The sequence below is a fragment of the Ixodes scapularis genome, unplaced genomic scaffold, assembly GCF_016920785.2.
Source record: "Ixodes scapularis isolate PalLabHiFi unplaced genomic scaffold, ASM1692078v2 PGA_scaffold2__306_contigs__length_199485367, whole genome shotgun sequence".
NCBI lineage: Eukaryota > Metazoa > Arthropoda > Arachnida > Ixodida > Ixodidae > Ixodes > Ixodes scapularis.
The window spans coordinates 148,595,595-148,667,683 of NW_024609857.1; the positions used below are offsets into that span (position 1 = coordinate 148,595,595).

Sequence of the window (72,089 nt, forward strand, 5' to 3'; positions counted from 1 at the left end):
TCGATGACCGATAGTAGATATGCCCGCGTACACAGATAAAACCTGAATAGAAATGTACAACGAGCTTACACTTTTTAATATATTTAATAAATATCAAAAATAATTAGGGCTGGGCAATTGATCGATTAACCTACCGATTAATCGATTAACGCTTTAATCGCGATTAATTTGTTTAACCGGTTAATCGGTAAAATTTTGACGAACCAAAATTAAATAAAAATGAAATGCTTTCACTATGCAGACAGTGGACGATCATACCTACATGAAGTGAAAAATTTAGGTGAAATATTGACTTAAGGTAAACTGTAAGGGGGAAATTTGTAACTTCAGACAAGTGCAGAAGGTTACACATGTCCCAGCGACTTCAACGCCGTACGAGTGTCCGTTTAGCGCAGCAGAGACTGCTGGGAGCAATAGAACTATTGTTATATTACCCAAGCATCAAGGAGAATACAGCGATTGGTGTTCCACGTGCCACATGCGCACGCCTTCCCCGTATAAAAGATTCGAAATAAATAACAAAAATAAAGCGTTGACGAACGCGCGTGCAAGATGCCATTCGTTTTAGGTATTTGCTTCAGAAAAGTGACTACTGCTGAGGCCAGCACGTGCGGCGCGTGGAACACCAATCCCTGCATTCTCGTTGATGCTTGGGTAATAGAGCAATAGGTCTATCAAAGGAGGTCGCCGTTTTCGGAGAATATCAACATTTTTGCCTCATGAAGCTGAAGTAATATTATTTGAATGTGAGTGTTTTTTTAACTTTTCTAAACTGTATATCGAAGCTGATTCATAATTGAAATTATTGCGTCGTTTAACACATATTCAGCAAAAAAGAAAAATAGATGAAATTTTTACTTTTGAACAATATCATTATGTATGGAAATGAACGAGACCGATTAATCGATTAATGAATCGATTAAAGGCAAGCGATTAATCGGGTTAAAATTTTTAATCGACGCCCAGCCCTAAAAAGAATATATGAATATTTCGGATTAGAAACTCAATTGAAGGCGAAAATAGGAGGTTATCGAAGACCACAGCATAGAAAACAAAAACAATAACAAAGTTGCAGACGGCCCTCAGTCCGAGCATAGCGTAGCAGACGAGCAGACGAACCGGCAATAGTAAGCTCCGAAGCGAAGGAAAGATATTAAAAGCTAGCCAAGCAAGGCATGCAAAATACGCGATGTTTCCCACGTCAAGTAAAAAAAAAAAAAAAAAAAAAAAGAAAAAAAAAAAACACAACATAAAAGCAGGAGAAAGAGAGACCGCGCGGGCGTAGCGTCGCCTCAAACATAAAATTAAGTGGAATTTGAAAAATAGAAGCAGTTGGAAATGGTCGAACAAGTGCCGGCTTTTATTCTGAAAGACGCAGTGACCGAAATCATATTTATTTGAGCTATCACGCTCTCTTTTTTCTTTTCTTTCTTCTTTCTTTTCTCTTCTTTCTTTCAATAATGAAAACTCCGTTTTCATTATTTTAGTAAGTGCGCCAGATTTGCATGTGCACAATCGACTTCTTCCAGAGCATACTGACATCGCAGTAACGTACCTGGTTCGAAATTGCCCTTTGCTTCTTCATCCGGAGACGATTTTAACGGGGTTAGCCAGCTCGACTATTCGACAAAACGGCTATAAGCAAGACATTCATAAGAAATGGGAATTGCAACAACAAAACAAATTGATTGATAAGAACGGTAAAGTTGAAACGTAGCTATGTTCTGAAATTTTGTACATTGCCATTTAAAAAAAAAAAAAAAAAAAAAACAGCCGGAAGGTACATTCGTGTTTTCCCTGACTCAGATAAGTTGTGACAGTGTTTCCTACAGGAGACCCCCAAAATTGCAACCTGAAAGCTCTAGCATCTTTCCCACGCGAGGAATATGTCCTTCACTCATGAGGTGCCACCTGTTTTTTAACATCCAAAGCAGCGAATTCCCGTGACAATTTTTTTTCATTGGTCACCTTTCACCGATATAGACAAAACCAATACGTTGTTGAGAATTCGTCTGCTAGCGGAGACTCCGAGCTCGCCAGCGGCGTTGAGATCAATTTTCGCCCGCTCTCCGCGGGAGTTGCCAGTATTGGCTCACCTGGTATTTGTTATAATTTGTTTTTTTCGATAGTGTGAGTAGGTTTATAAATATCACAGCTCGAAATTTGGTTTCGGGAGTCTTTGGCGAAACCGATACTATCTGCTAGAGGGGTGGCAACACTGATCCTCAGCCATACGGCTGCAACGTGACGTCACAAGGGAGCTGCCCCTACCAAAACATCCGGTATAACTTTTCACTATCCGGATTATGGAACCGGAAATTTGTTTCTGGAAACCCTAAATCCAGATTGCAGACAAAGGAATAATTTCTGAAAACCTAAATTCCAGATAGAATCCGGATAGAATCCAGATAGATTTCCGGTTCCATAATCCGGATAGCGAAAAGTTATACCGGTTTTTTCGGTAGGGGCACCAGTGTTCCTTTACTAAAAGCTAACCCGCTTGCTGCCCATAAAGAGCAGCGGGTCGCATCTTTAAAATCGGTTTTAGTGAAGCACGACGTAATATTTCGGCAGTGATCATATTTTGTGCCGCTAAAGTAATACCAGTAATTTATTTTGTTTTCGTTTTCGACCGGAGTCGCCCTTTAATGGCTGTCATCTCGGCGACGAGAATTATATATATTATTTCAACTTTTGCTGTGTTGCTCGTTTTCTACGGAGTACTGCGCAGTTTCTGTTGAAAGTGCAAATTGTTAGGTGACTAATAAAACAAATTCACCCTTTGTTATGCTTGTTTGTTTGTCCTTTTTATTAACTGCGTAAAACATCGCAGGGCCGTTTACTTAAAAAAGTATTAAATATTTGGTTGAATGCAAGGTTCACTAGAATGAAAAAAAAAAAAAATAGAAACAATTTGTGTAACTTTGACGATTTGGTTTGTTTCGAGTTCAAAGAATTTTTCACGTTACTCCTATTTTTTTTTAGTAAGAGTGAAGGTGACCTTGCAAAGAATGCATTATACAAAGGGTATCCTACGCCGCGTGATACTTGGTACTCGATCATTTTGCGCGCCAAGAGGCTATTAGAACTCTTGTCAGGGGAGGGTGTATAAGCTCCTCTTAGAGGTTTCCCTAAAATGATACAACTTTAGTTTTTAATCTCCGAGTGTTGTGTCAGAATGCCGAATAAGCTGCTGGCTGGCCTACTCGCCTGGGCCTCGGAATAGACGAATGTTTTAATTTACCTTCTACTGAAACTCTACGAATACATGACCAGAGATTGCCGAGTACGAGGAATGTTGACTACAAAAACGCGTAATCGAAAATCAAATGCAAGTATAGCTGTGCGATAGGAGGGGCATTTTGGGATGTTGAAAATTAAAGGAGTACGGAAGCGAAATTTTAGCGCCGATCTTTCTGCATAAATATGGGCTAGGGACAGGCACCACCTCGGAAATATCAATATCGCGCTGTAAAACACAAGATAACTAATTTTAGACCTAATTAAACGTTTTCAAATTCACATCTGGTGGATGGTGGGAAAGTTCTCGTGACATCACTTGTGGCATAGGAGCAGCGCCGTTCTGCGGCAATACGGCGTGCCGGCAGAATTAGCCTAGGCCTGAACGGGTTTGCAAAGCCTTGGCGGAGAAAGCCAAAGCGTAGTTGGCCACAGTGAGCTCGTTCTCGTTGCGGCGTTGCGGCTCGCGGCTCTTTGCAGTTTGCACGTTTGCACGACACGACCCGAACATGCTTCTGGCACGGCCGGTATTAGTTGCTGCGAGTCGCGAGCTGCGAGCCGACGTTAAAAAAGATATGTTTGAACTTCGAGAGCGTCAGCAAGATCCACGCAAATACCGTTTCACACTCGGAGCGGACACGCGCGTTTGATCGAAGTGCTGGATTCGCTCTGTTAGGCCGCGCTTCGGTAAGCGCTTCTGGACAGATCCTTTACGATTGCAACTCGATACTGACATGACACTCGGCAAAGAAAGGTTGCACCGACATCGCGTAGCTCTCACGAACTGCTATAGGACGTAGCGTCGTGTCAGAATAAAAATGGCCTAATAACAAAGTGTACGTACCCTGTTGCGAAGGTAATCCGTATGGCGTTTATTTGAGCTCTATATCACACAAAACAAGGAGATAGAATCAATGAGAGTCCCTTTTCGACGACAGCGTTCGTCACCGCTGTCTCGGAAAACAAGGAGATCGAGATGACAAGGGTAAAAGATTGACCTCTGAAATTTAGTTCAGGGATCAAACTATTCATCCGGGAAGGGTCCACAAAGGTCACGCGGGCATATTCCATTCAGCAGGCCAGCCGGTCATGGGCAGACGGTCTTGGCCAAGGGCCGCCGGAGCAACGGTGCGCCGAGTCGGTGTTGCTGCTAGGCCTACTATCTTCTGCCGAGCTCGCTTGGTCGGTAGAATCGTGGCCTTTGTAGCTCTTCTCGGGTGTTTGAGGATCCTGCGTTCTTGATCGTCGTGGTCTGTTTCAAGTACTCCTTCCTTTTTTCTTGCTGGTTGAAATCGGGACGCACGAGAAGAGCACGTAAAGAAATAAACGTCCGTTGGTCGTCGCTACCAAATAACTGAGCGACGCTGTCGGCCATGTTGATTTGATCGTAAAAAGTGCGTAAGACAGCTGCGGAGCTGTCGTAGGATTCTGTCGTAACCTGCGCAAAAGTTACGACAATTTCGTTTCGAGAATACAGGCTTTCTCTCAAATTTGTCGTACGCACTTTTTTTCGTCGTAAGTTCGCTTTGAGAATCCGGCCTCAGAGCTGGTTTTGTCAGTGGTTGCCGACTTGCCGTGGTGCAGCGTGCGTGCAGCCCTTGCACATATCAAGCGGCCACGTTGTCACACGTCGTACATTGTCAACGCGCCACCAAGTGGCAACGCTCGTAACCACAACATCCACGCCGTAGCCTTTCCCGTCCGGCACAAGTGACGTCACGAATGCGCCCACTATCCCAAGACGCACCGCGCTCTCCGATGGCCGATTTTTGAGCGCGCGCCCAATCGGGCCCCTCAGGATGAAAAATACAGCCATCCGTTCAAAATACAAACGCGCGATTATGATTTACGGATATCATTGATCATATTAAACCTATTTCAGACCATAATAGGTGTATTTCAAGTTTCGCTTCAGTATCCCTTTAAAGCAGCGTCCTTAGACCACTTTTACGAGGCACTTCTAAGGATTCCGAACAGCGACTCCTTATTTGTAATGGACTTCTTATGTTTCGTTAACATTTTTGCAATACATTTTCAGCGATTGGCACAACAATTTTATTTGTGTATGATTTATCCAATACCCGCAGCGCCTTTTGGCATTAGAGCGGGGGAAGTAAACGAACACAAAAAAAATAGAAAAAACAAAATGTATGAGCGGGTAGTCATCTTCAACACGCTATAAACAAAGCACCAAGTAGATAGAATAAAATTCATCACATTTGGCGACAAGAAAAACATTTTGTTAATATTTGGCGACTTTCAAAGCATCTTTTAATAGAGCGATGCTATATGCACTACGTAGTGCACTTTGGACGGAAATTGCTATATGCACTACGGGGAGAGCTCATGCCGCTCGGGCCACCCTTTTTCGAACTGCGCGTGTATCACTGGGGAGCTCGTTAACACAGCCCCCCGCCTGCGTTGACTTGGGTTGCCGGCTGGACTCCTTCGCGGAGTCCAGCCGGCAACCCAAGCCCCGCTGTCCCCGATCTGCGAAGTTTCGTCGACAACATTCTTTTTTTTTTTTTTTTTTTTTTTAGTGTTCATTGCAAAAAAGAAATATAAATATCGCCAAATGCCTCAACAAAACAACGTTCAAGAAAAAAAAAAAAAGGTAGGCTCACTGCGATTCGAACCCGCGTCCACGTGCGTATGAGGCGGACACCCTAACCCCTACGCCATGCCACCGGTTAGAAAACTCGTTGTGATGATTTATTTTATACGAGACAAACGTAGTGCATATAGCAATTTCCGGCCGAGTTGCACTACGGAGTGCATATAGCATTACTCTTTTAATATTTCGCGACGTTCAAAGCATCCCAAAGAGTTTCGCGACACCCAAAGCGTTTCTCACATTTAAGACAAATAAAACAAATCTAACTATACCCGAAACCTTATCCCTAGGAATAAAACAAGGTCTGCAGCTCCTATGCATGAGCATAATTATAATATACTGTGTTAGTAAGATACATTTTTTACACAATCATATTGACCTGGAATTTATATATATTTTACACAATCATATCACCCAAATGAGCCTACCTTTTCAAAAGCAGTATAAAAAGCATCGTTTTGACAAAACGGAGGCAACAGAACAAGGTAAACTGTTTCGCTGGATAACTCTCTTTGGAAAACAGAAAACAGAAACGACGTCTTATACCTATTATAGCTGCACTGAAAACATGACTGAAAAAAATCCAATTAGTATTATTTTTCAAATCTATTAAAATTGAAGTAAATTTTACGCTCATTTTTTAAAACAGTTGGCTTATTTGAATACAAAAAAACAATAAAAAAAACTTCGGTTTAAAAAAATATATATTTATAGTTTTATCTAGGGGGACAAAATGTCTTTAGAAAAATTTAAACAAATGATTGAGTTACACACAAAAAAACAACAACAAAAAAATCAATCTGAAGTGCCAGAATGCGAAATTAATAAAAACTTAATTATATGTTTACACAAATTTGGTCGTCGTTTCAAGACGTTTGGCTTTACTGAAGCGGTTAATATATTTTTACGTTATAAGGAATGTTACGAACCCTTTTATAAAAAAAAAGAGTAATTTATAGGTTTTATAGTTATTGTCATATAAAATATCAAACTCTCAACCTGGGGGAATTTTTGGGTCCGATTTGAATTGTTCCAAGAAGACAAACGATAAAGATAATGACGTGAAACAAGTTAAATGCACAGCGCAGGCTACCTGGCGGAGTAATTCTTTGTCTTTATATTGTTTACGAAAAATATATCTAGCACCAAACTTCCTACAAATAAAATTTTTTTACATATTTACAATTAATTTTCTAAAAAAAGCAATATCTTTTAGAGCGCAGCTTTTAGGTGCCCGTTTCCGCGTATGGCGGCGTCAGCATCGCCGTTGCCGTCGTTGTCGCCGTCGGCGTGAGCGCCCTGAAAATTTTAGAGGGAAATTGAATTGGTATTGAGGTCACGTGGCGACAAGTTTCCCGCTAAATCTAGCGGAGAAAGTGAATTTGTAAATGGGTGACGTGACACGAAGTCATGTGACTTTATTTTCCCCGCTAAATTTAGCGGGAAAACTGATTTGGTGTTGAGGTCATGTGACGTCCTTTTCCGCGCTAAATTTAATGAGAAAACTGAATTGGTGTTGGTGTCACGTGGCGTCAATTTTTCAGATAAATTTAGTGGGGAACAGTGGGAGGAGATGTGGGTACGGAGGAGGAGGAAGGCAGGGTACGCTGGAGGAGGAGGGGAGGGTACGGAGGAGGACGAACATACCCTCCCCTTTTCCTCCTCAAACACTGCGCTCTAATTTCGCATTACAGGGATTTGTAAACATCTTTCATTTTAAGATTATTTTATCTTTTTTAATTGGTAGCCCATAATATCGAGAAATACTGGATAGAAATCTTGGGAGTAATATGGTTTGTCTTATTTCGGGAACAACCAGTTAAATAAGCCAATATATATGCCTGTCACGTGATACTTGGTCAACTATGCTGGCTTCACCGCAATGGTACCGGTGGCCTCAATGATAAGATATCTTTTTTGGAGCTACTTTACCACAATTTTGTTGCTGTTATAGATGCTCATAGCAATTCCTGCAAAATCCGAGGAATGTTACGAAGGACTAAGATAAAGCATTTATGTTAACAGCAATGCCACCTGCAGTCTGAGAGTTGTGTGAGCCGGACATTATTTTTCAGGCTCTGAAAAGCGAGTGTTTTTACCGGATAAATTGCTGGAACATAGTGCGAGAAAGTAAAATTGCATACACAGTTTATATTATATACGATAGCCCAGTTACTGAGACCCTTAAATATTATTGCAAAATCCGTTGTCAAGATAATAAAAAAAGATAATGTCTGTTTTATTGCATTTCGATTTTGCCTTAAAATTTCATGACTAGAAAATGCTTTTGGCCAAACACTATAGCATGAACCAGGAATAGGAGCAAAGCTGGGAGGAATAACTTAAAGCTTTTGATAAGCATTAGAACGCCAGCCGACGTTTCACCAAAAGATTTTTCTATATGGCTGTAGTGGGTTTACATAGTTCAAGAAATCAGAAAAAATAAATATATTGCCCTAAACTGAGAACCCGACCGGAGTCTGCACTATTTAATTTGCAACACCACGTTCGTTGCACCTCACAGTCACGTGAAGTTATGCTCCCTTATTCTTTAAAAAGTGTCGTCTTCAAAATAGAAAGACAGAAAAAAAGAACTGTTCGTTTTTACGTCAAACGGGGCATCAACTTGTCAGTTGCACCTTGCTTTTCACTGAAGTGACGCAAACGTTGGTATTTTTTGATGAGCGCAAGAGGCAGCGTTGATTGTGACAGAATTAACCACGCGATAAGCTTTGCCGACCTTGTGCGTCAGACCTATGCTCTGTAGCGGTGGACCGTTCCGAATTATTATTCTCTCACCGAAGGACTGCAAGCCTGACACTCCTGAGTGTGCAAAACTTGTCTGGCTCCGTTAATTCAAGGTTGTTGTCTAGACAAGAAGATGAACAGAGCCAACCTTCGACATTCTCAAGACAATTTCAAGCATGCGCGCAATCTAATATACGGAAGTGTTGGAATATATCAGCAGTTATATCCACTGTGATTATTAACAGTTGCCGGCAAGACCACTGTCTCTCTCAACACTGACGCACCAGACCAAGGAGGAAATCTTTGTCAGCTGCTATATCTTTTAGGTTTGTCTGTCTGATTTTGTATTTGCGAGCTTAAGGAATCTTTCCTGTCCTCGTTTAGCCCCTGATGTTATTATCGTCTTATTGTCTTTTTCCTCGCTATAGTCTCCTTTAAATTAGAAGACATACAGCTCTTTTACCTTTTCTCAGTGTGGTTTTTAAGCCATTTGAATTTACGGAATCGTTGGGCCTAAGAAAATAAATAATAAAATGAGGGGAGAAAAATTATGAAGAAGCAAAAGGGCACCACTTTGTCAAGGAATAACACATAGGTTTGAACTGGAAGTAAATGGTGACTCATATTTCGTACATCTTATTTTCAGTCACGACTGAAGTTTTCAGCGTAAAAACAAACTACTGTGCCGACTACTATGAGAAACATAAGCGAGTGATATACCGCAACCGATACTTTCTTCCCGTAACCGACCTCAATGTAGATGCATTGAAGAGGACTCTGCCTCTGTACAAAGCTGCTATATTTTGTTGACGGATATGCTTTGCCATACCTTTTAGCGACGCACCGGTGAGCAACTTCCAGCCTGTACATTGAGTGACACATTTTTAAGATCTCCGGCAAGCTTCATCGAAGAACATGAAGTGGTAGAAGACACGATAACGAAGAAATATATGCTGCAGGACTTGTGAAACCTCCTTTACGCCTGCCGTCTATCGTAGCCCCCCATAATTGTCCTCCTAATCATATAAGAAAACAGTGTGAAATTGAAGCGTCTTACAGCAGACAGCTTCGCAGGTTCGTAATAGGTTTGCCACAGTATATAGCCTTGCAACGAGTGAATCAAAATGCTCGCACTGAGCCCTCACACATCGACTCTGACGAGTGGTGGGCGAACCACACAGAAGCCGTTGTCGATGAACCATCTTATCAGGGGGGACGTCGGCTGCTCAAGCTTGTGCAGGCAAGTGTAACTGCTTGCAAGGTCGCTCGTTGAATTCCTGTGGTTAAGAGCTATATTCTTAAAAATTCAAGCGATTTCGTGAACGTTTGGCGTATGTGAGCGGGTAGAGTTATACCAAGGTGCTCAGATAAGCGAGGAGATCCTGGAGCCAGCCACACGGTTTTACACCTGCGATGATCACGACTCTTCCTGACAGAGCCCCAACAAGAAAGTCGCTTTAAACATCATGAAGAACGGGGACAAGTCGTCGTAAAACGTTACATGACGAGGTTTATCGAGAAACCTACCAGCAGTTGAAGAAAGTCAACCCGGACTCCAAGTTAGGACTGACCAAGTTATATTCGCTGCGGCCAAATGGGATTATAGCGGCTTTTGCAATATTTGAGGGGTTTTATATATGTCAAAAACCGGGCTATTGTATAGGCTGCATATGCAAGTTTACTTAATAGCATTCTGTTCTAGCAATTTATTCGGTAAGAACACTCTCCTGCCAGAGCTTAAACTACAGTGCCTGGACTGCAAGTAGCAATACTGTTAACATGAATGGCTTATTCTGCTCCTCTGTAACGTCCCTCGGATGTACTAGGGGTTGCTATGAGCATATATAACAGCAAATCGATAATGGTAAAGTAGCTTCCAAGAATATATGTTATTATTGAGGCCGCGAGTACCATTACAGTCAAGCAAGCATAGATGAATCACGGACTGAGTGACAGGCCTAAAATTAATTATTTAAGTGGTTGTTCCCGAAATAAAACAAAAAAATATTACACCCAAGACTTTTATCATATATTTCTAAACCTTATAAGTTATCACCTAGGAAGCCGAAAGAAAAAAAAATGGCTTTGAAAAAATTGACTTTAAATTTCTTGAAAGTTTACATTTTTACGAAGAGGCTTGGAGTTAGATATAACATTTTTCGTAAAGAATACCTAGAAGATAAAAAAAACAAAAAACATTCCACCAAATAATTTGCGATTGTAGCTATGCAGGGATACTTGTTTAATGTCATTATCTTTAACAGTTCGCTCACTGGAAGAATGAAAATTGGAGACAAAATTGCTCCCGGGAGAAAGTTCGATATTTTATTTAAAAAGAAATTAACTATAAAGCCATAAAATTTTTGCTTTATTAGTAGAAATGGTCCTAAATTGCCACTGAAGTAATTTTCCAAAAAGGCCGTTTTTGATATGATACAGTTTAAAATGTGTTAGTTACCGCATATACCAAGTCCTATATTACAAAACCGCATGTTCATCTCCGGGCAATAGAAATACATGTGAACTCTTTTTTCTCGCGGACTACATTGTGTGAACCAATGAAAGCCCTACAATACGCGCAGATTCCGAATGATTTTATTATAACTTGTTTTGAAGAGAGTCTGATAGGTACACATTCGAATAAGACTCTTCTTTTTCTCCAAGGGCGAAGATAGCGCTTGCAACTCGCCGAAAAGCGCCCGTCGTCGACCACCTCACTCCGAAGAAAATTCTTCCCGAAAAGGGCGTGTCGCAATCTTTGAACACGCTTTTAACGAGGAAATAAGCTACGCACGATTGTAATTTCGGGTTTGTTGGGATGCTTAGAGAGTCTAGATTGAGTTGTCACCACAAACGAACGATCTCAGAATCGACTTCAGTGCCCCTTTCACATTCCCGGCATCGTAAAAAAATATACTAGCAGCTTCACTTGAGCCAACAGTCTTTAAACGACGTCCGAAGTTAAGAAAAATATTAAATTGACTTTTTGACACATTTTACCTTCTGGCTGTCGGTAATCCATTTCTGTGAAATTGTTCCGTTAAAAACACTTTTAAAGGAGAGCTTTGTTGTTCAGAAGAACAAAACCACCACATACAATAAAAAAAAATTTACCCCCCTCCCTCCGATAATTTTTGTTGAATTCAAATGACACCATGAAACCACCCACAGAGAGTTTTTTTTTTACATGCCAAACACTTTAAAAAAAGGTGGGCGAATCTTACATGGGTGCTGTGTTCACTGTGTATTTAACGGACTCAGTGGAGAGGGCGTGTTATGATTCAGAAGTATGAACTGTGTTTACAATAGTAGGGGAAGAGATCCTTTTGTTCAATTTTGAAGGTGTATGGATGTTGCTTTATCGCGTCGACCTGCAAACGTTGTCAACGTTCTTGCATTGTGTGATGTAGACTGTGGCGCTTGAACTGTATAGACTTCGTGGTTTTGTGTTGGTGGAGATAACCTTGAGGTTGAGACTATATAAGGAGGTGGGCTAAATAAATGAGTTAGCTGAGTTTAAGACGTCGTCCTTACTATTTTCTGTCCCTTCTACGTTTTGATGTTTATTCTCTACCCCAGTCTCAGGTCAGTTCAACATGGTTATCGTTTTATTAAGTTAAGTTAATTTTTTTACTATAATATTTACCTTTACAAAAGTTAAACTTAATATGTTATTAATACAGGGTGTATTTTTTAGCTGCACCAAATTTTCAAAAAAAAGAAGAGCTGCGTTAGGGCACTTTTAGTTATGCCATTAGCATACCCGACCTGGCGCCTACTAGGAACCAAGTATTTTGCGCAACTAGGCGACTAATTAACGAAGATCTCTTAATTAACTTCTTTAATTATTGTTTTTAGAGGGCCTATTGCATTTACGAAATTGAAGCCCAACCTTAACATGCTCCAACCCCACAGCGAAATAAAGGCACAAAAAATTTCTGCGCGCGTTTCTGGCTAAATTATTTCATTCCCGCGTGCTCTTTCAAACCGAAACTGACCAGAACAAGAGCGTCAATGGCGTCGATATCTTCGCCCTCGCTTGGCGTCACAGCAGTGACGTCACCTGTGATGCAGGCACTGCCGTCAGCGCTTTTGCAATACGTTGCTCCCTCCTTAGTGTTTTGCTTACCGCGGCAGGTGTCATTTAGGCGTCTGCGGTCGGCGTCAACTGTGCTGTGTCGGTTTAGAAAGAGTTATACACGTAAAAACAGGGGACGGGACAACACATCTTTCAACTTTCAACAAACAAATGAATTTATTGCCAGACGCTTCGCCTTCGGAGCTCCACTATAGGAGAGGGAAAGTTAAAAGGAAGGGGAAGGAGGGCGGAGGGGGAGGGGGGGGGGGGGCAAGACAAGGACCCGGGGGAAAAAACTGGGGGAAAGTAAAGCGCAGAGACAGCGGAAAGGAGAGGAAGGAAGGAAGCATCCCGATTTCCCTCTCAGGAGCAAGGGGCGCTCGCCCGGCCCACCAAGGCCGTCAACTCCGGTCTCAGGAATGTCGCCTCTCTCTCGGACAGCGACAACGAGGCCGAGGAAATGTTCCTCGGCGCCTCTTTTATGGCGAACGCCTCCACGATCTCGCGCCCGTAGCGGTTCTTGTTGGCCCCCAGAACACGCGCGGACGGGAACTCGGGGGCACATGGAGCGCAAGCCTTGAGGTGATGGACCATGGGGTGTTGGGAGTCTTCGTCGTTTTTTTCCCGATTTCTCTCTCATGTTCGCGCAGGCGGTCGTTGAGGCAGCGGCCCGTCTGTCCGATGTACTCTGCGCCGCACGAGAAGGGCACTGAATACGCCCGTCCGACCGCGCAGGGAACAAAGGGGGCCGCATGCCTGTTGGCGCAGCTGATCTTGGGAGGAGGGGGAGAGTTTACCAGGCGGCACATGGCGCTCAACTTGAAGGGGCACGAAAACGCAACGTCCATGTCGAAACGTCGAGCCACTGTTTTTAGTCGGTGGGCAGTGTTGTGGAAATAGGGGATGGTTGTATACCTCTGCCGGGCAGGCTTCCGAGCGGTGGCTTTTTCAACTATTAGTTTTCTGAGCGTGGAGGCCGGCAGGTCGCGCGGGTATCCGGCGTTTGTGAGGCGGCTGAGCTGTCCCTCCAGGCTAGATGAGGAGAGGTGTTGACAGGACTTTGTGCGGGTGGAGGAGATGAGACTTTTTGCGATGCCTGCTTTTACTGTCTTTGAATGGTGGCTAGTAAATGGTAGCACCGGCTTCTGCGTCCGCTGCTGGAAGCGCCAGCAAGTGCCTCCCTGGGTGGCCACAAGGCGTACGTCCAGGAACTGGAGACCCTCCGCCGAGGGGTCCTCCCTGGTGAAGCTCAGGCCATTGGCGTTATCCGTGAAGGCCTTCTGGATGGCGGCGGTGGGCGCGCCGGAGTCGTGGAGCACCAGATAGTCATCCACATATCTGAACACCTGGGTTCCTGGGGCGACGCTCTCCAGTTGCTCCTTCACGGCCTGATCCACGAAGGAAAGGTAGACTTCGCTGAGCGAAGGTGCCAGGCAGGACCCGATGCAGACACCCGATTTTTGTAAATATATTTTCCCGTCATGCTCCACCATGGCCGACCGAAGATATACCCTGATTAATTGCAGAAACGCGCTGAGGGGGATGCCGGAAGAGTTTTGGAATTTGACGATACCCTGTGTGGTGATGGCTTTTTCTACCGCATCCAGGAGGATGTTGAAGTCGAGGCTGTAGTACATGTCGGTGATGTCTAGGGAGAAGAAAGTGGTACCTGGGCCTGATGTGTGGAGAAGCTGGAGGGCTGGGAGGAGTTCCTGAGAGCTGCCCACGCGGAAAGGCTGGTCCAGGGGGACGGCTGCCAGGTGCTTCTGCAGGTAGAGAGCCAGAGGCTTCTGCCAGCATCCATTTTCTGATACGATGCTCCTTAGCGGGATCTCCGGTTTGTGGGTCTTGGCAGTGAAAAAAACTTTTAGATACTGGTTCGCAGGGTCCGACACTCTCGTGAGAAGCGACGAAAGGTTGTTCGACCTGCAGATGTCTTTGACTTCCGAACGGAGGGTGCCGGACGGTCTTTTGTTAACGAGGACGAAGTTTTTCTTGATGGCGAGTTCAACCTTTTCACCGAAGTTAGACTCGTTCATAACCACAAACACTCCTGTCTTGTCTGCCTCCAAAAGCCTCAGGTCAGACCCCCTGAGTTCATTCACCACTTGGGGGAATTCTGGTTTGGTTGGGTGGGCTGCTCCATGCATGCACACCAAACGGGAACCAACGCCGAGGAACTCTTGTCGGGCAGGCTCCGGAATTCTCGACGCGATCTGGTGTACCGCTGCGAGCTGATCCACTCTTGACGGTGTGACAGGCGGAGCGAATTTGGGTCCCTTTGAGAGCAGCGCCTCGGCTAGCGGTGATAGTTTCGAGCCCGAGAGATTTAGCGGAGGCTGAAGCTTGGGACACTGGTTCGCTCGTTTTTCTGTGGATGCAGTCGCAATTACGAACTTCCAAGATGAATCCAGGAGGTCTTGTCCTGACTTGGTTAGAAATATGTACGAAGGGTGAACTGTAAAGCGGGCACCGAAGATGCCCGTCATGAGACCGGGAAGTGACCTCTGCATGACAAGGATTTCCTGCGAGAGCTCACTGCGTGCTATCTGCATGACTCTGTAGTTGGCAGTCCAGCTGGCAGAGTTGAACTGAATACACCCGTCCGACCCTGCGCGGTCGGACGGGTGTATTCAGTGCCCTTCTCGTGCGGGGCAGAGTACATCGGACAGACGGGCCGCTGCCTCAACGACCGCCTGCGCGAACATGAGAGAGAAATCGAAAAAAACGACGAAGACTCCCAACACCCCATGGTCCATCACCTCAAGGCTTGCGCTCCATGTGCCCCCGAGTTCCCGTCCGCGCGTGTTCTGGGGGCCAACAAGAACCGCTACGGGCGCGAGATCGTGGAGGCGTTCGCCATAAAAGAGGCGCCGAGGAACATTTCCTCGGCCTCGTTGTCGCTGTCCGAGAGAGAGGCGACATTCCTGAGACCGGAGTTGACGGCCTTGGTGGGCCGGGCGAGCGCCCCTTGCTCCTGAGAGGGAAATCGGGATGCTTCCTTCCTTCCTCTCCTTTCCGCTGTCTCTGCGCTTTACTTTCCCCCAGGTTTTCCCCCGGGTCCTTGTCTTGCCCCCCCCCCTCCCCCTCCGCCCTCCTTCCTCTTCCTTTTAACTTTCCCTCTCCTATAGTGGAGCTCCGAAGGCGAAGCGTCTGGCAATAAATTCATTTGTTTGTTGAAAGTTGAAAGATGTGTTGTCCCGTCCCCTGTTTTTACGTGTATAACTCTTTCTAAACCTACATCATTACCAACGCGCTCACTAAGAAGTGTTTTGTGTCATATCCCTCTCTTGACCTGCGGGCGACGCGACGCTGTCGTTGGTACGATAAATGCTGTTGCATGCATTACCAACGGCCGGCAACGTTAGACGAGCTTTCTGCGTTTTATTTGGACAAAATATTTTTCAATGCTGGAGACTTCTGCTACCTATTATTTGCCACCGCTGCTTTATTTCTGAGTTCTTGCTTTTTGATGCACTAAACTAGCCAGGTTCTTTTTAAAGAACAAAGTAATCATGCTTGTGTAATATCACTCGTTGGCCCCTCTGGCAGTTAAACTATTGCAGCGTGTAACCAAATAATCTTTGTTCTATGTTTTATGGGCTCTTAATAAATGAGGAAGGAGCCTTGCACCGGCGTCCTGGCTCACGTTATGGTAGTCATGTGCTGTGCGCGGCACAGTGTGAACACGGCATCGGCGCTTTTTCAAGTGTCGCTCAAACAGGGCACTGTTGAGAACAAAGTTTTACTGCCTCACTTAGAGCCCCAAATAATATTGAAAGAATAAACAGAGGGACGGAAAGAGCAACGCATCTTTCGTGCCTCTGTCCGTCCGGCTCCCTGTTTATTCCACTGTCCGTCCCTCTGCTTATTATTTCAGTAATATTTAGTTTACCAACACGCTGATGTCTAACTTAGAGCCCCACATTAGCACTTTTCACAGCACCAGTATTTTTCTAAACCTTTTAGTTCGTCGAGAAAAGCAGGCAAAAATATGGCTTAGCGCATTTTAATACTTAAAAAAAAGAAGAAAAAAAAAGAAAGCTTGGCAGCCAAAGTGATTTGGGCACGTGATAAGCCACCCAGCGTTTGCCGCCGCCTGGCCACTTTATGAAGTTGGAAACAGTTGCGTTCAAAGTAAGTGCTCGAATTGGAGTCCATCTGCAGAAACGCACATCATCAGTCGGCTCCGCATTGAACACAACGCGCGCTCGAGGCGGCGACGATTCTTTGTTTCAGGTTGTCCACGCTGGTGGGTTCCGTGGCGTAGACTTCATTCTTCTCATAACTCAAAAAAAAAAAAAAAAAAATCTAACGGGCTCAGATCTGGTGTTCGTGCCGGCCACGGAACTGGACCACTGCGTCCAATCCACTGCTCTTGTAAAGAACGGCGTAGAAATCGAACAGCACGCGAAGAAGAATGCGCTGGAGCGCCGTCCTGTTGAAACCACGTCTTTTTCAGCACGCTGAGAGGCAAGCCGGCAATAAACTCTTCCACGACTCCCTCGAGGATTCTCTCCGTGTATAGTTTTCCGTTCAGTGTGCCGTCAAAGAAATACGGGCCAATGATTTTATCATTAAATATTTCACACCACCGTACCTTAATAGACCATTTCACTTGATGTTTGTGCTGACGGAGCCAACGAGGATTTACACTTGCCCAGTAACGGGCATTGTGGAGGTTCACCGCTGAATTTCTGCAGAATTGAGCCTCATCACTCCAAATAATTTTTTTCAAGAATCCAGAATCCCGGTACATTTCAATCAGGGCCCAATTGCAAAAGTCCAGAGGCCACATTCACGAAACGATCTTACGCCAAAAATGTGCGTAAGACAAAACTTAAGAACAAATTCGTATTCACGAAACGAAATTTTCGTAAGTCTTGCGCAGGTTACGACAGAATCGTACGACAGCTCCGAAGCTGTTTTACGTACTTCTTACGATCAAATCAGCATGGCCGACAGCGTCGCTCGGTTACTTTGTCGCGACGGCCAACAGACGTTTATTTTTCTACGTGCGTGCGCGTCTCACGCGTCCTGACTTCAAGCGGCAAGAAAAAAGTCAAAAGTACTTGAAACAGACCACGACGAACAATAACGCTGGATCCACAAACATCCGGGAAAGGCTCCAGCGGCCACGATTCACCAAGCGAGTTCGGCAGATAGCCCTAGCAGGCACTTCGACTTGGCGCAGCGGTGCTCCGACGGTTCTTGGCCAATACCGTCTGCCCACGGCCGGCTGGCGTACTGAATGGAATATGCCCCCGTGACCCTTGTGAACCCTTCCCGTATTATAGTTTGATCGCTGACCTCAATTTTAGATAAAGAGGTCAATCTCTTCCTTTTGTCATCTCCTTGTTTTCCGATGCAGCGGTGACGAACGCTGTCGTCGAAAACGGACTCTCATCTATACCTATTCTATCTTTTCGTTTTGTTTGATATAGAGCTCAAATAAACGACGTTTGCAAACGACTTTTTATCAACAACGGCAGTTGCGTTGACTTTGTAGCGATCGAGTTCGTAGCAGTCAACGGAGGGGGTTACGCATCCCGGCCTCGGCATTCGGGCGTGTTTAAATCGTGTTATCGTGGACATATTGCTGAACAGACACAAACCCCAGACAAGCGGTGGCAGAAAGGCCGCCTGTGTTTGTTATGAAAAATCCACGTGCTCCGAACGGCTCTGAAGCATGCCGAGCTCTCCGATTGGTTGTTCGTGCTGCCAAAGACGCAGTCGCCATAGCAACAGCACCGGTAAGTTCTAGTTTTTCCGTATAAGAACGTAGCTTTCCTCCTCTCACTTAAGAATGCGTTCGTGAATACCGATTTCTCCTCTTCTTACGATGTTCTTAACTTACGAACTTCTTAGGTAAGTTGACGTAAACTAAAAAGCTCTTCGTGAGTCTGGCCTCAGTTGTCGTTGGAAGTCACTGCAATGTAGCTCTTGGTGCAGGCTAACGGGAAACGGATGCATGCGATGTTTCACAAGCACTTTCCACACTGTAGAGATCGTTGTCCCAGAAGACCTCGCAATTTCGCGCACGCTTGCTTCAGGCTTAGCTGGTACGTACGCGAGAACGTCAGTCTCGAATTCGCGGCTAAGGACATATTTTTTCTGTCTTCGCCCACTCACCACCGTGCCACTTGATGCAAACTTCTTGAAAACGCGTATGAAGAGAGTGTGGGCAGGAACGAAGCGACCTGGGTGCTGTGCGGCATAAAGTTGCGCAGCATGACGAGCATTCTTTTGCATAGTTAAATACGCGATCACCATGTCTGTTTTTTCTTCAACCGAAAGTCTTGTCGCAATGAGCGACGTTATTCAGATGTGTTTCCTGCCACAGTCAGAGAAAGAAAGGCACGGCAGTATGCATCGCATAGCGCCTGTGTTACTTGTAGCCTTCGTCCTTCCAAAGTTATGGGTTTAAAACTTTGTCTTTTACACCAGAGGAGCAAGTGACGCAGCGTTCGTCGCTTTGTAGCACCATTGACACAAGCCTTCAGAGCAGCTTCCATCATATCAACGAAAGGAAAGGGTAGCGTCACGATGCCCGCTGGGACAGCGTGATTTACGCCTGCCGCGGTAAGCAAAACACTAAGGAGAGAGCAACGTATTGCAAAAGCGCTGACGGCAGTGCCTGCATCATAAGTGACGTCACTGCTGTGATGCCAAGCGAGGGCGAAGATATGGACGCCATTGACGCTCTTGTTCTGGTCAGTTTCGGTTTAAAAGAGCATGCGGGAATGAAATAATTTAGCCAGAAACGCGCACAGAACGTTTGTGTGCCTTTATTTCGCTATGGGGTTGGAGCATATAGGTTGGGCTTCAATTTCGTAAATGCAATAGGCCCTCTAAAAACAAGAATTGAAAAGTTAATTAAGAGACCTCCGTTAATTAGCGGCTTAATTGCCAAAAATACTTTGTTCCTAGTGGGCGCCAAGTCGGGTATGCTAATGGCATAACTAAAAGTGCCCCAACGCAGCTCTACTTTTTTTGAAAATTCGGTGCAGCTAAAAAAAAAAACACCCTCTATACTGCAAAGCGTTAGGACTTCATACGTGCCTGTAAGCCTTTTCGTGTATTTTTACCTTTCTCATGTGCGGCTGAGTTCTTGCCATATGCTAAGTACCAGGTGATTGATAACCACGGACGTCAATGCCTTCGTACGTGACGAAACAAAATTGCGATCAGAAAAAATTTAGCTTCTAATGCTAATAGAAAAATACAATTGTTGGCCTTTGTGCTCAGAATTGTAATGGCCTAATTAAAACTGGGCGAACCTATTCAATGTGTCAAAATCAGGCCACACATTGTTTTTAGGCTTGAGTGACTCCTTAAGCCAATTCACACTGGGTTCTGTGGTCCTGAGTTGGCAAGAGACAAAACTCATTGGAAAACATGCAGGCTCATGTCTTATATATCGTCCTGTAAACTCAGAAATTGTTGTCTCCGTATCTTCGAGTATCTAAAAATTGCATCTAAGATTAGATAGCGAAATATTGTTTTATATTTTTAATATTACAAAAATCAGAGATCAGAAACCGCCTTTCCCCTGGGACCGGTTCGTGGTCATATCTAGCAGAGTACCGCAAGCGGGAGTTGGGCTTTGCCTCCTCATTCCTCTCTTTGTGGAGAAGCCAGCAGCTGCCAACCCTTCCAGCGATGTGGATACGTCAAAGAAACTGAAATGCTTCGACGTGCCTAAATTGCCCACACCGCCATCCACGTTCAAACAAAACAAGATAGTTTTTTATCTTTGCGTTTTAATTTGTGAGGGTCAATTTTACAGCGTTAATGGCGGCTGCATTGTATTTGTGTAGGAATCTATTGAATGTTACGCATTTTGGTACATTTTGTATAGTTGGAAGCAGGATACACTACGTTTAAATGTACTCTTTTTCCGATTTATACTAACGTATATCTAAAATGTGACCTCTCGGGTAAGTTGACGTCGCACAAAAGATGTATAATTGCACAAAAAAAATTTCCGAAGCCCTTAGTTATGTTTTGAATGCAGTGCACAGTAAGGGAATATGAATGGCTGATACAAATACCCACTCTTTGCGATAACGAGAAATAAATAAACAAGCAAGCGTAAAAAAAAATCGTTTTAATTTTAGTTCTTTCTTTGCCGTAAACACAAACTTGTTTTATTGAAGAGCTTTAGGAATGACTGCTACGTCTGACGCATTCGGCATATGAGCTAGTGCTCAAAATTGAAATTTCATTACACGGAAAAGAATTGAACCAGTTGCGTCGACTACTATAATGTCAGTTTACTGACTTTAGTTTTGAAAACAAGCACTCATTGCATGCAAAAAACATGTGCTCTGATTGCACGTGTATTATAATGATTGTATGTAAAATATACCTGGTGTTTAAGGGGAACGCGATAGAACAGCACACGACAAAACAGCACGCGACAAAACAGCACGGTCAAAACAGCACGCGTCAAAACAGCACGGCCACAAAACAGCACGCGTGAGAATAGCACGCGACAAAACAGCACGGCGTCAAAACAGCATAGCGACAGAAGAGCACGTGCCAAAAGAGCACGGCGTCAAACAGCACAACGCGAAACATCACGCATCTAAAAAGGCTGTGATGGGTAACGCTTTATGAAAACAAAACAGAACGTAGAAAAAAAGGGTTGGACATTGCATGGCATTATTTAACAGCTAGTGAAGAAACAATAAAAAAAAATGTACGCTGGCGGCGACGGGATGGCACTCAAGTCAATGTCCCGAGTGCTGCTGCTGTGTGATTGCTAAAAACAAATAAAGTTAACAGTAGTTACTGCTACTTAACTACGCTTATCTCTGAAGAGATTGGGTAGTTAGAGGGGATACCTTCGCGTCGATGTTGGCCGCGTTGTCTGATCTTTTTTGAAGTATCAGGGAAAGAGGAAAGATTAGTGGTAAAACGATATCCATAAGTTCAAGTTATGAACTGCCTGGTTTGTGGCGGTCCGGTGAGGTTCCGCAGTACTCCTCGTTTCGTAATTACAACCTAAGCGTAGAACGCCCCCCCCCCCCCCCCCCCCCCCCAGAAAAAAAAAGCGGGAGATGCGCCGATTACAGATGCATTGATAGAACCGGTAAGATACGGTGACTTTAATGTGGAATGCACTCAAGGTGTAACATGGGCACCGATTATGCGGGGTTCATTCGCCGTGAATAAAATCTCCTGGAAACGCGCCGCTGGAGCTTGCAGGCTAGAAGTTGTACGTTTTGAGTTAAATTTACAGATTATTGCCAACGAAGGCCTTGATCGAGTGGAAACCGGTGAAGCAGTAACATGCCACAGCCTCAATGCTGTGGACTTACACTGCAGCATGGGCTGAACACACCGTTGCCGCACACGCTTTCTATTTTTTTCTTTTAACAACTATACCCTGTTTCACCTTATGATGTACCGCAGGAAAGGCTACAAGCGCGAGCTCCTTGCTCTAGGGCACATTTCGGCGGCACTAGCTCTCGTGCGTTAAGAGTAGCTCCCAACGCTATGAGCTCACGCTTCTAGCCTTGGCTGCGGTACAGCATTAGGTAAAACGGAGTATAACGACAGCACATTGCCGTGTGGTTGAATTATTTATTGTAGGCGATATCACCAGCAAACTTGCGCGTTGAAATGAGCAAAACTGATTGAAAAAATTGCGGTGGCTTAGCTCGGCTATGTCAGGATGTACGTAGCGTGAGCTTATGCGCACAAAATGAGAGGCGCTATCAAGCGGCTCCTGTGCAGCGTCAGACTTGGCTACTGCGCAACGGAGGCGCAGAGCTGGGCACGCGGTGGCGCCAGTGCGTCTGCCGTGGCAATGACGTCAGTCCTCTGGAATGCGCAGACCGGCGAAATGGGCGCGGCAGCGTCGGAGCGCACGGCGGCAGCGCCTCCGGCGCGCCAGCCGTGCGCTGTGTGACGTCACTGCTCCTCGCGCATGCGCAGCACGGAGCACGGCTCATTATGCAAGCCACGCGAAACTGCTCAACCTCGGCCAGTGTAGCTCACGTTACAATCTAGCCAGAATCAGTCTTGGGTAAGTTACTTTTAAAAAGTAATTCGTTACAGTTACAGTTACTTTCAGAAAAAAGTAGCGAAGTTACCGTTACAGTTACCACAACAAAAGAGTAACTCGTTACAGTTACAGTTGCTTTTAAAAAGTAACGATGTTACTTTTCAGTTACTTTTCTATAACACAAAAAATGAGAAGAAAACTAGAAAACGCCCCTCACGACGTTTTATTGCATAAAATTAAAAAGTACGCTTTTTACTTCATATTGTAACTTAGCTGCAGTTGCGTCTCGAAGTTAGTGTTTGAAAGTTTCCATGCCAGAGTAGTGGCGCAAATCAAAATACGAGACATGCGCAGTGCCCTCCACGTGTATTGTTGTTTCATGGCTGGTTCACCCGATTAAAAGCGTTCGCACAGAAAAAAAAAACCACCACAACATTGATAGTGCTTCAAGAAACTAAGATGTAAGTGTTCAGTCTCAAAGAACAAGCGCGTGCTTAAAGATAACTAGATATTTTCTTTCATAAAATATACACGTGGCTATATTCGGGTCGTGACTCGCGAGAAAGAACGTATTCACAACTTTGTGCAAGGCCAGCTTGACACTCGAAATGTCAGAATAGACGATTTGAAAAGTGCAAGGAATGGCTAAATTGCACTCGTTCAGTGATATATTATTCATAAAACACTGGAAAGTAACGACAAAAGTAACGTCGTTACTTTCATCGTTACCTCAGAAAAAGGTAATAGAACTACAGTTACAAGTTACATTTTTAAAAAGTAACTCGTTACAGTTACAAGTTACCAAAAAAGTACCTAAGTTACAGTAACGCGTTACTAGTAACGCGTTACTACCCAAGACTGGCCAGAATACGCACCAGCGGGGGCTTCGGTACTGCCCAGGGAGCTGTCATGCGCCCATCGAGTATACTCCCCACTCCGAACTTCTTTCCAAAAGAACAAATTCGAAAAATTGGCCGTCGACGAGTTAACTTTCAACGAATTGGCCTAGAACCTCAATTCCTTTACAGCGCCTTATTTGTGACGTGCATTTTTTTAACTTAAGACGCTATATTTAGGGTTCAGCGTTTTCGGGTTAAACCAAATATAACCGGTAAAAATACGCCGAATTCATTTTTCCAAATTCAGTCTTAACTGAAAAATTTCAGTATTTTCGAGGGCGTTTGGAGTGGTGTGTGTGTGTGTGTGAGGGGGGGGTGGGGGGGAGAATGTGACTCATAAGTATGGTTTCGTGTTTTCGGATAAATTCGAAAAACACCCGCCGGTAAAAGTTTCGTCTATTCGGATTTATCTGATAAACTCTGAATTTTGATGTGCCAATCCCCCCCCCCCCCCCCACCACACACACACAAATATATTTTACAATTATAGGTTTAATCAGCGCGTAGAGTAAATGGTCCTTGGAAAATGCCACCACACATATCTTTCAAATTTCGGCCAGGACAACAAGTCGTTGTACTATCGGGTCAAGACAAAAGTCACTGTTTGTTTCCGGTTTGGGTCATACTATTTCTGCCTGAGAGGAAGGAGAGGTTGTGTTTTTGTAAACGTGAAAGCTATGGACCATAGAATTTACATAAAGTGGGGAAGAGGACTGTTGAAACTTCTCGATTTCATCCTTTTGCACTCTGCCTCTTGCGGCCGCGCAGTAGGTTGATGGAATAGCATGGAATGAATACAGGCTTCCCAGCGACTACCTCCAGTAGGTTATTGATTTTAAGGTATCGACATTTATCGAAATAACTCTTGTGTGCCACTTTTGTTCTAGGATAAATTTGTATTGCCAGTAGTAATGGCACCAACGCCAAATCCAAATGAAGAAAAAATTAATTGATACAATCGCGTTTCTTTTTTGTCTAGATATGTTTACATTTGGATATTATTTGTTTAATTTTGATAAGAAACACTGCAAAATTGAGCTCCGAATTTCGGAAAGTTTGGAATTAAACAAAAATAGACACCGATAAACTCCGAATTTTCGGCAAAACATAAACTCAGAAAAACACCCTCCGAACTTGACGAAAACTAAACTCCGAAAACACGGAACCCTACTCATTACTGACCATATGACCACTTCCTTTCGCAGTTTTCAGCTTGTCTGCGAGATCGGTTCAATTTTCAACAAAAGCTCCGGGGGCGCAGGTGTCTTCAGGACGAAATCTGGGTTTTTCACCTGATAGGGATTTGTGGCGAATTCTTTGTTAAAAGAAGAGAGTTTAATCGTGAAATCAAACAACGGAAATCAAGAGCGTCCGTGAATGCCGCGCATTGTTTAACACCCCTAGCTTCCGTCTACTAGAGGAGGGCATAAACACGAGTGTTTTATTGTCATTTCTGCCGTCGGCGCGAATTTATCACCTCTCGGAATCGTGAAAATGGGGGAAAACGCACCGAGTACGTTGCTTGCTAATTTCTCCATTTTGATATTTGCCTCTGCGACCGAAGTGGTACTGAAGTTCATGCTCGTCCTGTGTACAAATACGAGCCCACGACGATAATGTCAGATCACGATAAGGCCCCAGTGCGTCTTACAGAACAGGTCGCGTCGGCTGCCAAAGACGGCAACAAATAAGAAGACCAGTACCTGGTACGCAATATACATTTTACACAAACGCTTTTAATTATTGCATTTTCGTTAGTATACTGGTTTTCGTCAATAATCCTAATATAACTGACAAGTTTATGAGGCTACAAATATTCACCGCAATAAACCGAAAACTTTTGTTTTGAATCAAAACCGAAAAAAAGTGCGCGGAATTTCAAATAATACAAACCGAAAACGCCGAACCCTAGCTAAATTGTCAATTTCAGGTTCTGACGTCGTGCTGTTTTGTCGCCGTGCTGCTTTGGCACGTGCTCTTCTGTCGCTGTGCCGTTTTGACGCTGTGCAGTTATGTCGCGTGCTTTTGACGCGTGCTGTTTTGTCGCCGTGTTGTTTTGACGCTGTGCTGTTTTGACGCGTGCTATTTTGAGCGTGCTGTTTTTTCGCGTGCTGTTATGTACTGTGCTGTTCTGTCATGGTGCCGTGTTTAAGACAACACTTAAAAAAAAAAGATTTCAAACTTTACGGTGGTTGAGATAAAAAGAAACTCTTTCCGGAGAAAAAACATCCAAGAAATAACTACTTAGCTAAATATTAAACTGAAGCTTAACCCAAACTTAACCTAAACTTAAACTAAAACTCAATTTGGATGAGTTTATATGTTTGGGTTTCCTATCAGAGCGCATCTTTGCGCCAGGGATGCTGCTTTCCGTTGACCGATTGTGCACAATACCACACCCATTTCCATCCTATGAGGGACGCGAGGCGGTAACTTCGCGCCTTCCTTACCTGGAGGCATGAGAACTGGCGCAAAGATGCGCTGCGATAACAAACCAAAACCTTGAAACGCGCCCAAACTGTGTTTTGTTTTCGGAACAACACAAAATGCGGCACCTGCTTTATATATTTCGAGAATGAACTGATTTAGTGTTTTTTGACGATGTTCAGAGAGTTCCAAATTGTGACCATATGTTTATTTTTACTAAACAAAAAGTTAATTAGTAAGTTTTGGTAATTACTTAGCTAATGAGTATTTTTTTTTTGGAAATCACTGACGCCCGATGTGGCTTGCAGCTTGTTCCCCGAAAGAGTTTCTTTTTCTAAAACACTCTCCAGCTATTTTTAAAGTACTCGGTATATTCAGAGAAACGATATATTTTCTATATTCGAAGTAATTGGCAGACCAATAAGCAACACCGCCTTCTAGGTAGCGGGGGTGATGTGCGTCATCAAAAAGCAGGAGCGGATTAAAAAATGTGGAAATCTGCGTGATACTTCGCGTCATTATTTTTGTAACAAAGAAAAATAAGAAAACTTTATTTTGCAAGCAATGAGGTAAACAATATCACTTACTGCAGGGATGGGCAGTATTTCGAATACAAGCATTTGAAATACGTATTTCAAATACTTTGTGCATTTTGCATCTGTATCCAATTACAAATTGGGTAATGTATTTGACGTGTGTATTTAAATACTAAAACGTGGGTATTTCAAATACAATTGTAATTAAATACAATTTTGTGGGCGAAAATACATCCCTCAAATTTATTGTCACTGTCCAGAGCAGGAAGAAAACTACGTTCTGCACCGAATGCAGTGTCTCTCAATCAAGCACAAGCGTTTAGTGACTTTGTGATTACGATGCTAGTCCAAGGCAAGAATAGTGACGAAATCGACGTTCACAAGCAGACTGGCTAAATAAGTGCCTGTGACAACTTGTGATGCTTTCCAGCCTGATTTCCATCCATATTTTTTCCTGGAACATTCTAAATGCGCGGGTCGTCCAGATTTTCGTAACTGGTGCGAGTTGCAAAAAAAGAAAAAAAAAATTCTCTAGCTAGTGCTGCGCGTCTTGGTCGTCTCGGTTCTTTGTTGGTCTGACTCTATACCAAAATGTAATCGACAAAAAAAGCTGTTTGAAGCTCTGTACTTTTTTCACCTATTACGTCCAAGCTCATTACATTTTTTTGTGATTATATTTCTATTACGTTACTAGAGCCTCGTACACTAACTCCCGAGTTTGCGAAGCAAAAATAAAATGAGATACCCACAAACCCATTGCAGGCGCCCTGAAGTCGCTGACGCAAATTTTGAGGAATGTATTTGGAAAAGTATTTGGAGGAGACCAAATGCATTTGGTTGTATTTGTATCTTGTACTTAAATGCTTTTTTGGAAATGTAATGAGATTTGTAATTAAATACATTTTTGACGAAGTATTTTGTATTTGTATTTCGATACATATTTGCATGTATTTTGCGCATCCCTGACTTACTGTTTGCCACATCGTGGAAGAAAATGAAAAAATGCAATAAAATGTACTTTTCACAAGGAAATAATAATGTACATCGGCCCGGGAGAAACAAAGAAAGAGAACGAGAAGTTGCGAGTCACTATTTGTATGGCATTTAAGCACAACAGCTGGAAGTCAGGTTCGCATGCAGAACAACAAAAATTAAAGAAGCGAAGGAAAAGGAACAATAAATACATATTCACACAATGTAAGAAGAATTGAACCGCGAAGATACAATGCTTTCTTGTACTTAAAGGCGCACTGAACCACTTTCTGCGATAGTTTGTTTATGATCATAACTCAATCTATGAGCTCTAAGCTTCACAAAAATAAAAAAAAGACATTTCTGCCTAGCCGATTTCTCTATTAAAGTTCTTAACAAAAGATCGATTGCTTCGGAACTATCGCAGACACCAAAGGGGACGTCGCCCGAGGAAGGGCTTCTTCTTGGCGTACATAAAGGGCGGCGATCGGGTGAGCTGGGTACTGCCTGGGTTTATCTACGCCGATGACATCGTGCTCATTACAGAGACTGTCGAATATATGCTGCCATTTCTAAACTCATGTGCAGCAGCGGCTGCAGCACGACACCTAAGCTTCAACGCTGGAAAGTCAACAGTAGTTCAGTTCGCAGGTGCACGTGTCAAGAAGCAGGAGACTGTTCACTGAGCTCGGGCGGCGACGCTGTGACGGTTGCAAGCTCATACAAGTTCCTGGGCGCCATCCTCTCTAACTCTTCAGACTACTTTCGGCTGCACCGTGCCCACCTCCGCCAGTCAGTCGTGCGAGGGTCCAACGTCCTCCATGAACGCAGCCGGCGAAGCTGTGACAGGGTCTTTGGTCATTCGAGAGGTGTGGAAGGCGGTGATGATCCCAGGGCTGACTTTCGGCAACGTGGTTGTGTGCGTTCCTGGTGACGTACGAGGCGTCATGGAGCGACGACAACGTGAGGGGGGTCGGCAGGCAGTGGGCTATTATAGGAACGTCTCCAACAAGGCCGTTCAGGGAGACCTGGGGTGGTCGAGGTTCGAAGCACGAGAAACTTCCACCAAACTAAGGTACGACGGACGACTGCGGCACATGAATCGGTGCCGGTGAGCCAGGAGGTTATTCGACTACATCCACATAACTGGGCTGTGGACACTGTGGCAGAGGCGGCCCTACCACCTTGAAAGCAAGTATGGTTTTTTTCGGGTAGCCCGTCGTGGGAACAACATCGCAAAAGTGGGAAATTGAAGTGCAAAGAACGCGTGAGAAAGAGGTCCTCCAGTGGCTCGAAGCGGCTTAAGGCAAATCAACGTTATCAAACTACAGGGACCATAAACAAGTAATGGCGGCTAAAACCCAACTCCATGACAACAGATTCTGCAGCCGACTTTTGTTCAAAAGGAGAGCGAAAAAGCTGCCAACACTAAACTACCGGAAGCGATTCGGACACCAAAGTAGAGATTTAATTTACGTAAGTTTAAAGGCGCAGGTTCAGGGCGCGAGATGAAAGCTGTGGAAGTCGATGATCCAGCTCAATAAGTCGTGTGACGGAGGCCGTTTCCAATGCAAGACCTTGAGCTCCTAACCTTCCATGCACTCCATTCGTTGTTGTCTTTGGGTGTTGAAGCGTCGTAGTGCCTGCGAAAAGCTATGCCCAAAGCACTCCCTACCATGTGCTGCAGGGAGTTGATTCTGCGGTATTTGTGAGGTTAACTGTGCGAAGTTTATTTCAAGACACAATTTTACTTACATCCATGGTGTTGTTATTTTTTTTTACTCTTTTTTTTTTGAGCGAAGCTTTTAGGCGCTTCTTTTCGTGTTTCGCGGCGTCGGTGTCGCCGTCGGGCTAACTGCGCTATATTTAGTGGGAAAATTGATGTCACGCGACCTCAACAAAAATTCAATTGCCCGCTAAATTTAGCGGGGAATCGAATTGCTGCCAAGGTCATGTGGCGTCAATTTTTCCGCTAAATTTGGCGGGGAAACTGTGGGAAGAGGGGAGGGTGTAATGGAGGAGGAGGGGACGGTACGGAGGAGGAGGATGGGAGGGTACGCAGGAGGAGGAGGGGAGGGTACGGAGGAGCAAAGGAGGAGGAAGAGGGAAAGATGAGGAGAAAGGTAGAAGGAGGAAGAGGGGGAGAGGAGGAGAAGGAGAGAGGAGGAAGAACAGGAGGGGAGGTGGAGGGGAGGAAAATGAGAGAAGGGGGAGGAAGGACGGGGAGGTGGAAAGGAGAGAGGGGAGGAGGAGAGAGTACGGAGGAGGAGGAGGGGCGCACCCTCTCCTCCTCCTCCTCAAGATCTGGGCTCTAATTTTGCATTGCAGAGATTTGTAAATGCCTTTTATATTTTTCTCATATATTTTTGGTTCTCGGCTTTTGCAATCCTAGCAAGTTCATAACTTTCCTCATTTTGCATATTTTTACTTATATCTTATAAAGTAGACGGTGCCGTCTTTAAGGCTTTTAAATTTACCAGCGTATAATTACTCTCTCGTCTCTTTCTCTCTATTCTTGGCTGACCTATTTCATGGCTTTGACGAAAGAAACATTGAAGAACTGGGGAATTATGCGGAGGCTTAAGTAGGCCATAAACAGCTGTTTAATGACCTTGACCAATTTGTGGAGAAACAGAAGAGGGGCAAGTAGAAGCAACATCCTGACCTCTGGCTGCCGCGGTAACACGAGAAAGTCGCCCTCCAGTGTGAGGCATCAGAAACGAAATAGAAACAAGAGCGCGTGCTCGGAAAACTGAATGTGGCACCGGAGGCCGGTCTGCAACACGCATAGAAGCAAATGCGACCTTTATATGACGAAAGATCGCACGATCTAGTGACGACTGGACACATACACGGAACGTAGAGTAAGTGAACAACGTCGTGCCTTCTGTCGTTTCCCGGCATTCGGAGTATGCTGCCCGCGGAACTCATCGCTTACGTCAACTCGGTATTCGAGTCATGCATGCCGAGGTACTAGTCCGAGCTTGTTTGGAGAGCGGGCAGCTGGAGATACCTAGCGTTCGTGATCAATCGCCGCCCGGGAGTTAGCAAATTCACCCGGACGGCTCCAGGCCAGCCCAGAGGTAGGCGGGACACAATGAATGCCGCTTTGCGAGTACCCGGAGTCCCAGGTGAATGGCTAGTGAGCACACCTCGGACCTTCGCTTTGATATTTTTGACTCGCTCTAAGTTTTAGCATTTCACACACACACACACAAAAAAAAAAGATAAGCAGGAGATTGTTTTTTGTTGTTGTAGTTTTTTGTATTTTTGCCGATACCAGTGTGGAAGGCCAGTGAAGCCGTCTTTTCGTGACCATTATGATAATCTTTTTTTTTTTTAGAGCGCAGCTCTTAGGGGCCCGTTTCCAGCCTGAGCGGCGTCGGCGTCGGCGTCGGCGTCGCCGTTGGCGTCGGCGTCGCCGTCGGCGTCGGCGTAACCGCGCCCCTCCCCTCCTCCTCCCCTCCTCCTCTTCCCCCTCCTCCTCCTCCTCCTCCTCCTCCTCCTCCCCTCCGCCTCCCCTCCTCCTCTTCCCCCTCCTCCTCCTCCTCCTCCCCTCATTGTCTAGTATGGTGCGGGGGGGGTCACGTGACCTCGGGGGGAGGGGGTCACATGACCTTGGGGGGGCGAGGAGGAGGAGGAGGGCAGAGGTCCGGGGGGTCACGTGGCCTCGGGGGGAGGGGGTCACATGACCTTGGGCGGGGCGTCACGTGACTTCGGCGGGGGGAGGGGAGTCACCCCCCGGGGTCACGTGATCTGGGGGGGGGAGGGGAGGGGGTAGTCACGTAATGCTTAATTTGTTGTTTTAGGCGGTGACGGAGAGGGAGGGGGTGGAGGAGATGGAGTAGGGGAGGAGGACTAGCAGGCATGATCACGAGGGAGGAGGAATATACCCTCCCCTCAGTACCCTTCCCTCCTCCTCCTCAAGAGCTGCGCTCCAATTCGGCGTTACAGGGAGTTGTAAGCGGCTTTCACTTTTTTTTTTTTTCACTTTGCACCCTACAGAGTAGCGTACTTAAATCATCACTAGGAAATATTGCTCGTGCGTCACTTATTACTTCCCGCAAATTCTGGTTTAAAGTCTGCTGTCTATATATATAAAAAAAAGAAAACTCGTAAAAAGGTAAGTTTGATGTTTAAGGATTCCAGAAAAACATCGGCATAACCTTATTAAACGTATTACTCAAGTAGATTTAAAATCAATAGCAGTACTGCGCTGAACATTGCACTTAAAAGGACACTCAACCATTTTCTGGGATAGTTTGTTTATGGTCATAACTCAATCTATGGGCTCTAAGCATTCCAAAAAGCTAATATCACATTCATGCCTGGCCAATTTCTTTATTAAAACTGGTATGAAAAAATCGATACCAGATGGCGCCGTCGAAAAGGAAGGGTAGAGTTCCTGTAGAAGGCTCCCTACGGGAGTCAGAGTTGCGCGTCTGTTTTCCACGTGCCGCCGTGCCGCTATTCGCCGAGATCCGATCACGTGAGGAGCAGACTCAAATGCCGTGCAGGAAAGCAGACATTGCACTCGCCCTGGCGTACGCTCCTTTGCTTTTGAGCGCGCCACGCGCCTCGAACGCGCGGCGTCGCTATTCGCAGAATTCAGTCACGTGAGTAGCAGATTCCAAATGCCCTGCAGGAAAGCCGGCGCTACGTGGATGAACACGGAACTCTGGTTCCCTTAGGGAGCCTATATAGAATCTCCAAGGAAGGGCAGAGGCCTTTCCGGTGATGATTACCATGATTCTTCGGCTTTTCCCTTTGTAGCGGGCGAGCTCGGAAAAGTGTCGTTTGCTACCCATAAATAGAGATGTGAAAATAAAAAAAATTACACAACTATCTTGCCTTCAACCACCATTGCTCTAGTTTTGTTTTCGTCCTCTGTACACACTGCGCTCGCGAGCCTCCGTCCCACATCACAATTGTTGCTCTCGAAGGTGGATAACTACCTCTCTTTCAGACTTAGCAGCGGGATTTCTTGATACCTTCACGTAATAGTGACTTTCGTTTATAACCTCATACATATGTTCATGCAGTCATCCCTATCAAACACAACGGTTACTTTTCTTTTGTCGGCCTTTAAAGTCATGATGGAGCTGTCCTACTTCAATTCATTGAGAGCAATGCGTTCTTGTGGATCTAAAGTCGACCCGGCCGATTTCGCATTGTTCAAAACACTGACCACGCAGCTTCTCGAGAGATTTACCCCTGTGACATCGAGCACACGCCTGAGTCTTTCTTCAATTCCGATTATGAAGTAACGCTTTAGAACGTACCATGGAGCAAGGCCATAGTTAGTCGGGTCTTTTGGATAGCAGACGCATATGCACATGTCGGGGTAGTAGGGGCTTGGGGGACATGTTGAAGACGTATATTTCTCAGTCCGGGTTGGCGATATGGGAGTCAGTATTCGGGTGAGCTGTTGTTATGCACCTCCGTGCACCTGTTTCTTTCCATCTTCTTGGCCTCCTTCCTTGCCAGGAACACATTCCAGAGGTCATTGTACTCTAGCGTTTGTCGTAGACTCCGCTCCGCCGTGGACTGTCGACGTCTTGCGTGGTAAATCCGCTGTTGATTATCCTGTATGCGCCTGTTCACACAGTTGGGGCTGTAGTCGCCGGCCAACTTTCGTCCGTACGGTGTGTCCACCAGAGATTTGCACCATAGTCCATTGGGAATCACGTCCTCATGAAGGCACTGGCGGCTGAATTCCTGTTGACACCGTAGGCGGACGATCGTGGTAGGTCGATTAATGCACTCTCTCACATTGCTATGTGCGATACAACCGTAAAGGTTACGGATGAATGTAAAAATACTCCAGAAGCCGGGTGAAGACATGAAAACTGTAATAAAAAAAATAGCTTGACACAACAAAAATAACAATTTAATTAAACATTTTGCCTCCCCTGCGGTAGCCATCTTCAGCAACGCAAAGAGCAAGTGAGAGTCGCACAAAAAGTTCGGCTATTTAGGCATGAAGTTCGTGTACACAACCGGCAGAGGGCCACGGTTCTTGTTGAGCAGCGACGAGTCACTTCCGCGTTTGTCGTTCTGGATAAACCAAGATTCCAGCAGCTTTCTCTGTCTCCACCTTTTCTCCCCCGACAAGGTCGGTGCTTCGTCAAAGTCAAATTTTTGCCTGACGTCCACGCGTGGTCGACGAGTTCGGATTTGAAGCGGGTGGCGTTCGTGGCGTTGGCGACGTCCCGTGCGTGTTCTTTCAGTCTTGTTTTTCTTTTTCGTCCCGTTTCTCCAGTGAAGGAGCGTCACACTTCTTGCACTGCACCTAGTAGAAAACGCTCCTTTCTGTCTCTGAAAGGATGGGGTCTTTTGGCTTCGAGATAACGTTTGGAATTGTTCTGTAGGATTTGTATACAGCTCGTACCCCTACCAGCCTAAGCGCGCGTCCTAATGCCTTTGAAACCCTCTTAACGTACGGGATGCATACAGCGTTACGTGTTCGGTCGCCTTGAACCGCGCGCTGACGGGACATTGGTTTCTCAACGCGGTTGATAAATCGGTCGGGGTAGTTACATGAAAAAAACAGTTAGGGCGCAGGCGAGCTGGTGTAGGTTTACCATTTTTTCAGACCAGCTGAGACTGGGTAGAAAAAACGCGACGACGTCTCAAACACAGCTAACTAATTGAGACGTCGTCGTGTTCCTTCCAGTCTCAGGTGGTCCTAAAAAAATGGAAAAAGGGGTAGTTACGTTCCGTCAAAGCCTCCCGCACATGGCTTAGTTCTTGATTGCTAAGCGACGAGTTAGATGGGACTGTCTCTGAACGATGAAGTAACAATCTTACAACTGAGCTTCTGTGTTGAGTAGGGTGATGAGAGTGACAGTCAGGAAAATTTTCTGTGTCACATGGCTTACGATATATGGATGTCTCCATCGTAAAGAAAGGTTCACTCGTTCTATGGACACGCACATCTAAAAACGGCAAGGCACTGTCAGTTTCATGTTCGCAGGTGAACTGAATAGAGGGGTGGACACTATTCAGATTGCTGTGAAAATTGGTTACCTGCTGTTTCTTAGCTATTAAAAAAAGCCTCAAAACGACGGTAGAACTTCACGGAAAAATCAATACTAGACATTACCTTTTCATCAACATATTCCATGACGAGATTCAAGATGGTTACAGAACCTGGCCTCCCCATAGGGCATCCGCTGACCTGATGATATTTGTCCACATTAAAACTAAAATTGCACTGGTTGAGACACAAACTCAAAAGAAGTATAACGTCACCGACAAGGGATGATTGTGCCAGTGGACAGCGACTAGGCGGTCAACAAACGGTCACGGGCAACATCATCTGCCAGAGCGTTGGGGCATACATAACTAAGGAAATCTCATCAAAGGATACCATAGTCTTGTGCGGTAGCAGGGTCTGAGCGTGTATAGTTCAACAAAGTCCTGGGAAGTCCGGACGCAAAATTCATTGTTTCCCGTAAAAGGTCTCAGAGTATCAACCATATATTTGGAAAGGCTGTAAATGGATGGACCAAAAATTGATACAATATGGCGTGAGGGGAAACCTGGTTTGTGAATTTCGGGGTGTCCATACATCTTAGCTGTCGCGGTGTCAGAGAAAAACAGACGACAGTACAGGATGTCACCGAGGCGTCCTTTCTTTTTGAGCTCTCAAATGTGGTCAACTAACTTTCTTTCGGACTTAGTGGCGGAATCTCTTGATAGCTTAACGAAATACTGACTGCCGTTAATAACTTTATACATCTTTTTCATGTAGTCAAGCGTAACGGTTTCGTTTCCTTTGTCGACCTTTAAAATATCATGAAACTTTCCGACGTATATGGTAAGCCATGTGACACAAAAAAAAACTTTCTTGGCTACCACTCCTTTCACCCCACTCAACACAAAAGCTCAGTTGTGAGATCGTTACTTCATCGTTCAGAAACAGTCTCATCTAACTCGCCGCTTAGCAATCAAGAACTTAATCATGCGTGGGAGGGTTTGAGGGAACGTAACTACCCCGACCGATTTACCAACCCCGTTAAGAAACAAATGTCCCGTCAGCGCGTGAATCGCAAGAATGAACACGAAGCGTCGTATGCATCCCGCACGCTAAAAGGGTTTCAGAGGCATTGGGACGCGCGCTTAGGCCGTTGGGCGTACAAACTCTATACAAACCTTACAGAACAATTGCCAACGTTATATCGAAGCCGTGATCTTCCAGGTGCAGTGCAAGGAATGTGACGCTTCCTACATTGGAGAGACGGGACGAAAAAGAAAAACAAGACTAAAAGGACATGCACGGGACGTCGCCAACGCCACGAACGCCACCCGCTTCAAATCCGAACTCGTCGACCACGCGTGGACGTCAGGCCACCGATTTGACTTTGAAACAGCATCGACCTTGGCGAGGGAGTAAAGGTGTGTACCGAGAAAGCTACTGGACGCTTGGTTCATCCAGAACGACAAACGCGGAAGTGAATCATGGCTGGTCAACAAGAACCGTGGCCCCCTGCCAGATGTGTGCACAAACTTTATGTCTTAGTAGCCGAACTTTCCTTGCGGCTCTCACTTGCACTTTGCGTTACTGAAGACGCCTTTCGCATGGGAGGCAAACCGTTTAATTAAATTGCGATTTTTAGTTCTGCCAAGCCGTTTTTGTTATTACAGTTACCATGTCTTCGCCCGGCTTCTGGAGTATTTTGCAGAGTAGGGGTGATTGGGTTTGAGAAGTTCTCGTCCACCTGCCAGTCCAGTACATCAAACTTTTTTCTTTTTCTTTTTTGTTTGTTGCCGAACAGTTATCTCATCGAGAGCTGTAGCATGCACTTCAACCTCGCCTGCGACGTCGCAAGGCAATGTACATATCATCGATGCATCAAAGCTCTTCGTCGATCATCGGGTCTACTCCATTTGATGGCGGCACAATTACCAATTCTACGACCTCTTGGTTGTCATCAGACAAAACCATGTCACCGGCCTATTGAAAAGTCATGTATCTCCAACGTGAAATCCGTAGATGAAATATCCGACTTGCAATCACTCTAACACCACGCGTATACAGGGCGAACAGAGCACACATGCAACACAACCAGTATATCCGTATTTGACCATTGCTCCCTTTTGGGAACATCGACAATTACAGTGATAAAACAAACACGCTAACTGCTTCTTTTTCAATAAAGCTTAATGATAGAAAAGACCGTGCATCTGACGCTGTATATCTCTATATCTTGAACTATGAAACGTTTCTAGTCGTAAACATACCTTAGGGTGAAATCTGCGTGTTGAACTACGAAAGCATGGCGAAGAGACGCAAACGACCCTGAGATATTTCTATTAAAACAAAAACGAAACTATATCGTTATTAAAACAAATTACCCGCTAAAAGATTAATCTTTTTGCCACATTTCAACATTATTTTTAGGAACAGTGGATAAATATTTGTAGGAAAACGAAGCCCTTTAGGTAGCGCTGGTTTTTGCTCCCAAATGAGAACAGTTTGGGCGGAGTTACCTAATGGGTTAACTCCGCCCAAAAAGGTATAAAAGAAAACGAGATACGTCTAAACATTGTAATGCAATTAAGTCGATGTCCACTGCGTGCTGCAGTCAACTTCCCCCACTCATATTGTAACTAAACGATAATGCTATACATCGCCAACAAGGCGAGAACGTCAGGGAAGGGTTTTAGTTGTCCTGCCTCCAGCGCCAGCGGTCGGAGCAATATGTCCATGCCCATGCACGCGCCAAGAACGTACACTCTAAGAAATCCCTGCATCCTAGATCGCAGAGATTGGCTCTTCGAGTGTTTTGCGGGTAAGTACACGCGCAGGCATTTCTTAGATTGTATAGTTTCTTTCGTGATAATGTTCCTGCAAGGTGATTGTTTTGAGCGGAAGGACACGCGGGACCGATTATCAGAGCGTTTCATCGTCAGCACAAGAGGTAATACCAGCCTCTCCCCGCCGGTGTTTCCTCGCTGCTCAGAGGAGAAAGCGAGGCACGGGCGGTCCATTAACCCAAGGCGCCTTAACGACTGTTACGGTATGGCCTCGATGATCCGGTCTTCCACAATGGCGGCGCTAACCCATAAAGAGCCGTTGTCAGTGGACAGGAACATGTCTATCTTGCCGTATCACGGTACGGGGTTTATGGGTTGCACAGGCTTCTTGCTATACGTTTTGCAGAGTGTGCGCACGCACAGAGTGGAACACTCGCATACAAGCACACACACATAAGTATTGTTCATACACAGAAAAGTAAAAGAAAAAAAGAACTTCGTAAAAAAGAAGAGCTTTAACTCAGAAATAGGTATTTGAGTACGTTTAGTATAGTAGATGACAGGCTAAGAATTCAGTAAATGCTTCACCCCGAGCAGGCGCTCATGTCTTTCAGTTGGGCTTTGGCAGCGTGTGCGAAGAAAGGTTTTCGAAGGTAGAAAGCTCACGCTGGAGGCGGAGCATCTACTGCGTTCTTTATCAGTCACCGACGGCAGAGTGAAAATTATACCTTATGGTTTTCTCTCAATTTTCTTATATTCAACGATTATTATTGAACGATTTCTGTTGTTTTTTTCGGATATGCCGACGATGGACATTTATTCCTCAAATTTATATTTGAAAAAAATTGCAAATTTTAGGGTCTTACGTGCAAAACCAATCAATGGGATTTCACATGAAAACCCAACTGGGGATATTTCGACGTGCAACAGAGGTCGGCCACATGATGCGCCCTCCGTAATGTCTACGCAAAATCGTAAGGTCTTTTTGCCCGCATTCAAACACTCCAAATGTCGATAATAATCCTCGGAGAGGTAGAACAAGGAGGACAAAAGACGAACACCAATCTCCAAACAAAACTAGGTGACTGGGAAACAAAACTAGGAATAACGATAATAATCTCTGCAGACGAGAAACAAGGGCTCGAAGGAAAAACACATATCTTCAAACAGAGGTAGGTGACTGGTGCGTGACTGAAAAAAATCCGTCTGGTCCTGGTATCGAACCTGGGACCTCTCCGTCACCCCTTGAGAGGTCCTGGCCCTGGTTTTATACCAGGACCATGCGAATATTTTTAAGTCACGCACCAGTCACACGCCATAGCGGTTGAGAGATACACGTACAAACAACATTTATTCAATATTTGTATCGCAAATTGTATCGCGTGCCACCCCACTCTTGGTTTATTTGTTTGCATAACATGTTCAGAAAGGGATCATAACTCGGCCATCTGGAACCACGGTCGATGCATTCAATTGCGTTCAGACACATAGTACATCAATCAGCATTCCTGTTAGCGATAATCAGGCGGCACGTAGGGGAGAACCTCTCTGACACCGGGGTTCACGCACCAAGCGGCAAAACGGGAACCAGGAAGACCGGCTTCGAGAAACGCCGCCGCTGTGGGAACAGACGAATGCACCTTTTCCCCCGGCAACTCCGAATAAAGGCCTGCCAGAATTGTACTGATACTCCTCCTCGCTCAGACATGACGCGGAGCATGCGTGAACATTAGATCGTTGGTGCCCATGGTTCACCTGCTCATGGCTTACACTGATGTCAAATTAGCGTCCATTGCGGGGGCCCTGTTGCTTAACGCGCACCTTCTGGAGCATACGTTTTGCACCACCGCATTCCATGTTTTGTTTGGCACAAACAGGTTAGAATGACCACCAGTATGTTGGGATGACATCAGATGCAAGCTAAGCATAGTTTGAAATGCCGCAAGTTTCAACGTGATTTTTAAATCTGTTTTTATCACTAACCTATCTTATCACTAGCGCATTAGATGGAAAACATTATTATGATATGCTGGATCCCTGAGGCAAAATGAACTCTTTTCAAGTGTTCCTTCAAGTATACAGAGCAGTCATAAGTACTGTACTAACACCACCTGGAAGACATGCCTGCGCCTTTCCACCTTTAAACGTCACACTAGTAGATCTCCTCAGTGCCCCCTAGGTGACCCGGATAAGTACCATCGTCTACTACATCGTCTGCGACATCGCTTGCTCCATCGCCTGCTTCAGTGGCCATGCTAAGAATGAGCTCACATTAATAGGCTGCTAAGACCGGCCATCTTGATGGTGTCGCATTGCTCGCTATCAGTTTGCGCTCAGCAGTCGCGCCTACAACTATGGCCGCCAGTAAATGCGACATAGTTGTGCCCCTACTCTCGTCAAGCTTCAGCCTGTTGGCCGCTTGGGGCGGGTCTTGGATCTACTTACGAAACGTCATGCGCAGACCTTGTCTTCTAGCTGGTATACTGGCTGTACTGACGTTTAGACAGCAGGACGTTAGTCTGCTATCTGTGCAGGCTTGCTACATTAGCGTCTTAGCTGAGACTGGGTGAAAGAAAGAATTGCAAAGGCTGGGACGCGCGAGCTTGTTGAGAAGCGGTTTGAGTCCTACTCAGCTGGTGCGCAGGCTTTGGCAGCACTTTATTTCCCCCAGTCTAAGCTGAGACACCGTCTAGCAAGCCGGCCCTGTTGCCTTCACTGCAGATGGGAATTCCGGCTACTACAGCTCGAGTGCTAACGTGGTATTATTAACGTGAGGCTACACGTTGTGCGGCTACACGATTGCAAGTTGGTATAGGTCCCCATCCAGACCAAAATGAGCGGACTGTGGTCGAACCCCTCAATGACCCGTGATTTTTTCGGCGTGAACTTAGACTCGACGTACTCCGAGTAACGGTAATGTTTTTTTTGACCGTACCGGAGCGATGTGGGCGCGGACTGGTAGCTTTGATGGTTGGTTCTTCTGCAGAAATATTTTCGCCGCCTTATTGCCAAGACATTTTACAATATTTCATCTACGAACGCTATTGTGGTTACTAATCATCTTCACAAGATAATTATATTTCGCGGAAGAGTGATGAAACACCAACCAGACTTCTCGGAGATCGGAGGCGACCCATGAATGAAGCAGCGCTCGAACTAATTTCTAAAGATTTCTTTGGAAATTCCGCGCTGTGCCTAGCACAATGGGAGTGCCAATTTGCATGAGCAAACGGCGTCTCTCTTAATCGACTACCCTTTGTAGCCTTGAATGTCCCACTAAAGAATTCCTTTGTTTCGCCGATGGTAATTTGTATAAGCGTCTCGCATGTGCGAACTTAGTCCGAATAACACGAAGGAGCAGAAGCGGGAGCTGCGGAGAGTTTCAGCAACCTGCTTCACTAACGCAGAAATAATTGATGAGGATTTCATCGATGTAGGCTTTCTGCGATATTAGACGCTCACATATGCATAATTGCACATTTGGATGTCCTGGGATTCCTAAATACAAAGCATGTTTTATTACTTAAAGGTTTATAACATATATTCCTCGTTCTTCTTTACGACTTTTGTAGACAGTACCATTGCGCTCGCTTAAAAAAATAACGTATTTACACATATCCATGAGGCGTTCAAGAAGCTTATCGTTCCGGCGGCAGAAGGGAGAGAAAGGCAACACTTCCGCAATTTAGTCACTCTAGCGAAACGCGCGCGCGATTCATAGGGTCGATGCCCTGGATACAATATCAAACCATCACAAGTGCGGAGGAAGCTTCTATGGGCCGAGGATGGCAATGGACAGCCACACGTCGAGTTTTTCAGGGATTCACTAATTACCGCGCCCCACTGTTACTTAATGTAGTTCTTTAATTTTCTGTATTTGGCTCTATATTGATCTCCTGGATTGGGCATGCAGCAAGGCAACTTTCCCAAAACTTGCACATTGTTAGCGCGTACAAGAACCTCAAAGCTTCTGAAAATGAGACTGTTTCGTCAAAAAATACCCGCTGAGCAGGTTGCCGTTATTTTTTCCTTTTCTTTCAAGGTGGCAGTTTTTGGTCTAAGGTATAAGAGTCGCAAAGCTGTGGCGTATGGGAAACTGAGGGACACTGAAATGCACTCTTTCTCTAGTGGCAACGCGCGGACCTTAGCTGCATAAGCACTTCATATGCATGCAAACGGCGCCGGAGAAAACTCAATGAGCTCCTTGCTATGCATCCCTCGGTTGGCGAAGGAACCGACACCCGCCTTTCCCACTTGACTAGCTTATTCTGAAATTTTGTTCGCGTATCTGTTTTTCTGATACCGAATATAAATTTATTTTGAAACTCTGAATCTGACGAAGCCCATTCGCGGCTCCACGCAAAAAACGAGCGGGCTTAAATAAAAGCAAGTTGATAAAAAAAATGGCACAACAATTCCAGATTTTTGACGAAGGCATCAGTATCATCTTTAATTATTAAACAACGAAGTGGTGTTTAAAAACACGTCGCACTTCCTCCCCCCAACAAAAAAAAAAAAAAAGAAGAAAAAGGCAAAATAAAACGTTGTGAAGCCGGGTATTTTTTTGTTGGCAGCAATCCTTTTTCCTTCCGAGCGCTCTCTTGATAAATGTCCCTCAAACTGAGGTCAAATAACAGTGACGTCAGGATTTCAGCCACTGCTTCAAAGTTGAATCCGATGTGCGAAGCTTAAACCGAACATTTGGCAATAATTACCCCCCCCCCCCCCCCCCCCTCAAACAAAAAAAAAGTTCCACGGTAACTTTGAAAGTCGAAGGTACTTACTACTCGTGTACACAGCAAATGTGGTTTCGTTCAAAGCATATTTGTTATTGCTGTACTTGAAAAGTCCAAGTATGGTTTATTTTTCGAGAACAATCATGTGAAACTGTTCTTTCGGGTTCCCGTATTTGTGCGTTTGCGGCATTCCTCACTGGCATTTGACTGGCTCTCTTCCATTGATTGTTTGACTATTTTTTGAACGTTTCCCACCGAAACAACAACAACAAAAAATTACTCCGTAGGTACATACTCGACATTAAAATCCAATCTACAGTTTTTTTTTCCGACTTTATGCACCTTCTCCTCAGAGCCAAAGACAAGAAAACTGAGCCTGCAATGCTAATAGCCTTCCGAAATATTGGAGCAAGAGGATATTGAAGCAAGGCTCTGAGACCAAGAATGGCCCCTGAAGCAGAGGTAGCTTAATAACTGCAGTGATATCTTTAAAGTAAGATAACTCTGCAAACAGTCAGTCACCGATTAAGGACGCACTAAAATTTCCGCCTCTTGACGTAACTTCTGTGACTTCCCTCCGACTTTGGCACAGCGTGCACCTTTGAAGCTCAAAAAACGTCGAAACTCGCGCTGGAGGCGAAGCTTCTGCTGCATTCTTTATTTGTCTCTGACTCAGGTAGCATAATGTCTCGAGTGAATGTTTGTTATACGGTGACCCCTGCAAGTAGGCGACAAGGGACAGCATGCTTGGACGGGCAAATGGTAAAAGCTTAATTAATTATTCAGTCCACTTCGATCGGCCGAATTATTTTGACCGCTCGTAAATTGCTCCTCTCGTGCATTTTGTCCACATCACAGCGTCAACTGAATTAAAGGGTTTTTCTTCGTTTAAGTCGGACAACACCTGGCTGACACTTCATCATGTACATTCTGTTCTCAGAGCACATTGAACACTCTGGAACGTTTCACTGTTTGACTGTCAACACATGGAATGATTTTCACTGCTGATTTTGTGCGCTACGGATGAATAGGAAAGCGTTTTAATTTAGTTAAAGGGACCATGAAATGACCTTTTTACTTTTTCCAGATAACTTTTACATTAAACCGTCAATGTTCACTGAATGCCGAACAGGCATCCGTTTTCGTCTCGGTTTATTAACTTTTACACAAAAAATTATTGAAATATCGACTTTTTCATTCTCTCCAACTGACCGCAAAAGAAGCCGTGACGTAGACCGTTTCCGGAACCGGAAGTTCTCTCGGCAGTAGGAGAATGGGAGTGTTAGCGGCAACGAGTTGGGGTGCGCCGGTAGGTTTTACTGCGCTGATGTCACCGACGCATTTCCTGAATCGGCGCCTCTCATCGCCGCATCGCAGCTGAGCGAAATTCAATGAGATATGTTGCGCTACAGCGACAGCATGGGACTAGTCCCATACGCCGGTATGCCTGTTGGGAAGTGCAGCGAGTCTTGTCACCACCCCGTCATTGTTGGCAGAAGGGCCGGCCCGTGTCAGTCGTTTGCAAAGCGACGTAGATGGCGTTTTTCGCGGCCTCGGAGATGCAGGAGCGAGCCGACGTTAAAAAAGATACGTTTGAACTACGAGTGTCAGCAAGAGCCACGTAAATACCTGTTTACACTGGGAGCGGACGCGCGCGCTTGATGGAAGTCTTGTATTCGCGCTGTTGGTAAGCGCTTCGGGACCGTTCTTTTACGATTGCAACTCGATACTGACGCGACACTCGGCAAAGAAAGGTTGGACCGGGGTCGACAGTGACGTGCAGTCTGTCAGAATAAAAATGGCATACCAATAACAAAGTGTACATACCGTGTTACGAAGGCAATCCATACGGCGTTTATTTCAGCTCTATATCACACAAAACAAGAAGATAGAATCGACGAGAGTCCCTTTTCGACGAGTGTTCGTCAACACTGCCTCGGAAAACAAGGGGAAGAGATTGACCTCCTCACCTCTTAATCTAGAATTGAGGTCAGTGATCAAACTATAATACGGGAAGGGTCCACAAGGGTCGCGCGGGCATATTCCATTTAGCACGCCAGCCGGTCGTAGGCAGACGGTCTTGCGACGAAGCAACGCAGCGCCGAGTCGGAATGCCTGCTAGGCCTATACGCTTCGTCGGAGTCGGTGAATCCAGCGTTCTTGTTCGTCGTGGTCTGTTTCCAGTACTGTTTTCTTGCTGCTTGAAGTCGGCACGCGCGGGAAGAACACGTAGAAAAATAAACGTTCAGTCAGTCAGAGTTTTGAGAGGAAGGAAAACAAAGAAAATAAATGTTCGTCGGTCGCCGTCACCCAAGTAACTGGCGGCCCTGCCCTACTGCGCACGCGCAGTAGTTTCTTCGTTTACCACACGATAGATGGCGCTTGGCTCTCAGCATTATCAAATTTGGCAATTTTCGCCACACATCTCTAATTATGCTACAAAATGTGGATCTGAATATTATTTAACAAAACTTTTAGGAAACATTCGCCGGCTATTTATTGTTTACGATCGCGGTGCTGGTGAGGTAGGCTCTTACCCAATAGGCGATGTGGATTCGGCTGACGTGCACCGATTCTGCGTATGCATCGTAGTGAACAGGCGAAGGAAGGAAGGCGCAAAAGAGTCCAGTTTTCTTTTAAAAGTTCTATAGCAAATAATTTTTTTGGGCTCCCTATTTTTGTGTTTTTGTGTTTCTTTTCACACCTTTTACGACGTGCGGTGGATGAAACTCGATTTTAAAATCATTTCATGGTCCCTTTAAACATGACAGTATGTTTTATCAGCTCTGTCATGCCAGTGGAGCTGGAAACTTCAGAAAGCGATAATGGTTTATATTTGATAAACACCATATTTTCTTTTCAAGCTTTTGAATGATGCTCCGTCACAATGCCACCATGTGATCTTTCCAGAATGACAACGACTCACGGGGGATGTGAAAGGCTGAAGTGATAAATACCTTCGAAATATCCATGAACGAACAGGCTGACCCAACACCAGCAAAAATAAAAATAGCTTCACATGAAGAATACTTGAACCGCAAATAAGCTATTACTGAACGGATGGTCACATGCAAATGGAGCTTTAGCTGAGGTCAATGGCTCAGTCTTTAGAGAGCACGAATATGAGGTGCACCGTTTCTATTTCTTTTTAAAGATTTTTGGCTCAGACTTGGGATGTTAATATGTGAATAAATTCTCTGGTGAATCTTACCTTTGTACACATTTTATGCACGAGTCTGGCAAACATCACAATTACCAAAGGGGGCTAAAGTCAATGTAATAAAAAGCGAGAAAGAAAAGAAAATTGGCGTTCGCGCGAAGGTTAACGGTTGTGGTTACCAACGGTCCTTCGACGACTGTTCAAGCACCGTTTCTGGACGACACAACGTCCAAACGCGGCACGTCTTCGGCCATCAATTCAAGGCCATAGGAGATGAGAAGTACCCACGGAAATGCGATGATGCTGTCGCGAGCCCGACGAGGACGCACGGAGAGTCCAGGAGGACGAGGATTTCTCGGTTGACTTAGTCGACGCTGACAACAATCCGAACGGCCGCGGCTGTGAGGGAGCAGCTACCGCTGCCGTGGCACGCACATGCACGCATGTCGCATGCCAGCAACGCCAACTAAAGCGCTCCGCTCAAAACACTCGGCCAACTTTACACTGTCCACACCTCGGACCGACCATGGGAGGACGAGGAATGCGAGATTTTTTCGAGCTGCGCCAACTGGAACCACTCGGGCCCTCACGTCTCTGCGCACATGCGCGGTTTGTGAGGCCCCGAGACTTTGGCTCCGCCGGTTGGGAAGGCGATGAGAATTAGTAAAGCCGGCGGAGTAGGCGGACGATGATGATGATGCAAACTTTTATTATAATATGGAAATATCCGAAGGTGGGTGGGGCCCCTAGTCCAGGGCTCCAGTGCTGGCCGCTGCTGCCTTGGCCCGCCCAACCAGACTACGCTGGTCGTCCGGGTGCGAGCTGAGCAACGCAGCTTCCCAAGTCTCCGGGGAAGGGGAGGAGATGGGGGGAAGGGATGGGTGGGATTGGCAGGCCCACGTGACGTGGTATAAGGAGGGGTACCCTGAGCAATGTGGGCAGCTAGCAGGGTACATAGTGGGATAAAACTTGTGGAGGAGGGCGAGGTGTCTGTAGGTGTGGGATTGGAGTTGGTGCCAGATCACGGCCTCTTCTTGCGTTAGGCTCCGATGTGGAGGGGGGTATCTAAATCTCTCGCCTCGTTGATGAATTAGGATTTCAGAGTATTGGTTGGTTACGGGAATAAATTTGAGAATTGTGTTGTGGTCCTCTGTTTGTGGCACCCGGTGTGTACAGGCTCGGGCTACGGCATGGGCTTGCCGATTTCCATCTACAGATTCATGGCCAGGAGTCCAGATAAGCGTCGTTTCTGGAAGCGGGGTTTTGAGGTCTGTTAAGATGCGCAGAGCGCATGGTGAGATCCTGCCCGCTCGGAATCGTCGCAGGGCGGTTTGGGAATCGGAGAGGATATTGAGGTATTCCTTGCCGGAGGCGATTGCCAGGGCGATGGCCGTTTCTTCTGCCTCCACTGGATTGATAGTGCGGATGGAGGCCGTAACTACCGTCTTTAGATCGTGGTCTATCACGCTGACTGCGGCCGCTGGTTGATCCGAGTACATGGCAGCGTCAGTAAAACGGGTGTCTGCCTTGCTGCTATATTTGTGTTGGAGGGCCCGAGCTCGGGCAATGCGGCGGCCGGAGTGAAGGATGGGATGCATGTTCTTGGGGATCGGGGCCACTTGAATGTGGTCTCGTATGGCCGTTGGTAGGCGAACCGTGTTCCGCACCGAGCTGGGTATCGGGAAGTGTAAGTTATGGAGGACTGTGCGGCCGGTGGGGGTGAGGGCCAGCCGTTCTTGCTGGCTGGCTAGGTGTGCCTGTATGAGCTCTTGAAGGGTGTTATGTACGCCCATGGCTAGGAGCTTATCTGTGGCGGCGTAAAGTGGCAGGCCCAGAGCAATCTTGAAGGCTTTGCGGATAAGGATATTTATTCTGTTCTTCTCACCCTGGTTTAAGTTGAGGTATGGGATGGAATAGGTGATGCGGCTGGTGATGAGAGCCTGGGTGAGCTGGATCACGTCGGTCTCCTTGAGCCCGTGTTTGCGGTTTGTGATGCGTCCCACCATGCGCATGATTTGGGTGACTGTTTTTTGGAGGGTTTGTATGGTGTAGTTTGCCCTACCGTCTGCCTGCAGATGGAGGCCAAGTACCCGGAGCCTTGGCACCGTCGGGATGGGGATGCTGCCATCGAGGTAGAGTTCGATATTGCTATTCTGGTCGGGGTGCCGCTTGTTTCGGCGATGCAGGAGGAGTAGCTCTGATTTCTCGGCCGAGCATTGCAAGTTGCCCGAAGTAAGATATCGTTGGACGGTGTCTACCGCGGTTTGTAGTGCGTCTTGTTTGGAGCCCTCCGACCCCGAGGTGGTCCAAATGGTGAGATCGTCTGCGTATAGGGTGTGTCTGATGTGCGGGATTTCCTCCAACTGTTCGGGCAGCTTGCGCATGGCCAGATTGAACAGTGTGGGGGAGAGAACGGAGCCCTGTGGGGTGCCCTTGTTGGGGACGGGTAGAGGGTCCGTTCGGATGGAATCTATGCCAATGGTCGCTGTGCGGTTGCGAAGGAAGTTACATATGTAGTTGTAACTCTTCTCTCCGCAGTCTGTGGAGGCTAGGTTCTGAAGAATTAGGGTGTGGCTGACGTTATCGAAAGCTCCTTTAATGTCTAGAGCGAGGAGAGCTTGGGTGCTGCAGGAGGATATATTATCTATGAGGTCTTCTTTGAGTTGTAGAAGCACGTCTTGAGCGGACAGGTGGGCTCTGAATCCAAACATGGTGTGTGGGAAGGCTTCTGTGTCTTCGAGGAAGGGCTGTAGACGGTTAAGCACAACGTGCTCGAACAGTTTCCCGAGACATGATGTAAGGGAGATAGGCCGTAGGTTGTTCAGGCTGGGTGGTTTGCCGGGCTTTGGGATTAGAACAATCTCAGCATGTTTCCAGTCTTCCGGGAGTTTGTGGGTTTCCCAGATCTGGTTGAAGTACGTGGTGAGGTCTTCAAGAGAGTCAGGATCGAGGTTGCGAAGGAGGCGGTTCTGGATTCCATCTTTACCAGGGGCCGTGTTTCTCGTGAGGGTAAGCACAGCATGGGTGATCTCCGTTGTCGTGAAAGGTCTGTCCAGGTCGGGATTGGCGGACCCCCTGTAGTTGGGGTAGTCTGTGTTGATCGCTGGGCCAATGTATCTCTCGGTGAGGTCCCGAAGAATATCAGCGTTCGTGCCGGGGTGATCGTGGATTATTTTACGGAGCATCTGGCTTGAGTGCCGTTTGCCTTTGGTGGGATCGAGCAGGTGCCGCAGGAAGGACCACGTGCGCGCGGTGCTCAACGTGCCCTGAAACCTGTCACACACCTGGTGCCAGTTGGATTGCGCTAATTTGGAGGCATATTGGAACGCCTCCTCTGTCAGTGTAGCAATTTTTAATTTAAGTTTGCGGTTAAGCCTTTGGCGGCGCCATCGTTTAAGGAGGCCTCGCCTGGCCTCCCAGAGATGGAGAAGGTATGGATCTACTGCTGGGGTATCTGGGGTGAGGGTAAGTAATTTTGTGTGTTCTTTAGCGTCCACGCATAGTTGCTGGAGCCAAGATTCGAAGTCTGGAGGTGAGGGGGAGTTTTTGTCCTTTCGCGCTTTTCGGAAGGCGTCCCAGTCAGTAAGCGCCTGCTTCCGAAGGGCTTTTCTTTGCGAATTGAGAGCGATTTCAATTTCAATTATGGAATGATCACTCCCGAGGGTTTCCTCTGTGTTCGTCCATTCCGCGTGAGGGGTGAATTTTACGAAGGCGAGATCGGGACAAGTGTCCCTTGTGATGCTGTTGCCTGTTCGCGTCGGGCAAGAGGGATCGGTAAGGGTGGTGAGCTGATGTTGACATATCGTTTCGTATAGCCGATTTCCCTTGGCCGTGGCCTTGGGATAGCCCCAAGCCTGATGTGGGGCGTTGAAATCGCCAACAATGAGAAGATTTTGTTGGGATAAGGTTAAAGCACTCGAGAATATGCGTTCAAATGCGTCTTTACGGTGACTGGGAGGGCTGTATATATTAAGTACGAAAAGACTGGGGGAATGCCTGCGCGTGGGGAGGAGTTCAACTAGAACGTGTCCAATTGAGGTCCCCGCAATGGTGTGTTGCTTAGCCGTGATGTGGTTAGCAATTAGCGTGGCCACCTGCGGATGGTCTGGGGAGGTAAAGGCTTGGTAGCCTGCTAGGGTGGGGATGATACCAGTTTCCTGCAGGGCAAGCACTTCTGGAGGGAATTTCTGATGGGCAATGTGCTGCGCAAGAGCAGCGCGTTTCCTGCGGTACCCTCGACAGTTCCATTGCCACACCCGAGTTGGGTTACAACTCGGTGGGCGTCGTGCCGTCATCGTGAGGCAGGGATAGTGGGGGGTATGGTTGGCAGCGTGTTTCTATCCGCCTATTTTTGCGGGTGGTGTAGAAATCCCGGTTGGCTTCTTTTAAGTCATGAATGTCGGCCTGGATTTGGTCGAATTTTTGGTTGTGGGCGCGGATGTTATCTGTAACCTCTTTAAGGGTGTGGCAGATTGTTTCTGCGGAAGGGATACTCGTAGTAACGGGGGCAGCAGGATCAGTGTCTCGCCGCTCCTGCGCAGTAATGCGCTCCTCCATGCGAGTGAGGCGCTCCATGATTTGGAGGAGGAGATTTTCTACCCTCTCTTGCCGCGCATCAGCTAGGGGGATTGTTGTGAGTGCCGCGGGAAGGGGGGGTAATGGGTTGGTGGTTGGGGGCAAGGCCTGAGACCCGGTGAGCCGCGTCGCCCAGCTCACCTGCTGCGTGTCGGTGTAGGGCTCCGTTCGGGAGTTGTCCGATTGAAGAGCCTGGCCACTGGTGGCTTCCTGCTTGGCGGATGCTCCCGCCGGTGTCTGTTTGGGCCCGGGCAGGTTTCCCCGAGGTTGCTGGCCAGGACGGGAATTTGTGCGAGAGGCCGGGCGGGATTGGGAGCGGGTCTGGTTCTGTTGTCGCCTGCTGTTGCTGCGGTCACGGCCTGTGTTGCCGTGTCCTCCCCTCCTACTTGGGCGGCTGACGCGCTGAGTTGCTCGGGGTTTGGCAAACCGCTGCGGACAGCTTGTATCATTGGTGGGATGGTCGCCGTGGCACTGGGTGCACTTCGGGGCGCACACATGGTCGGTTGGGGGGTTGGGTACTGCACACTTGAGGCATATTTTTATGTGCGGCGTGGGGCAGACGTCGGCCCGATGCCCCGCCACCAGACATTTAGTGCAAACCTGTCTGATGGGCCGGTAGGGGAAGCAGCGCTGAAGCGCGCTCTGGTACTGGACGTACGGGGGGATTTTGCGTCCCTCAAACGTGACGAGGGCCGTGCCAGTGTTGCCCAGTAGACGGGCATGCAGGATCCTGTATCCTGGGGCCTCTAGGTGATGGAGGAGTTTTTCGGGGCTGGACCCCGGTTCGATGTCGTGGACTACCCCTTTGATGGAGTTGTCCGGGGAGGCCACGTACGTGTATGTTGGGTAGTCCTTCCCGCCAAGTCGTAGGTGGTGGATCTGGGTGATGGCTTGAACGACCTCTATGTGGGCCGTGCTTACTATCACGATGTTGCGGTCGTGATTGAGTTGGAGTTTGGTTGCAGCGTGTAGTTCCTCGATGGTGATCTTAGCCTCCGTGCTGATGTGTTGGGCAACCTGGTACGGTTTCCAATTGGAGAGGTTGAGGCCGTCTCGCGGGCGCATGACGACTTTGAATTCTCCCCTCGGCAGCGGGGGTAGGCGCTGAGGTTTTTTCTGTGGACGGGGTATCGGTGGGCTGGGCTGTAGGGGATTGCCGGTGGTGAGATCCACTTCAGCGGTTGAAATCGCTCTCAACTTGTGCCCGCGGTAGTAGGCTGTGAACCAGCCGTCGCTACGGGTATTGGTGGAATCTTCTGCCGTGGTAGTTTCCATGTCAGTTAGGGAGGTTTCTGGCGTTGACGAAGCCATCGTGGTTGTAGTTCAGGCCGGGACGCTCGCTGCGGCGCTGCGAAAATGGAGCGCTGCCGGCGCGGAGGTGGCTCTCATTCCAAGAGCTCTGAGATTCGGTGGGCTTAGTGCGGCGAGGCCACACTCGGAGATGAAGAACGTCCAAAAAGTAGGTTTCCGGGCCGCTCACTTGGTCGATGATGGTATTGGCAGGACCGGAACGGTGAGAGGTGTTAATTTATTATATCTTCAGGAGAGACCCATGAGATCTAGGCGGACGACGCGCCTCAACGGGAACCATAAAAACGCGCTAGTCTAATTTCGGAGAGCTCTTTCTTCAGGCTTCCTGCTCCCGAGTACATTTTTGACTTTCCTTTGTGATTTTTCGTTTGATCTAACTGCGAACAATCTCCGGTTTCTATTGCTTGGGTTATTTTTTTTAAAATTTGCTTTGTGTCTGTGTGTGCGCCTGCGTGCGTGCGCGCGTGCGCGCGTGCGCGCGTGCGTGCACTTTAAGAAAAAAGGGAGCGCGACTTAGTCCCTCGGGGGACCAAATGCGCTGCCACCACCATTAGTGCCCTAGGGGAGCAACTGTAACGGGAGCAACTGTTGCACCCTTTCAGTTACACCTCGAGGACTAGCTGTTAGGCCCTTACAGTTGGTCCTTTGGGACCAACTGTTACACCGTTTCAATTGAACCTCGAAGACGAACTGTTAGACCCTTGCGCTTGGACCCCTGGGACTAACTGTTACTCCGTTTCAAATGAACCCCGAGGACTAACTGTTAGGCCCTTGCACTTGGACCCCTGGGTCTAAACGTTGCGCTCTTGGATTTAGGCTTCTGGGACTAAAGGTTTATCCTTTACATTTGGTCCCGAGCCACACATCTCCGAAACGAAATTGTGGAGTTCAGGTTAAACGTAGCTTTATTGCCTCGTAGATACACATCGCATTCAAGGATGACTGAAGTCGAAGTTCCTGGGCGGTAGAATCCACGATAAGGCCAAATTCCGAAGAGTGCACTTGCGTCGACGATGGCTTGGACACTGGGACGTCTGTCCAAGCCGGTCGTGGTCCCAGCACCGTTTATTGTGGCACCGGCAGCTTCTTGCCTGTTTGCGAGGAATTTGGGTTATTAGTAACAGGGCAGCGTAAATGCCCAATCGCTTGACAAATATATGATATATAAGTTATAACACACGCAGAATAAATTAACAAATAGGCTGCATAAGTGATACAATGGTTCGCATCTAACATGCGATCTGTTGACAGCAGACCAGCGCAATATTAGATTTTAGTAGACCGTTTGCTGCGAATTACAGACCCAGCGCGTGCGTGCTCGAACTATGCTTCAAAGTGACGGCACGATCTCCCGCCATCAACGCGAAAGTCTAGTGTACAATCGAATAAATATTTCCATTAATGCCGGTTCTCACACGCAGCGAAGCGCTGATGTAGCGCTGCTCACGTGTCATGAGCTACTTTTCGTCTGCCATGAGCAAGAGTTTTGTCGGTGCGATACAAAGCTGGTGACCGATCCCGTCAGCACGGGCTTAGCGCAAGGTCAGCGCTATGCCTGTAGCGCTCCGCTGCATGTGTGGACAGGCGTTTATGGTCAAGCGATCCTGCCAGGCTCTGCGAAACACAGACAAAAAAAAAAATAAGCCATAGGTAGAACTGGCGTTTCCCTCGATACGATTGAATATGAGATCTCTGTGCTGCATAACAAAATCAGCAACCATGGTGCCAAAAAGAATAGAGCATGGCGCGCGCTTTGCAAGCTAGAGAACGCACTCAAAATGAAACACTTGCTGAAGCCGCAGTTAATAAATACACCATAAAATGAATCACTTCGACATACCTTAATCGAGTTCCCTTGACTTGTGACTTCAGAACAGATCAAGTGCAGTGCTTCAGTACCGCGAATCCAAACCGGATCCCGCCATGATCGGAGACGACACAAGGCGACCAGCCTCCGACGAAGGCTGTATGTCGACTTTCAACTTACTAAAAACAGGTTCTTTTCAAACAAAGACACTTCCCATTTTCCCGACGGACCCCATCTGCCCAAGTAACGCCCCCCCCCCCCCCCCCCCCCCCGTGTACAAGGACTCGGAGCAAAGAATGCAGGGTAGGGGATGGGGGGGAGGGGGCAGTGCGCGCCGAAGATAATCTCTTTTCCCGCTCCCACTACACACGACACAAGGACACCGAAGAGCTCCAAGGACGGGAGAAGGTCGCCATTTTCAACACGCCGGTCGAGTGACTTACAAGCAAACCCTTTTTTTTTTCTTTCTTTTCTCTCTCTCTCTTAAGCATTTTCAGCTTTCTCGAGTGGCTTTTTTTTTTTTAGTTTGCATTTGTTTTGTATTAGTAGGGTGCTGCCAGGTGCGACGTTCCGGGCGTGGTTCGTTCTTCGTTGTTCATCTGGATTGTTCTGGAAACAGCGACGACGATGGCATGAAGGCGTCTGAATACTGCCCCTGAATGTGCTCTTTAAGTGGAACGTGCTGTGCATCAAGTGTGTCGTTGCGGATTTTGAGTTCGACATTGGACTACCCAGAAAGGTTTGTCACGCAGACGCTGAGGCGCGTTCCCACCGGTGATGCGATCTAGTCGCGCGATAACTTTCATCGCAAAAGCGACCATCGCGGGCAAAAAGCGACGCGATTTGAGCAGTCGCTACTCATCCCGACTTTTTTGCGATGCGATGTAGTCGCGGAGCGGCTGAGCCAATCAACGGCGTTTGGAGCGAGAGTTTTCGAGAAACGACTCGCCAACGAAGGCGTTGGACTCGCTTAGGCCCGCTTCAGACGGGGCAACTTTTCCAGCAATTTTGAGGTTGCTGGCGGGTTGTTCCCTAGCTTTCCCTAGATCGACGTGAATTGCTGAGATCGGGTCCGGCTCGAACAAGCGAGCAACTCGGAGCAATTCGAAGACCGTTGAAGCGGCTGCAGCCAATCAGAGACGCGATATTTTCACGTGACACCCCTTTGGTGGTGATGATGACAGCTAAAGACTTAGTTCTGGTTTGGAATGGATCGTTTTCGGAAATAAACAGTTTCAGAAAAATGACTTAGTATTCTCAACGCCGTTCAAAGATATATAAGAACGCGTTTTTAGCGCGTAGCTGGGCGTCTAAATAGTGAAAGAAGAATCAAATTTAATGATGATGATGGCAAGTCGGAGCAATTCGGTTGCTGCGTGTGAACGCGGGCGGCCGGTGTTGCTGGTGTTGCGACGTCAAATTGCTGGGTGAAATTGCTCCGTCTGAAGCGGGCCTTATCGCACACGCCGGTGTGACCATCTAATTTTTTTTGCAATGCGATCTAGTCGCATCGCGCGACTGCTTATATCGCCGGTGGGAATGCTCAGTTTTAGCGATTGAAGTGACCATTTATTCTGACTGCGAGACTCCGGTGTTAAAAGCGTGGCTTCTACAAACTGTTAAGTTTAATTTTAAAAAGAAAAAAAGTGTTAGTATTTGGAGGTGTTGCGTTTGGATAAATGCACATTTTTTGCGCGAAGGCAAATTACGTAAATGGGACTTGTGGAATGTCAACAGATCCTTTTTGACGAGATAGTTGGGTGAAGTCGAGTCAACACATTCGTTCACTCGCATTCAGACAACGCGTGAAGCTCTACCATGTAATGTCTTAACATTCGTGGCACATTAAACAAATTCGCCAGTTTCGTCCGAGTTTTGTCAACACTTTCAGCCGTGCTGGGCTGAGTCTCGCCGATCCCCAAGACAAGCGAAATATCATCCGTCCTCCTGGCGAACATTCCGTTTACATTCGGGGACTAAGTCATACAGATGCACCCTGTCTGAGGGGAACTAATGGATGCTTTTGCTCGCGCACGCCTAACGGTTGGTCCCAGTCGAGCGCAGTTAGTCCCCAGCTTTTGCGCACGGTACCTAGCTTGAGCCAGATGGTCCTTTCGGGGAGCAACTGGGAGTTCAGAGGACCAAATGCTGCCGTTAGTCCCTTGAAGCCAACTTTTTTCTTAGAGTGTGTGTGTGTGTGTGTGTGTGTGTGTAAAACGTTTTCGCGCGTGAATAACAAACAAAGATAGGGCATTTAATAAGTTTAAGGCACCGCTGGTGGTGAGCGGGTCTGATGGTCAGTACAGTTCGCTCAAGCTTGCTGTATATTTTTATTTTTTCTCCTCTATTGAAATGTGCGCCCAGGAACGCGTTCCCCAAAGCTGGCCTTTTCCCTATGCATATTTGGCTTCACGTAGCTATTTCTTTTGCAGTCTACATTTTAGCTACGATGCCGCCAAAATTGTTACAGCTACAGCTGTTATCGGGGACGGTACCTCCCGGAGAAATGCAGTGTCGTCCTTTGCTAAAACTTCACGGTGACGTCATCACCATGTCATCAATCACATGATCCTCCCAACCACCGCCGCTGTCGCCGCTAAGTTTATAAAACAGAAATTTCCGTCCGTCCAGCTGGATGATCGATCCAGCAACCTACGGACGACATCAATCGTTTCGTCTGCGCCGAGAAAGTGAGAGAGAGAGAGAGAGAAAGAAGAAGACGAGAGCGCGCAGGGACGTCAGAATGTCGAGTGCTGATTGGAACGATAAGTGGGTATACACCTAACGCTAGCTGATTCTGTCTTCGCCGCATTCGTCCGAAGAAGGTTAGAACGCGGAACGCCGGCGTCTGGCGTTTTGGCTCTCGCATTCGAAGGCGTTCGACGAGTACTTCCGATCAGAGCTCGGTACTCTGACTTCCTTTCTCTCCGTTTCTCGGCGTCTACAGTACATCGCTCTACCAAACTAGCTTCCGACGGGACACATTTTAGTGAATTAAGTAGCGAATTAATAGTGACTTTAGTGAAGTATATATACTTTTTATTTATTTCTGCCTCCGACGACGCTTCGGCGTCTTGTGGTACTCGAACGTGCACGCGCAGTCACAGCATGCATGGAGAAAAACAACGAGCCCGTGATGGAGGCGTTCGAAAGGACCCCTTACCGTTCTTACCTTTTTTTTTAATGTTTTGTGTTGATTTATAAATACCCGCCAACAGCAAGATGCCTTTCTTATGGTGAATCACAGCGCAGACGAAAAAGAAACATACGGACACACAGCTCGAACACCCTAACATTATCCAAGCAAAATACTGGACAAAGTTATAAAAGCAGAAAACAAAATCTCAAGATATGCTATAGTTCTGAGAATACAACGTTTAAAAACAATAGTTTAAAGACATAAGCATGCCAACTGGAAGTGGAGAAACACCAAAATCGGGGGCGCACCATATTTAACATTCGTAGATCAGGCGCAACGAAGCAATGGCGGAACTCGATGATAATCTAATCATCCGTGTTTTGCCACTGCCAGCTTTGCGCCTGCTGCATGAGTTCTCACGAGCTTCAACTCTTTCTAAAAAGAGTTGGTTTAGTGGTTTTCGATGACGCTGAGTAAGTTTCTAATTGGAATCATACTGTTTGATGGGAACAGCGAAACAAAGACCTAGGACCAGGACGAAGAAACACATGGACAGGGACAGGGTGTGTTTTTTTCGTCCTGGTCCTACGTCTTTGTTGCGCTTATCCCACCAAACAGTATGTACCACCAACTAGCCCAATTACATGCCTTGTTTAAATCATATCTCTATTTTCACTACTTAAAAGTTAATTAACGAATTTTAATTAATTAGCTGTCTTATTGCAAAAATTAGCCACTCACCCAATGTCCCCCTGGCCGTATAACTCACCTGCATAAACCGTGTTAGTGCATCTTTTACGAATCTTTTGTAAGAAGTCTGTTCGAATTAAAATAGAACACCCGGTATATATGTGTATATATATACTATATATCTATACAATACCGAGGCGCCCCAACCGATGCCGCACGATGATGTACCCCCACAGCAGCTCTATGCAGCCGGGAAAGCTGGAAAGCGAAGACTACAAGTAGCATATGGCGGCTGCACCACTTCCAGAATTCCCGCACCTGCACAGTTCGCTCGGTGAGGTCGGTCTATTACGCGAGCGCCGAGCTGCGGTCGCTCCGACGCATAAATAGTGGAAATGCAATCGAACTTGGTTGCAATAACGGGGCTAATGTGGGAGAAAAAAAAAGATGTAGGAAAGACCCTTACGAGAGCAAATGAAACAATAGAGACTAGGCGGAGCTATAATTCGCCTGCTTCTTTTGTGGGGGTTGTGTTGACGTCACAACGCCGAGGTCTCATTGGCTCTGATTGCAGGATAGTGGGCAGACCGCGAAACAAGGTGCATGGAGGTATAAGCCCTATCCTTCAATCAGTGCCAGTCAGAGCTCGGCGTTTTGACGTCACCACAACCCCTGCCAGAAAAGCGGACGAATCTGCGCTCCCTATAGGTTGGCATCGCAGCACCACGTTGGGTCTGCAAGAGGGGAGTAGAGGAAAGGCAAATTTTATTGCGCTTTTCGTGAAGCTCCAAGTGATCAGAATAATTTGGCGATGACATATGGACGAAAAGCAAAGGTAAATGAAAAGACGACTTGGAAGCTATCTCGAGCTGATGTCGGCACGGCCATAGCCTCCTATATACTGACAAAGCCTGGCAGATCGCCAGGGGAAGCGGCTGCCGAAATGGAAAAGGGGGAGCGCCAGACAACAGATGAGAGGAAAGCCACGTGACTGGCGTGCCGCTGCGGCGAGACGCCGAAACACACTTCTCCCGAGCGGAAAAGTGTGTTTTGGGTCCTCGCCGCTGCCAAAGCTGTGCGCTGCGTCAAGGTTCCCCGAGAAATGGCTCTTTGATGCTCTGTGCTACCCGACCCTCGCTGTCCAAATCTGCGACCGGGCACTCTATAACTCCCACGTCGAACTGGCAGGCTTTGTGAGTATAGAGGAGGCTACGGCACGGCGCATAGGCAGACGCTTCACCTCACCGGAATCCGGTTTCTGCGCAGGCGAAGTGCTTCCTCCTGGTGTGGGCAAACCCCTGCTCGTTTGTAAACAGCGCGTCGGTCTACACTTACCAACATTTAAAACAGTTTTCTAAAGCAAAAAAGAAAAAAAAAAGACTTAGCGGATTGAGTGGGCACGGACGCTGCTGTGACCTCATATCACGCAGCTTTAATCGCTCTTTCTGGGAAGGCGCCTGGCTTCCGTCATTCCCGTTTTGGTTAGCGCTTTGTTCCCCTTGGAGACGCAAAATTGCGGGAGAACAAACGGTGAAAACCAATGTGGAGCACAAGTTCGTCTGCTTCTTTCCCAGGGATTACGGTGACGTCAGAACGCCGAACTCTGATTGGCTCCGATTGGAAGGATAATGGGTAGACCTCAAGGTAGCTAGCCTTGAGGACTGCCCAATATTCTTCTAATCTGAGCCAATCAGAGCTCGGTGTCCTGACGTCGCGGGAACCCCCTGGGAAAGTAGCAGACAAAACTTTCTTTCCGCATAATCGGCTTCTCACACTCATTCAGGGTAGTCGCAGAAATCGTACTATATTTCGTTTCAACTTGAGTCCAGATGCAGCCGACGCTGCGAGGCAATCGAACCAATCAAGCAATGTCAAAAGCACGAGCCACTAGGCCTTTTTTGTTTATGATTGGTTCAGCGGTGATAGAACACGTACGCACAACAAACACCATGATGGTGCACTTTTGACGCCGTCAGATTGGTCCTACCAACTCGTAGCGTCGGCTGCGTCTGAACTTAAAGGGGCCCTGCAGCGACCTTCTTGCTGTTTTTTTATTTGCGCCGAACCTGAGAGCACTGAACGTAGTAACTTAGTGAAAATTTTCTGTTCTCAAAATTCGCTTTATTTTAAAAGTTATAGGCACATAACAATTAGAAAAACAAGCAAAAAATAACCTCCTTCATGACGTCCCTGGTCCTGGCTTTGGTGGCAGCCTAACCGGATCTGCCCCCCCTTTTCCAGCGCCGGAGAATTTCCTTGCCCGCGGACACCGGTTGCCCCGGTAGCTTGGGAATACGGGGAGAGGAGAGAAAGACGGGGAAAGGAGGTGAGGCCGAGGAGTGAGAGCTGCCTGGGAACGGGGCAGCTCTCTCCTCGCCTGACCAGGACCAACAACGTCACGGTTTCGTCACATGCCGCGCGCTTTCGGCACCACAGGGGACCCCCGCAGGAGGGGCTTTCAGGCCTGACCACACTATAGTCGGTTACAAGTCAAGAAGGTAGGAGAAGCTCCTCCCACAAGTGTGATGCGCCCGTTTCAAATTTCTCCGCAGTCGAAAGAAGAGTTCACTAAAAACGCTCCTTGTTCCGCTTCAATGGATTCCCACTTGTCTCCGATCCCACATTTTAAGGAAGCGACCTTTGTATTCATCGGAGAGGGAACCGAGCCCCTGAAAGCAGCCTTTGTATCCATCGGGGGGGAAGCTAATCCCCGAAAGTCGTATTTGTTTCCGTCGGTGGGGGAGAACTCTAATCTCCCTCTCGTGGCTTCCACAATGCTAAGTCGAAGTCGAAAGATAAAGCAAATATGTACAGAAAGGCAAGACCCTCCTCGCGCGTTGGCCGCGACGTCACGGACACGGTGGGACGCTATTGGATGCGGAGGTGGCGGAGGGATATCCGATTCCCTTTGAGGAGCATTTGCCGCTACCTTCTTAACCTGTAATTGACTATAGAGTGAACGGCGCCGCCGGGCGGCACCGCCATCCGGCGTCTCAACGCGAGGAGTCCACACTGGCCTCCGTTTAGCGGGCGTCACGTGACAGCACTGGCTCTTGCGATCGCGCGCGCGCCTCCCGTCGGATTTCTGGCTCTTTCGTCGTCTACACTTCATTGGATTCTTCCGTTTCGGCTCTCATCTTTCGCATATATCAGCATCGAAACCGCACTCGCTGCCTACATGGTAGGGGTCCATGATGACCCGGTGATCAGTGTGAATGTGATTATCCTAGACTGCTCGTTGATCTTGCGACGTCGCCGCGCTCTGAAGGGAAGGAGGCACAGGTTTTGGGTCCGGCCGAGTTGGTTCTACCGAAACACCGAAGGACAGGTCAGTGCTTCGCTGCCCCGGCGGCGCGCTAGAGACGAAGGCTACTTTCAAAAGTGTCACCAAATTAACACTACGTCCGTCACAACACAGGCGACATGCAACAAGTGCCACGGAGAACATCACTTGTAATTCCGAATTCTTCTCCTATAATTTCCTAGCTGTTGTTCTTAGCGTCATTATCTAGATAGTCTGGCTGTGTCTTGTCATATAAAAAGCGAAACAGTCGCACAGTTTCAAGAAACCGCTTTGTTGGGGAAGGCATTGGGGGGAAATACGGATAGCAGACGACACCAAACGACCCTACGTCCTTCGGAACGTGAAAGACGCGCGGAGGACCGGCTTGAGCGTTGCCATGACTATCTACGCCACCTCCCATTGGCTCCTCTCTTTTGCGGCGAGCAGCGGCGAGCTCTGAACCGCGCAAGGAGCGGTTGGCTCTGCGGCGCTGTACGTCGCGCCGCTGAAGCCGAAAACTGGTTTTGGTCGGCAGCCGGCCGCGCTGACCGTCGAGCCGCAGGCCTCCGCCACGCCAATGTGGTCGTGCCTTAACGCGTTTTCGGCACCATGGGGTGCCCCCGTAGGAGGAGGTTTCCGCGTCGTCCGGTTAAAATATGACGCCATTGATATTTAGTTACTTTCTCCGTGCCCGCTCTGTTGCCCAAACCACAAGAGACGTGGGAACCGCACAAAAGGAAGGCGCTTTAATGTGATTGCAGGGCCCCTTTAAGGTGAAACGAAGTGTAGTAGGCGGTGAAGGTGCCTCTGCTTGTCTGCCATAGGGTTATAATTGAGAAAGCATTAACTGTCCCGTGGAGCGAAGCCAGCGTTGTCTACAGCAGCGAAAACGGCACCTGAATTCCCATTGGCCAAAAGCACAGCAACGCAGGTGCTTCGTCACGGAAAGCGGCGGGGCGCTCAAGGTCAAAGTGGACGCGCCTTAGAATTAAAACACAAAGAAAAGCACAGCAATGCAGATGCATCGCCTCGAAAGCCTTGGAGCCGGCGGGTAGCCGCGCCTGCGCAGTGGGGTAGCGTGATGTCATCGCCGAAGCGCAGCGTGAAAAGGAAGACGTGGCGCGCTGCTTGGAGGAATGCACTGCCTGTATGAATGCTTTCGCATTCCTACAGATAGGCAGTTTTAAGTGTCTTCGTTTAATGTTTACGCGTGTGATGATATATAACAGCTAGTTTTTCGACTGAGGGTGAAAACCACAACAGCCTCTTCGGCCGCAAACGATAGTCTGAACACGTATCTTTTGGCCTTATATTGAGACCGACCACCACACCCCTTTTCTACTTGTTTTTTTTTTGTGGTGTGACGAAGACTTTCTCGTTCATCTTCTATAAGAGCAAACGTAAAACTCCTAAAGAGGAAGTAACAGAGACTCCTTCACGTTCTACGAACAATAATCGTACTTTTTAAGACAAAAAATAGTGATTAGACGTTGTATCTTACTTCGAACCACGGCAGAGTCAGTCTAGAACACAAGCAAAGTAGGGGTGTGCGATATTCGCTATTTTCGAATAACGAATCGAATATTACCCTATTCGATTCGTTAATCGAATCGAATAATAATTCTCAAAAGTTTCGAATATTTTTCGAATAATTTCCGAATAGTCGTTAGGGTGTCGCGCCCCGAGATTCCATTCACAGGTGTCCCACAACGCGCCGGCACGCCTGCAATATGTGCCCGCAAGATTGCAATACGTGCCTTCTTCTCCTAGACAATGATTGTCATCATCGGCAGCAGCCGTCCCTCTCTGTACGTATACGTTGCTGTTGCCTCCATTAGGGACCACTGTGTTAAGTATAACCCGCATGTAAGCGATTTGCCGAGAGACGAGACAGGCGACGTCGACCCGCTTCGCTGTCGTTCGATCAGTCGCGCGATGAGGCAAGCCGCATGAAAGTGGCGTGAGCGAGTGACCAAGGCGATGAGGGCGTTTTCTAGAAATCCAAACACCGAGCGACGCGACGAGCGGCAGTGAGAAATCTCTGTCGCTCGCTGCTGACCCTCGTCGTCGCTGTCGCTCGTCATGTCGCTCGCTAAATCGCTTACATGCGGTTCAGTATTTAGGAACAACTTTCGCACGAGATTGCTTGTGCACTTTTTCGGAAAGCGTGTGGTGGAGACATTTCAGAAGTGGTTGAAGCGAAGTAGAAGTGGTAGAAGCAGGAAGTTGTTCGAAGAGAAAGCGCACTAGAGTGGGGAAGTTTTTCGCCGCTCCCCTGCAATCAATTGAATAAGCCACAAGAGCTGCTTGTGTCGAGTCTTTCCCAACGCTTTCCATGGTTGTTCCACTTTTTCAGTGTGTGAAGATGTTGCTTTTTGAGGGCGCAAGTAGATCAAGACAATGCGTTTTCCCAAAATCTTCTCAGATCACTGAAAATGAGGTTCCTGGACGTAAGCGCACAGGCACATCACGCCCTTACACATTCCTTGATCCTCAATTCAAGGACATCTGCTACAAAAAGGAATAAAAAGGTAATGTCGAGTTCCTAACATGGACAATGCTTCAGGATCTACCATGCTCAAGCGAGCTGTGATTTTATGTTCAGCATCCGCGTGAACCGTGATATTATGTTTAGCATTCTAATATTTTATTAGCTTTTGTCTTTATTTAAATATATATAGTTAAACTCCAGTTATTATTGTCTAGCTGCGATTTTACAATAATTTTAAGAAACGTTTTGGAACAATAAAAATCAATTTATAATCTTTTTGCTCTACTTTAATAGCTGTCTACTTACTATTTGGAAACTATTCGAAAATTATTCGATTTGTATTCGTATTCGATTCGGTCCCACAATTATTCGATTCGTATTCGATTCGGTTTCGAAAATCAGTATTCGCACACCCCTAAATCAAAGGTAAAATGATGGGCACAAATCAGATACGAAATACATTTAAACTGAATTTTAAGGATGTTTTCCTAAGTTTGTATTATAAAGTGCTCAAATACTCCATTCAAAGGGATCATGAAGCGATTTTATTGAGTTGAATCAATATACTTGATGTCTCAGAAAGTCACCTCATATGCCGCTGTGTCGCGGAAAAAGAAATTTGGAAATATGAACGGAACCAGTTTTTATCTTGTGGAGAAAGGCATGTCACATGTTCAGTTGGGTCAATGTAATTTCTATGGGCGAAAGGGCCCTGGTTTTTTTCAGAATATTATACATCGTATGCAAAGTGCTATTTATAAGGCGGAAAATATTCAAAACCAAACGACACTGGAAATAAATAAATTGTTTCCGCTTAATAACGTTAGCGGCCGGGGTGCACTTCAGGGCACGTTTATTATGAAACAATCACTGTGATAACTCGTTAAAATGAACACATCTCCTTTCCCCTTAAGAAAGCGTCAATGACATGAGTTGTCGATAATAATAAGCCAAAAATGCAAATATTTACCGAGTTCGTCACAAAAAATGTTGCTTATATAGCGGGGTATTAATATTAATAGAGTCGGTATTAACCAGGGTGTCTACCAAATTGTTTTTTTTTCAAATTCCCTGACTTTTCCAGGTTTTCCCTGACTATCTTAATTTAATTCCCTGACCCACACCCAGAAACAACTACTGACACCAAAACGCAATATATTATAGATAGACACTATTCACAACGTAAAATATTTTATTTAAGTTAAATAAAGCAACTGTCTTCACTCTTGAAGATGTTTGGAATATAGCATTGACCAGGGTTTACAGTTTCAGGGAGTTAATTTCTTCGTCAAAACGAGAAGCCTGCAATTGCGCTTTGTTTAGGACCCTTTGCTTCTTTTGTTGAAGCTCCTTGACTAGAGTGGCCACTCTCTTCTTCCTTTCGGCTTCTGATGCGTCCAATCTCTCTTGCCTCTTTCTTTGTAGCTCCTTCTTCTACCGGGCATTGGCACCACGAACAATTTGCAGCATCCTGTTCATAAGATCAACTTTAGCCACACCCCCCCATTGCTGACACTCCATCATACACCACTCTTTGGGCTATCAGCGACTCTTCCTTGAGGTTTTCGACAAGGCACTCTTTGTTCACAGAGAAACCCCGTTCCACAGCTGCGTTTCCATGAGAGAAGCAGAGTATTAGCTTGACAAACGAAAATAACTCTTTGTGGTCCCGTGAACACAACTCAAACCAGAGGGCGTCCAGCCTCTGCTCTTTCCTGTCAAAGTCCTTCAACGCCGCCTGTACAGAGCTGGGTGAGCATATATCTATATAGGAACGGTGGGTCCGCTCTGCTTCCAAGCCAGTCATCCACTGGTGCTCCGTCAGCACCTCCAGTGCAATGCACAGTTGTGTCTCACCAGCCTCCAGGGACAACGCACTAGCCGGATCCAAGCACCTTGCACCTCTTGTCAAATTGTATTTCAAAGGTGACCTTTCCATCACTTTTTGTGAACAACTCTTCACGAAGGAAATACAGTCTTTTTTGAAGCCGAGCACACTATGTTGCGATGGTTTCTGGATCTTGCGAAGCTCATTTTTAGCAGCAAACCCAATGTCGAATGCAGCAGCTGCAACGAAGTTGTCAGCCTCCTCCAAGTCGATCCTAAGCAGCTTGGAAGATGTGTTGGCAGCTTGTAGGATATCTTTCTTGACGACTCTAGCCAGCAGTGACCGTAAGAGGCGATCCAACGCAGGGGCAAGGAAGGGAAGCATGGGCTTGTCTGTCTGGAATTCAGCCAGAAATCGCTCAAGTTCTTCAGAAATCGAGAGCATAAACACCAATTTCACCTGCAGCATCTGGTCACCTACTGCCTTTTCAACAGTGCTGTAGCTAGCACATGCTGGCTTTTTTTTTTGCTTCCTTTGAGCATTTCACAAACTTCACCAAGTTTGGAAAAATATCAAGCGCTCTCGAGATCACCTTGCTATTCTCCAGTCACCTTACTGAGCAGAACTTCAACGGAAACAGAGCACTTCCCGTGAAGTGGATGTAGTCTGCCCGACGTGCCGGCACGCACTTGAACAGGTTATAGCTCCCACGAAGAAACACCACCAGATCCCGGTGCGTCGCAGCGTGACCTGCCTTGAATGCACCGCTGACGACGTGGAGTCCACAGCTTCCAATGTCCGGGATCTTGTGACTGGTGTCGGAGGCTCTAAGTTTTTCTTTGAGGGACCTCAGAAACTTCAAATTTACATTGGGTCCATCCATTGACACTTGTAGTATCTGTCTGCTTAATGACTTCTGTGCCTATCCTGAAAGCAGATGCGCGGTCTTCTGCGCCGGTGTGCCTTAGGAAACACGAAGTTAGATAGCGTGTTTTTACAGTGGCGTCAATTTGGTCCCAGTACCTGACCAGTACATCCAGTTGTTCTCTTTGGGTTACTTTGTTCAGTGACTCATCAAAAGCAACTACCAAATGTGGCACGCTAGAGAGGCTTGCTAGCAACTTCTCTTGAAAGTATGGACCGATACCATGACATATGGTGTATCCCACTTTGTCTTTTCCTAGCTGCATTTTTCTGGCGGTCTCACACGTGGGGAACATCAACGAAAACAGCGAGGCAGATGCTGCCGCTGAACGGAAAGATCCATGAGTCATTATAGTGTTCAAGCACCACATGACCTCGGCCTTTGTGACTTCATCCTTCAATAAAAATCCACCCACCGACGTCTTCACAGACGGGCTAAGAGCTTCCGTGGCGGTGGATAGACGTACTGCCGGAGCGCTACAAGCACTAGCGCTACCTCCGGACAAAACCCCCGTTGCTGTCGCGGAAGGCAAGTCCACATTTGACGTAGTCTTGAAAAATGATACGATTGGGGTCTGGGAAACGCTTTGCAGAGATTTCATAGCAGCTTTATGTTTCTTACCCTCAACATGACTAGTAATCGCACGTTTCCCCATGTTGCTCAGGGAGAACTTCTTGCAGCACATTGTGCAGCGAGCACTATTTGGATCGTTTGGAACTGGCCGAATCCCACTCGCATTCGTGGATATGTCCGGGTTTTTCCAGTCGAGGTTGAAGAAGCACTTCTTCGACAGCGACGTAGTCACTTTCACGTATCTCCACTTCAAGAAAATAACACAGTAGAACGCCAAACCCAAAGCCACAAACGCACGTGGCAGAGCTCGGAGAGTGCAGGCGTTCAGTTGCGTTTACGGGGACCGAAAACATATCTGACAAACGAATGAATCGCTAGGCGCGCGCCATATACGGCTCTGGCGCGCGCCTCTCAGAAGGTAGATAAACCGACGGCTAATCTCTTCTGAATGAGCGGTGACTCGGGCCACCTAGTATCGGCTAGAGTAACTGTTTCTTCTGCGTCACGATAACGCCAGAGCGTACTAGAGCAACAACACCTGACAGCCCTGACTAGAGTCACGAACTAAGCGAAATAGCCGCTGCCACTCCGCTTCACTAGTCACTCTTTAGCCCATAGCGCTTTAGCCGTCATACTTTAGTGTTGCTACTCTAAAGTGCAGCTTATTTAGTGGCTCTAGAGTGTACTAAAAGAACGACGAACTGCTATGCCCTGCACATGCTCTCGTGTGAAGCGCAGCGCGTGGAAAGTTGACGTGGCAGCGCTGCGCCTAGGGTGCCTTCATGAGTCGCACCTGGTTCGCGGTAGAGTGCCTTCATGTTCGCTTTCGCGGCGTTAGCAGCATCCTCAAGCGTTCGCATCGCGGCTGGCTCACAGTGCGTCCAGCTGCGTGTAGCGGTGTTCATCAGCGTTTGCGATAGCCGCACTCCACGTCGCCGCATCGCGTCCCAAGCTAGCTCGATTGCAGCGCCGCCACGCCAACTTTCGACATTCGGCACTTCAACCAGACCCGGCGGCTCGTCTCATTAAGATGTTTCTAGCCCACTCTAACAAAGTGCAAATCACGCGCAGACGTCGCGCCGCCGCACTTAACTGCGCTCGTGACTACGCCTGCCCGTGCCTGCCGCTTCTAGCATGAGTGGGCGAACATGAGATAAATTCCCTGACTCGGCAACCTTTTTTGGAAATTTCCCTGACAATTCCCTGACTTTTTCAGGTGTCTTAAAATTCCCTGATAATTCCCGGTTTTCCCGGTTTTCCCGGTCGGTAGACACCCTGTTAACGGAGTCCGTATTAACGAGACATGACTCTAGTAGCTTAATTAAATAAAATTTGCTGACTAACTTTCCAGCTAGTTTCTCTTAGCTGGTAAATTTCAATGCTGATATTCATCATGTCGTTAATAGAAACAAGATGAGTTGTTTTATGCCTAAAAAAAAGTTAGGGCTCCAATCCACGTGGTGAGGGTGGTTGGCCAGCGAAGCTGTGGTTTCTCATGCAACGATTGCCTGCTGCACTATTCCAAATGATTGACGAAATAAATGCAAATGCACTGTACCAAACCTTTTATTCTTAAACGACATTGATAACTTCTTTGTGTTCACTGTGGTACACGGTGAGGTTATCTGTTCTCAATGTAGAGATATTCTTAGCTAACGTTAGATCAATGCATGGCTCATGCTCGGTGGCTGGCTGACTTGGATTGGTTGGCTGACTTGGAAAAGTTTTGGTACGTTGCATTTACTCTTCTTTCGTCAATGATTTGGTGTAGCGCAGTTGGCAATCGTTGCATATTATACCACAGCTTCGCGCTGGTCAACCACCTTGATAGGGTGGATTGGAGACAACACTTTGTTTGTTCCATGTTCATTCTGCGCAAAGCGCAGCGAGTTTTATTCTCTTTGCACATTGCCGCGTGCGTGGTCGAGCGGCAACGCAAACAACTCGCACGCAGAGGCCCCAGTTTCGATTCGTGAGGGCCGCGTAACTTTTTTCCGCTTCAAATTCATGGCTTGGTTTTCTGTCGTCTACTGTTCTGTCGACGGATACGAAGAAATCCGATCGATGCGTTATATACACTCTGTTACAACCAATCATTATTCGAGGTGTGACATTGCGAATTTCGGTGGATAGCGGCAGTGCGAAAGGTTCGCCAAGACGGCCAAGAGCACAAGACGCTCGAAAAACACGGCTCCCCAAACTGAGACCAGTGTGTCGCACCGCTCCGCCTTTGGGGGCGGCGTACCTCAGCTCTTAGAAATGCTAAATTGTAAGAAAAAATTGTCAAGAAAAAATTTACATATTTGTAAATTTTGAGTGCTGATGTGGTCTACGTTGAAACGATTGCATTTGAAGATTAGGTATATAACGCGGTGAGTATTCAGAATCACTGTATTGTTAGATTTATATGAGTGCTTCGGTCAGCGTGTATTACTCCTGTCCGTGTGTATTTCTGCTGATGAATGCAGGATGTAAAACCTAAAACTAATGTTCAGTGCTTACATTTTTGTCTGCAAAAGACGATCCAATTATTTATCTATAGAGAGAGGAAAGAAAACGTTATTATAATCTTTACCCGTTCGGCTATTCAATTGCAATCGAATCTCCGTACAGTAAGTTCTACAAGAAGTTCAGATATAAAATCGGCTAAAATCGTACAAATGGTGGTTAAAAATTGGTAAATTTTTTTAGGATACCTGTAGTCCTTTTACTCTATTCTTTATTAAAAAAATCTATAAAGAGGTGTTAAATATCTTCGCATGCGTGAAGACCGGTGCTTAATTTTGCGTAAGCGTTTTTTTTTCAAATTATTTCAATGTCTGGTGAAATGTTGACGAGAATTTGATATGGCTATTGTATACGAACTGGCAACGCACTGTTTCATCCATCTTTTCGCTTCACAACACAAACAGTCAGCAGTGCGGGTCACTGCACGCTCACCACTTGTATTAGTTTTTTATTTGTTTTTAAAGCTTTCATATTTGTTTATATCGCGTATGGATGAATAGTTCAGCCTTATTTTAGTGACACAAATATTTGCAATGATGTTAAACAGCAGTCGAGCGCTAATAACCCAATTGCGAATGAAACATGAAAAAAAAAAGACGTACAAACATTAAAAAAAAGTGACAGAAATGGGCAGTTTGAAGATCCCAATGCGACCCTCATCTGCCGGAAACACTGTGCACCGATGTGGATGGCACGTTTGCTTTCTGCACGAGAGAATCAATACGAATAACTTAATTTATACCAAAGCGCAGTCTGCGCCGTGCAGACAAAATTGATTAGTCGTTTTCTACAATGATTGTTTTGTACTTTTTGAACCAGAAATTAGTTCTAGTATTCTCGCCTTTTTTTTTTCCTTTTCTAACGCAAGGGTGGATAAGGAGAAGGTTCAACAAACTCTTGCGATGTGTTCGGGAATGCGAACATTACAAAGTATGAAATGCCCTTGAAGGTAGGCATTTGCTTGTATGCCTCTTAGCGGTGAAAACGGACGAACCATAATCAAGACACATAGCAGATATCTGATAATAACCGGTTACTCAGACTAGTGGCTTGGAAAGGAAAAGTTTTATGCGGGCATCCACATGGCATGTGAGATGAGAACTTTCACCATGTATGCAGGCGAGACAAACATCGCCGAAATACGCTTTCAAATCAGGATATAATAGCGTTGCAATTCCGTCAAAATTTTCGCTAAGACATTTAAACGCATCAACATTTACCGCTGTGGTGCATGCAGCCGCCTTTGGTTTGGACTGAACGGACTGGACTGGACGGGTTTCGTGAGGCCACGGCGCGACTCCTGCCGTGCTCTTTCGCTCCGTTTGTTCGCTCGTTACGTGTCCTTTTCCTCTTATGTAGAGGGAAAGAGTCTTCTCGCATGATTCCAATGCCGCGCTGCTGTTGACGCGCACTTCTTTCACGATGGCACCGGGGCGTAGGCACATGGTTTCGTCTCTCCTGTACCAGGGCTGCCAACACGAAAAGTCAAAATTTACTTCGCAATTTTCCCATTTCTGACAAAATTTCTATCGCTTGCCGAAATAATTATGTGATACTAAATATTCGTTGTTTTTTGCATCACTTCAATTTTTACGGTGAGAGATATATCATGTTGCCTTTACACCTCACATATGTTTCGCAAAAAGGAGTTCACCGGGTCAAACTCGCTGCCAAAGCAAATCTGGCGAGGGGAAATGTTACAGGGAGATTCATACTGCCGAATGAAACCCTATCTCCACCTTAGAAGGTATGCACGCCATCAGAACATGGTACCGCTTGATAACTTCAATATATAAAACAAAAGGTGTAACACAAGCGAGAGTTCTCGTACTCAAACACGAGGAACACGACATACAGTAACTACCATATCGTGCACGGCACTTCACGAAATCTTATTAGTCATGGTACGTCTGTATCTCCAGACATCGCAGTATTTTTTCATGTACTCAGGCTTTCTTCTTTGAGAAGGTTCAGCGTCGTCGCTCTCAGAAGCTTCCACTTGGCGAATTCCTTCCTCCATAGCTGTCACGGAAGCGATGAAAACGGATTTAAATTCATTTTGTCGAAAAAAAGTTGTTCGAGTTCTCCTCAGTGTTTCTAGATGGTCGCACAACAAACCGGGGGGGGGGGGGGGGGGGGTTTGTTGTGCGGCTTTGGCTACATTTAGGAATAGCCTAAATGTAGCCAAAGCCGCTAAGCTTGGATGTTATCTCGAAATAAAATCGTAATTGACCTATAAAATTCCAGATATATATGGTGCCCAAAACTTCCCTTAAACTAGCAAGATACTTATCGACATACCACATAGACCTGTATATGCTACCTTAATGTGGGAATCAATGCAGATTGTTGGGCTAGTTGGTACTGGGAATTTGCCGTCATGATGGCGCTTAAGACGAGGTTGAACAAACAGTTGAAGTAGCGCTCCGTGTTGTCTGTCTCCCTTTTGTCTTCGTCTTAAGCGCCATCATGACGTTAATGTGGGAAATTTCCCTGGGATTGGCAGCCCTACCCTGTAGGCACAACGTACGCGACAACGTAAAACGAAGGCGCGGCGACGAACCCGTTTGCGCGAAACCGCCGAAATCCGGGGGGAAAGATTAACTCTTCGAAGGCGGCAGAATGTGGACCGTAGGCGGCGATGGAAGGAAGCCGAGGTGGCAGCCTCTGAAACCAACGACGCCCCCAAAAACAGACTGGCTCCCCGAAAAAAAAAAAAAAAAGAAACGTTATATGGCCCGTTGTGAGCTGGGAATTTCCATTCTTCGCTGAGTCGGAACCCCTGCACTAAATGCTAACAGATTTCGTCGCGAATCAGCAGACCGACAACAGTTATTTTGGCATCACTCATTTTTTTCTTTTTTCTAACTTAAGCTGTCCCAGGCTCGTCAAGAAAGGTGGCCATGGCTGCTTTATCTACCACCTTTTGTTCTGGAGTTGCGTCGAAAGTGAAATACAAATTTAAAACCCGCACCCGTCCCAAACAAACATAGAATGTCGATCTACTTAGTTCGAGAAACAAGACGCAATTGTTTATTACTGTTTTTATAGTTTACCCCCACCCCATTAGTAAAACGATTTGCATAAAACCACTGGGTTTTCACTTTTTTGTGTGTGTTTCTATATATTTTCCCTTGATATGCCTATTTGATTCTACTCGAGGGTGATGCGATGAGTTCTCTAAACTCCAATATTTTCAAGCTCTTGAGAATCCCAAATCCCACTCGTTTTTTGGCTAGTCATATCCGCGTTCCACTCGGCATTTCAATATATCCCTCGATCCAGTCTCGGCGCGGCCACGCGTTTGCTTATTCTGCGCTACTCTACGCACGTCGCCCACTCGAGGCGTCGCTTGAAAAATGAGCTCTCGCTGCGTCTCCTTCGCGGCGGTGGAGATGTCCGATTGAAAGTTCAAGCCCGAATGGCTCCCACACATTGGACTTGGTGGCGGGGACAACAAATAAAAACGTATATATGTGTTGGTCGTAGTTTTTTAAAAATTATTTTTATACTTACATAGCTCGAGCTTATTTCATTGGTAAGTCACGACTGAAGTTGATTTCCCTTTTCCATTGCGGGAAGCTAGCACAGAAATCGACTTACATTTCCTAGTACGGGCTTCACTCGCTCTTTTCTTTCCTGTAGTTTTATCTAGCCTCGTTCGCGCATTGCGGTAAAGCGCATTGTTTTCAAAAGTAACGTCCTTCCTGTCGCGGACAGATTCTCTCGCTAAATTGATCTGTCACGAGTATGATGCTCTTGACCTGTCTTT

At 46.6% G+C, this 72,089-nt stretch overlaps 1 protein-coding gene and 1 pseudogene across 1 annotated transcript; both read right to left on the reverse strand.

The window, feature by feature from the left end:
* Nucleotides 1-12,972: 12,972 nt before the first annotated feature.
* On the reverse strand, nt 12,973-51,073 carry LOC120836919. Its single transcript, XM_042291584.1, is given in 5 exon segments — nt 12,973-13,298; nt 13,301-15,291; nt 46,302-49,411; nt 49,533-49,665; nt 50,149-51,073. Coding segments are annotated over 5 exon segments (6,414 nt in total). The 3' UTR covers nt 12,973-13,043.
* A 12,899-nt stretch (nt 51,074-63,972) lies between these two features.
* LOC120836918 lies at nt 63,973-65,974 on the reverse strand (annotated as a pseudogene).
* Between the last annotated feature and the right edge of the window lie 6,115 nt (nt 65,975-72,089).